This window comes from Miscanthus floridulus, chromosome 19 (assembly GCF_019320115.1).
Source record: "Miscanthus floridulus cultivar M001 chromosome 19, ASM1932011v1, whole genome shotgun sequence".
NCBI classification, from domain to species: Eukaryota; Viridiplantae; Streptophyta; class Magnoliopsida; order Poales; family Poaceae; genus Miscanthus; species Miscanthus floridulus.
This window is the reverse complement of record NC_089598.1, coordinates 90,057,325-90,129,413: the sequence shown is the minus strand read 5'-3', so window position 1 is coordinate 90,129,413 and position 72,089 is coordinate 90,057,325. Positions and strand designations below refer to the sequence as shown.

The following is a 72,089-nucleotide window of genomic DNA, read 5'->3' as shown; positions in this document are numbered from 1 at the left end:
CACCTGGGCTTGATTAGTTCCTTGATTAGAATCGCATTACATTATAAGTTATGCCACATAAGCTTAACTTGGACAATGCTATGCAATTTGTTGATGTACACTATTATACATGTGATTGGTTGCTTGCATAAGTACGGAAGGGCACAGTGGTAGACTGCATAGCTGGATAGACATGATGATGTGGTCAAATTGTGGGATGTAGTTTGAGATTGCTTTGAGGAGAGTGCTTTGCATAAAGAGTTAAAGACTGGTGCAAGTAATCAGACATGAGTGAATTACGTTATGGGGTCTGAAGAAGTGTTTGTTTGGTTGCACCCAAATTCATCCTAATCCACGTAGGTTGCGAGAGATTGGCGTGGAAAATTAGTAGGATTAGAGTCCAACCAAATAAGACCTAACTATATTTCTCCAAGGGTTGTATCGCACACATTATATGAATGCCATGTAAAATTATTACATATAGAAAGGTAAAAATGAGAGAAAAATGTATATTCCTAAATACAACTTGACCTTGATATCATGTACCACCTATAAGCATATACATGGATACAACATATATGATAATATATAATATCTTATGCATTGAACTGAGTTGCAGTTTTGAAAAGAGTAACATGATATAATACATTAATCATTGTATGAGGTATTCTAATACATCTATATCTATTAAGATCTACTCCAATTCATATGGGTTAGGAGGAATTGTTTCACTTGTCACTACATGAAAAACGGTTTGCAGCAATGGGACAAATTTTTTGTAGGGGCGGCTGGTGATGGAGCCGCCCCTACAGTGGCGTGCTAAGGAGCCACGAGACCAGCCGCTCCTACAAATAGAACGGCAGGGACGGCTGGTGATACGAGCCGTCCCTACAAATAGATCGGATTTGTAGGGGCGGCTCACTCATCAGCCGCTCCCGGTATTGCTATTTGTAGGGGCGGCCGGTGATTGAGCCGCCCCTATAAATGACCCACATATAAAGCAAGCTGCAGCATCTTCTTCCTCCTCGGGTCACTCACTCCAACCCATGAAAGAAAGGTGGGGAGGCCTTGGGCACCACCCAAAAATTGCTCTACTAAGGGGGGAAGGTTTTGGTCTCAAATCCTTTGGTGGAGAGGTTGTAGATAGTAAGAAAATGCTATTCCACACTTTTTTTTGAAGTTTTAATGGTTGATTAGTGAGTAATTAGAGTTTTGCTTTTCTCTCTCTTCTATGGTGCTTGAGTTACTTATGAAGCAAATTAGACCCAAGTTTTGAATGTACTAGGGTAAATTAGGGAGGGGGACAAGATCATACCTTTATTTGGTCCATGTTTCTTGATTTTAGTGAACAATTAGTTAGTTTTATGGATGTTTCATGTGCATGTAGATCTAGATCTAGGGTTTGGTTTTTTTATTAATTTTGGTTTTATAAATTTGTGTTTGATGAAATTAGACTAGGGTTTGCATGAAAGATATTGGATAAAATATAATTGTTGCTAATTGTTGTCTTTGAAATTGTTTATTGTAATCAATAAATATGTATTTTAATTATTTATGGGTAAATAGGCCATTAATTAATTTTCTTCTACCATGGTGTGTTTGTATGCTTCATGTAATTATATTTGATTTATATTCATATATATCTAAAGTATATACAATTATTCTCAAGTAATTATTAATTTGATTCATTTTTATATATATCTGAATAAGTAGTCCTTTATGTTTGTTTTGTTGTTGTTGTAAAAGATGGAGTACATGAACTCTTGGATGTATGGTTCATTAAGGTTCAAGGCAGGTTTCCGTGAAGAGGTGGATAAATTTATTGAGGCCACAAAGAAGCATGCAACGACATTGACAGAGAATAAGGATACAATTATTTATCCCTGTAAAGATTGTAAGAACCGTATGGCATGGACAGATGTGACTATCATCATATCACATTTGATTATGCGAGGATTTGTTGAGGACTATACAGTGTGGATTCATCATGGTGAAATGGTTATTGTTAACGACTAGGATGAGGAGGAATATGACGACGAAACCCTATAATCCTTGTCCCAATATTCAGCAGAGCTTGATGCACGAATGGATTCAGAGTTTGGCAATGAACAAGGTGGTGATGCTGGTGGTTGGGATGGTAACGACGATGGTGGTGCCAATAATGATGGTGGAGCACGTGTCGGGGATGAAGATGATTTGGAGAACATGATTTGAGCCCTTGGACCAGAGATTTTACTAAATAGCCCGAAAGGTCTAGAAAATTTGGAAAGGGTGACAAAAACATCGAAGAAGACTGTGTATGGTGTTGAAAAGGGTTGTCTGACACATTAGACATCGCTACGTTTTGTGCTTGAGCTACTCATCCTGAAGACTAAGTATGGCTAGTCAGACTATAGTTTTAATGATCTATTGTATCTCCTGTCATGGGTGCTGCCACAACCAAACTTAGTTCCCGCCAACACATACCAAGCGAAGAAGGTCATAAGTTCATTGACAATGGGGGTTGAAAAAATTCATGCATGCCCCAACCACTGTATACTTTTTCGTGGCGAAATGTTTAAGTCACTGGATAAATGTTCCCGGTGTGGGGCTAGCCAGTACAAGAACAATGACCTTTACGGTGGGGACGAAGCCTCCACGGGGAAAAAGAGGAATAGGAAGGGTAGAAAAAAGGTGGTACAAGAATCTCAGCCCCTAGAGGACACTCCATTAGGCAACGATGCAAAGCAGAGAAGAATTCCTGCCTTGGTAATGTGGTACCTGCCAGTGACCGATCGCTTGAGACGTATCTTCCTAAACCCTAAAGAAGCCACACTCATGACATGGTGGGATGATGAGGGCAAGGTGGATGATAATAAGATTACACACCCAGCTGATTGTAGTCAGTGGCAAAGGTTCGATGAGAAGCACAAATAATTCAGCGATGACCCAAGGAATGTATGGTTTGGCTTGAGCACCGATGGAATGAATCCCTTCAATGAGAGGATGAGTGACCACAGCACTTGGTTAGTGATCTTGACCATGTACAACATCCCAACATGGTTGTGTCAGAAGAGAAAGTACCTACTCTTCACTATTCTTATTTCTGGCCCTAAACAACTAGGCATTGATATAGACGTGTTCCTCAAGCCTTTAATGTAAGAAATGGAGAGGCTATGGAGGTATGGGAAGCCGATGTACTATGCATTCTGAAAGGAGGACTTCATATGTAGAGCATTAATATTTGTTACTACCAATGATTACCCCACACTATTTGTTTTGTCTGGACAGATCAAAGGGAAGACGGGATGCTTGGTTTGCTTGGATGGTACTACATGAGTGTACCTAGATGCATCTAAGAAGATAGTTTTCCTAAGGAACTGACGCTTCTTAAAGACAAGTCATAAGTACCGTAGTAAATTATTCTTTAGATTTTATGACAACACCCCAGAGATTGAACCCCCTCCAGAGAGATGTCATAATGGAGAACATGTGTATAGAATGGTGAAAAACATACGCATCGTCTATAGAAAGAAGAATCTGGATGGGACAAATAGAGATAAAAGCACACCTCCTGTCGAAGGCGTACCTTTCATGAAACAATCGATCTTCTTTCAGTATCTGCCTTATTGACTAGACTTGGAGGTCCCCCATGCCATTGATGCTATGCATGGGCAGAAGAATATCTTTGAGAGTCTCATTGCTACCTTGCTGGACACAGGCAAGTCAAAGGATGGTCTAAAAGCATGGAAAGACATGGTGCAGCTAAATGTGATGCCATAGCTTCACTCGGTACCTGAGGCTAATGGAAAATACACTCTGCCCGTGGCATGCTTCAACCTAACACCAGACGAGAAGAGAGCTATATGCACTTTCCTGAGGGGGGTAAAAGTCTCGACTGGGTTTTCAGCGAATGTGAAGAAGCTAGTGTTGATGAAGGACTTGTCAATAACACACTGCAAGGTTCATGATTGTCATGTGATGCTGACAGTGTTTTTACCTATTGCAATTAGGGCTATAAAGCCAGAGTTCTTGAAAATGTCCATCACCCGCATGTGCTACTTCGTTTCGAAGATCTCATAGAAGATGATTGGCAAACAAGAGTTGAGTGACCTACATGAATTTGTGGTGGAGACACAAAACCAACTAGAGATGTGTTTACCTCCTGCTTTTTTTGATATAATGCCACATCTCATGATTCATATGGTTCATCAGATACAGGTGCTGGGCCCTTGCTACTTGCATGAAATGGGGTCCTACGAGTGGTTCATATCAGTTCTAAGTCGATACGTGCATAATCGAGCATACCCAGAGGGCTCCATGATAAAGGGTTACAGTACTGAAGAAGTCGTCGAGTGCTGTCAAGAGTACCTAAAAGTACAGAAAGGGATTGGTAAACCCAATTCTCGTCACAAGGGTAGGCTGGTTGGGAAGGGCACTAGTGGTAGAAAAGTGTTCATCAACCATGATTACAAAGAGGTGAGTCGAGCGCATTACAGTGTCTTGCAGAGTACACAACTGATGCAACCGTATATTGATGAATACTTAGCTATCATTATGGCGGAGAGAAATGGTCGTTTGGATGATTGGGTCATGAAACGGCACAAGCAATGACTAACTACATGGTTGAAGGACCAAAACATACCGCCTGGAGAAACCATAGACTCTATTACCATTAGTAGGTTGGTGGATGGGCCATCAAGACAAGTGACATCTTAGAATGCTTATGACATCAATGGGTATACGTACTATGCCCACGCAAAGGATAGTAAATATATGAACCAAAACAGCAGCGTTCGAATTGAGGCTCTCGATGGATTGGGGTGAAAGATCCAATACTTTGGCATCATTGAAGAGATATAGGAACTTAACTATGGAAGGGATATACGGTGGGCCTGTTTTGATGCCGCTGGATCAAACAATACCAACTGAACGAGATTGGATTGAGAGTCCTGGACCTCGAGAATCTAGGCTACCAAGATGACCCTTAGGTGCTCGCTTCACGTGTTGCACAAGTTTTCTATATGTCTAACCCACAAAGTAACCTTCCCCCAAAGAAGAAGACAAAGCACGTGGTTGCCTTCGGGAAACAACACATTATTGGAGTTGATGGCGTGGACGATGTTGAAGCTTACAATGACTACGATGAGATGCCGCTATTCACAGACTTTCCTAAGAAGATCAGTGTTGTGAAAAAGAATCTACCCAAAGACATATTGCCATGGGAATGAAAATGTGTTAAGGGGAAAGTCGTTACAGCGGGCTAGCTAGTTGTTGAACATAGAGTGTTTGTGTAAGTGTGTGTTTGTAAGACTTCATTTATACATGCGTATGAGACTATATATTTATGTATGTGTGTAAGACTACATATTTTTGTATGTGTGAGACTACATTTATGTATGTGTGTGAGACTACCCTTTGCAACATCCAGATGAATCTATTTCAACATCCACTCTATTACTACTAAAACTTTATGAAATCACTTAACACTTTATGAAATGAAGAAATGGCCAAAATAAAAGTAGGAGATCTTGACGAGTTATACAACTTTTATATTCATCATCTTTACAGCTGAAATCATTTAGTGGTTGAAAATTAGGTTTGAAGCTGTCATTTTTTGAAATTCAAAATTTGAATTGTTCAAAATTAGTGACAAAGATAGATGACTAGACTAAAATGATAGAGCATGATTTTAGAAAATTTTAGAAAAAACCCATCACATTTGGAGTTGGTATGAGGGAGAAAAACTAGTTACAAGTTTCAGCCACAGATTAAAAGAGAAATCACACTTGCTCATCATTGATCATCATGAACAGTTATGATTTTTCTTTTTAATCTCTGGGTAAAATTTGTAACTAGTCTTTCTCTCTCATACTAACTCCAAATGTGATGATTTTTTTCCTAAAATTTTCTAAAATCATGCCCTATCAAGTTAGTGTGTTGATTTGGTCATTCTTTTTATTTGACAAAGTTTGAGCACTTCAAAATTTCAAATTTAAAAAATGATAAGTTCGAACGAGATTTTCAACCATTAAATGATTTTAGCTGAAAAAGTGATGGATACCAAAGTTGTATAACTCATCAAGATCTACAACTTTTATTTTGATCATTTTTTCATCTGACAAAGTGATAGTAAACATTGTTCACAAATCAACATGTTTCTCGTATAGTTCATGAAACTATGAGTCATATGTGAATTTGTGAACAATGTTTACCAATACTTTGTCACATGAAAAAGTAACCAAAATAAAAGTTGTAGATAGTGATGAGTTCAACAACTTTTATGTTCACGACTTTTATTGTTGAAATCATTTAAGGTTTCAAAATCTTGTTTGAAGTTTTCATTTATTAAAATTCAAATTTTCAACTGTTCAAATTTGGTCAAATGAAAATATGATCAAAATAAAAGTTGTACATATTGATGAGTTCTACAACTTTGGTATTCATGAGTTTTTCATCTGAAATCATTTACTCTTTCAAAATATTATTTTAAGTTGAAATTGTTTGAATTTCAAATTTTGAATCGTTCAAACAAAGTCACATGACAAGATGACCAAAATAAAAGTTGTACATGTTGATGAGTTATACAACTTTTATGTTTACAACATTTTCATTTTTTCATTTAATGTCTTAAAATTGTAGTCGAAGTTTTAAAATTCAAATTTTTAATTTTTGTTTTTTTGTTTAATATATTGTTTTGACTACAATTGTTTTTATATATATTTCTGCATATATAGAATAATACAAAATATTATATTTGTGCATATATACAATTGTTTTTATATTGCTTTGTGTTTTTGTGATTTAAAAAATATAGATTTAATAATTTAATAAAATAGAAAATATTTGTAGGGGCGGCTGGATTAGGAACCGCCCCTACAAATGCATTTGTAAGGACGGCTGGATTAGGAACCATCCCTAAAAATTGTCCTAGGTATAAATACAAGGGTGCATGGGTGAAAATGTGTTGGGCGCTCTCTTCTTCCTCCCGACGCCGTCAGGCTACCCACTTTTTCCCCGGCGCCCCGCCCCCGCCGCCTCCTAGACCTCTCCCGACGCCCGCGCCCCCTCTTCGCACCTGCGCGCCCCATCTCCACGGCGGCTAGGGTTTTAGAGCCCCCGACCGGTGGCGCTAGGGTTTTAGAGCCCTTAGCCGACCAACACTTGGTGGTTCGGTGGCTAAGAGGTGTTGCACAAACCTCGTCCACATAATTGGACACTGCAAGAACCTACCCACAAGTGCCTCACTTGTGGGTAGGTTCTTGCAGTGTCCAATTATGTGGACGAGGTTTGTGCAACACCTCTTAGCCACCGAACCACCAAGTGTTGGTCGACATAACGGGGACGTAGCGTGTTGGCAAGCACGTGAACATCAGGAGAAAATCAGTTGTCTCTTGCCCTTTGGTATTCTTCTGGTGATTGATTTTATCTTCATCTTGTGATTGGTTCATCCCTCTACACAGCGGTATAATCACCCTACTCACTCTTTTATATTCTTGCAAACTAGTTGTGACAAGCTCTTTAGTGTAATTAGAATTGAGAGCTTGATTTGTTATTTAAGTTCATCTAATGGAGCTCTTTAGTGTAGCATGATTGAGAGCTCTTATTGAGTAGTATCATAGCAAGTTGTGTGTCTAGTAATCATTGCAACTAGAATTATTGGATAGGTGGCTTGCAACCCTCGTAGAGCTAGAGCAAGTTTGCATTTCGCTATTTGTCTTACTAATAAAATTGCTCTAGTTGATTTGTAGAATTTTAAATAGGCTATTCACCCCCCCCTCTAGCCATATTAGGACCTTTCACCACCTTTGCATCCCATTCACTGAACAGCTTGCTATCTGCTAATTCATGGATTTTGCAGCTAGACCTTTGCTTATGTGCTTTGGTTATGCTCGTGGTCTGAATTCTGGTGTCTCTGATGGAGGATCGTTCATTCTTATGGTCTAGTATCTGCATCATAATACTCTCTGTGATTTCTGTACTTTCCAAATTTGGAGCTGTACATATTATTAGTGGGTCAGAGGAAGTATGTTTCAGTGCTCTCGGATTTCCTTACTAGTCTTATGTCACTGAGTTTTGATATGTCAATATAACCTTTAAGAATATGCCTGCTTGTCCCCCCATATTTTCAAGCTAACTACAACTTCCTTTTTTGGATTAGTGGTACTTTGATCTCGTATAGATTATGCAGCATAAGGTTATTTATTTACTTAAAAGCAAATTCCAAGTATAAATAAATGGGATTAATATGCAGCGGATTTATTAAAACTTAGTGTTGACTGTTAAGTGTTAACATGGTGTGTGTTCGCCATTGCATGTGATTGGTTATATAACGTTGCTTCCTATTCCGCTAAACATCACGGTTCCTAGAATCTAGAAGTATTGAGTCGGACGCTATGGCTGCGATGCCTAAAACCTAATCATGGTTGTGATTCTGCCTTCAAAACCCGAATATGAATATAAGTTTACCATTCTCATTCTTTTTGCTTGTACATGTACATCCTTTTTAACATAATCTTGGGTGTGCGACTGTGCGTCACCTACACTACAGCTTGACCTCACAACATTTATGTTTTTTCACTTGTGAACTTTTGGTGCATCCGATCTTATCAGGTTTGGAAATTTCATGGGGTTTCAATTGGGTGGTGATGCGTGGGAACTAGGAAGTGGCCCCTTACATTAGAAATTTGTAGCTAAATGCATGTGCACTAAGGTATTTTATTATACAGGAAGCTAAAATGCCTTGTTATCTGTGGCTTGCTTTCTAAAGTGCTAGATTCACTAGATTGGTGTAATAGTTTTGGGCCCAGAAGTTGTATACTGTCTTCAGTAATTGGTCATTATTTATGGAATAGGAATAATATGTAGTTAGTAGTCTCCACTTTCCATTGAAATCTGAGAGTATGATCAAGAATTAATAGTGCTGCAGTAGCATATTGTATCAGCTTCAGCAATCTTAAGGAAACAATAAATTGCATTGACTTAAATGTTTGATGTGAGAGAAGTATTTTACATATCATACTGCTAGAATATAGACGCGTTGCTTTCTGATGAGAATATTGTTATTTATTTCGTTTGTGTGCCTGTTATCAATTGGTATAGGGAGGCTGGCTGGGTCCTTTCTTAAAAAACTTTGTAATTTCGTTGCTGTTAGTAATGGGATCTGATCCTGTGTTTCTTAATTCTTACTCATACTCCTCCTACTTCTACTACTACTACTAGTACTACTACTTCTACTACTACTACTTCTACTACTACTACTACTTCTACTACTACTACTGCTCCTACTGCTACTTCTACTACTGTCCTACTACTACTAATTTCTACCTTTTGCTTATAGCAGTAAGTGATTTTCTATGTTTTCACATTGGCTAGTTTCTACTGTTAACTATATTTGTGATATTTTCTTAGACTACTCCCCCTCCTACCACTACTCCTACTCCTCCTCTATTTTTTTGCTTATATAATGCTGGTGTGTAGTGGCTGTTGCTACTACTACTACTACTTAACTACTACTACTCCTCCTCCTACCACTACTCCTACTAGTACTCCTCCTGCTCCTACTACTACTCCTTCTCTGTTTTTTTGCTTATATACTGCTGGTGTGTAGTGGCTGCTGCTACTGCTGCTACTACTACTACTCCTACCACTACTCCTACTACTACTCCTACTACTACTACTCCTCATACTACTCCTACTACTCCTCTTACTACTCCTACTCCTCCTCCCTCTACTTGCTACTCCTACTGCTGCTCTTCTTTTAGTGATGCTCCTACTACTACTCCTAAGTGGCTGCTGCTCTTACTCTACTACTACCACTCTACTGCTACAATTACTCTACTCTACTACTTTCTACTTACTACTACTACTTGCTACTCCTAAGTGGCTGCTGCTCTTACTCTACTACTACCACTCATTCTCTATTTTTTTTGCTTATATACTGCTAGTGTGTAGTGGTTGCTGCTACTCCTACTACTACTACTACTACTCCTACTACTCCTCTTACTCCTCCTCTTACTACTCCTACTACTCCTCTTACTACTTGCTACTCCTAAGTGGCTGCTGCTCTTACACTACTACTACCACTCTACTGCTACACTTACTCTACTCTACTACTTTCTACTTACTACTACAACTTGCTACTTCTAGCTACTAACTGTTGGCTGCTATTGCTTTTTTTGCCAAATCTCCCAGGACTCGCCCAGGACTTGTTGTCCTATCTTTTGCTATCAGCTGCTGCTCTATGTTTGCTAAGCAGCTGTTGGTTTTTTTGCCAAATCTCCCCTCTCCTCTCCTCTCCTTTGTTTTGCTAATGATAAAATTGTCCAAGTCCATACATTATATGGAATATGAGCTGACGATCAAGAACTTGTGAGGAACTTGGCATCATTAGCAGCCACCCCTACATTACCTTCTCCTCTCTTCTCTATGATGCCTTGATGCTCCAAGTTCAAGATCAGATGATGATTGACATGTTTCTGAGGCCTCTACCACTGCTACTACTCATTTTTTTATATATTATTGTTTTATAGGACTACTTTGGTTTATAGACCTTTTTATTTCTTATACCTTCTCGCGTACCTAAAGCACACTTTCTTGCATCTATTAGAACAAAGCACGAAATAATGTCACGGACACCAAATAGTGTAGCCCGATGCCCTGAGTATGATGAGCAGCCAACCTATGAGGAGCAAGCACCAGAGGACCAACTTACTTAGGAGCAGTTCGATAACAAGATAGAAAAAGATCTAGAAGTGATGCTTACTTAGGAGCAGTATGATGAGGAGGAAGGGGGAGCAGAAGGAAGAGTAGGAGAGGCTGATGAAGGCGAAGAAGTTGATGATGATGATGATGAGGACTCAGAAGAGGGATATGTAAGTCCTTAGGATCCTTTCCCACGTGAAGCCAAAAGGAGGCCAACGAAGGAAGATTTGGACAAGGATTTTGACCCGAACGAGGAGGTAGGGAAAAAGCCTTAGCTTATAAATTTTGCTAAAGCTTTGGCTGTGTTACCTCTGCTAACACTTTGACCTATCATATATACAGGTCCCTCCTGAAACTTAGAAAAGGTGACGTCGATGTCCGTGACATCTCGTTGGACAAGATGGAGTAGAGGAAAGGAGAGCAGAGGCAACAGCCATAGAGATAGATCATGATGCCTCTGCTCCACAACCTCAAGACACAACCACGACTACCAAGCCTAAGAGGAAACGAGGGGATAGAAAAGGAAATCTATATCCAGATAAGACATGCTATGTGATAACGGAGGTCGGGCCAGCAAGGAAGATCCTTGAGCCGAAGGAATTAAGAGGATGATTCCATAATACGATCGGGGCCATAACTGGAAAGAGGTACTAGAGAACAAAAAGAATGAACTATGGGATAGACAGCTGAAGCTTAATTTTAGATTTCTAAAGGGTAAGCAAGAACTGGTAAAAATGCTTTTAGGATGATGGGAGAGTCATTCCAATGTTGGAGGTCAGAGCTCAACATGAAGTATATCCAAAAGGGGTTAACTCCCTTCAATGAGTTTAGCAAAATAACTCCTAGTCAATGGGAGAAGCTCGTGGCTCAAAAGACTTCACCGGAGGCATTGGAGCTCAGTGCCCGTAGCATCGAGCTGGCGAAGAGGAACAAACACCACCATCATCTAGGCCCCGGTGGCTACTATGCCAAGGAAGAGCAGTTTAGAAAGATAGACGAAGAGGCCACAGCTACTGGGAATATCGATGTGATGAATTTGAAGGTACGCTCAAGGAATATGGTATTAAGTATAAACACAAACTTCACATTAACATTGATGTTTACAAAGCACCAACTGCTTTATCACATCATGCTCATTTGCAAATGACTGCTGAGCGTCATACGCTATTTCTTCACCGCTGATTTTTTCTCCATAATTTATTATTTTGTACATCATGTACTACCATTCTACATATTTATCTACAGGAATTTCGAGCTATGCTCGGGGACTTCGTCGCTCGCTTCTCGACCTATGCTCAGGGACTACCTCGATCACTCTCCGACCATAGCTCAGGGACTTTGCGTCTCAACTACATGCGACTGGCGACTTGCATACAGTTGGGATATTCTTTCTTGTTTAGACCTTGCTACAAGGCTCATACCTCGCCTTCCAGCAAGCTCGGGGACTACATCGGTACGATGCACCTGCCGGTGCATCTCGTATCGCCTGTACGATGATTGGGTTCTCAACTTAATTGGGAATTCTTTTTAGACCCTGGCACCACGTGCCTATGTCACCTACTACCAGGCTCGGGGACTAAGTGGGCACACTTCACCTTGTGGTGAATGTGTTTGTTTTTCGACCCCTACGCCTCTGATGATCAAGGACGCTACGCTTCAAGACGCACTTACATTTCTTTTCAGAAATACAAGTGAGCATACTTCCCAGGACAGAAATATTTTTCTTTCTTCTTAAGAGCACCATACATTCTTCGGACAACCTACTTCTCCGGCGACAACGGTGGTCGAAGATGTCAAGAACTCAAGCCTCACTGTTCAGAGAAGGTTGAAATGGCGTGTCACATCAGAATACATGGCGCTCGGGGACTAGCTGTGGGGGATATACCCCTAGGTACCATAAAATGGTACATGGGCCGCACCATCCGAGGTGGCCCGGCCCGTAAGATCAAGACGTGCACAGCAAGATTACAAATTGTATTAGATATTGTAATAGTACCAAATAGGATACTTTACTTGTAACCTTATCTCTTTGGAGTATATAAGGAGAGACAAGGGTCCCCTAGAGGACAGGAATCCATCTACATCTCAATACAATACACCAAAGACACAGGATGTAGGGTATTACATCGATCAGACGGCCCAAACCTGTCTAAATTGCTGTCTCTGCACCTTGTGCCTTTGTAACCATCTGGTTCCTGATTACACGCACCGTCTACCGACAATCTACCACCACGGGCACCCCCCTCGGTGGACTGCTGACCATATTTCGTCGATAGTGGCGCGCTAGGTAGGGGTCCCCTTTTAGGGGTTGTGCGTGCTGATTCCATGGCGAACCAGATGGGAATTTTCTTCACCAACAATGTTAGTCACAACTCGGGTTCTCGTGGTGACGTTCTTTGACTACGACGATCAAGCCCCGGTGCCCAAACGCAACTCGCAGCAGCACTTTGGGTATGCGGCGGTGACCCTGTGCTTTTGGCGTGTGCTGGAAGGCCGATGGATCTTGCATCGATCCGAGCACCTAGATGTCATACATGAAAAGCTAAGTGATTTACTTTTGATTAAAATATCCTACGATACATGTATATCTTCGGGTATATCTACATATGTTTGCGTGAATCTTGCTGGCAGGAATTCATCTACATCTTTCGACGTCATCATCCTGTGCCGTCGTTGACTTCTGCGGTTCAGCATCCAAGGCCGCATCCGTGGACTTTGATCGGACATGACGTGGTCATGCACCAAGTTGCCTAGATCTAATCGGGCTTGGTTCAATCATATGCAAGGCACACTAGCAAGGCGTCATCATCACGTGGTGCCTTATGGCTTACTGTGAAGCTCACGATGGACTATTGGATCTACACCACCATGCAAGCTAGCTTTCACGTAGCTCAGACATGCAAGGGGATTGACTTGCATATACATGCACCGTTGCCTTCGTGATCATGTGCATGGCTACTACTTGGTGCCGTTCAACACGTACAACGCCACGGTCGTCGAAGCAATTCAAGATCAATTTTTCTACGCAACAAGTCGCCTGACCACATCGAGCCACCAAGCGAGCGCCTGAGCCATTAAGCGAGCTCCAACCACCAGACCACCAGACCACCAGATCACATCCCGAGCAGCTCCGCCGAGCTCCGACCACTAGACCACCAGACCACGTCCCGAGCAGCTTCACCGAGCTCCGACCACCAGACCACCAGACCACGTCCCGAGTGGCTCCGCCGAGCTCCGACCACCAGACCACCAGACCACGTCTCGAGTGGCTCCACCGAGCTCCGACCACCAGACCACCAGACCACGTCGCAATGATGATCGCCACGAAGAACGGCACTATGACAACTGCGACCACCGTCACAACAGGCCAGAAAGCTCGAGGACCGGACGACTTCATCATCGCCGACCAGATTTCTATCCAAAGATAAGTACACTTCTAATATTTATATTCAATATAATTTTCATTACGATGTTTCTCCACAACGTCCTTGTCATAATTATTCTTCAAATAATGTTTGTCCATGTATACAATCTTAAATATAACATACAGCTATACTTAATGCAAATCCTTGACCAGTCATGTTGACGCTCGATGTTTCCAGAAAAGGCCCTGTCTCCGGCTCCTCCCTATACGTGCATGAGCATCTGCCCTCTGCGTTATGGGTGGTCGGCAGCGGCTCCTTAGCGACGCTTTGTTCTTCCTACACGTGCACAGGCTTCGTGCCCCGCGTTATGGTTAACGGGCTAGCTAGGGCTGGAGGCTCAGCTACATACTAACTGGTCGGACGATTTATATTAAGTATAAACACAAACTTCACATTAACACTGATGTTTACAAAGCACCAACTGCTTTATCACATCATGCTCATTTGCAAATGACTGCTGAGCGTCATACGCTATTTCTTCACCGCTGATTTTTTCTTCATAATTTATTATTTTGTACATCATGTACTACCATTCTACATATTTATCTACAGGAATTTCGAGCTATGCTCGGGGACTTCGTCGCTCGCTTCTTGACCTACGCTCGGGGACTACCTCGATCACTCTCCGACCACAGCTCGGGAACTTTGCGTCTCAACTACATGCGACTAGCGACTCGCATATAGTTGGGATATTCTTTCTCGTTTAGACCTTGCTACAAGGCTCATACCTCGCCTTCCAGCAAGCTCGAGGACTACATCGGTACGATGCACCTGCCGGTGCATCTCGTATCGCCTGTACGATGATTGGGTTCTCAACTTAACTGGGAATTCTTTTTAAACCCTAGCACCACGTGCCTACATCACCTACTACCAGGCTCGGGGACTAAGTGGACACACTTCACCTTGCGGTGAATGTGTTTGTTTTTCGACCCCTGCGCCTCTGATGATCAAGGACGCTACGCTTCAAGACGCACTTACATTTCTTTTCAGAAATACAAGTGGGCACACTTCCTAGGACAGAAATCTTTTTCTTTCTTCTTAAGAGCACCATATATTCTTCAGACAACCTACTTCTTCGGCTACAACGGTGGTCGGAGATGTCAAGAACTCAAGCCTCACTGTTCGGAGAAGGTTGAAATGGCGTGTTGCATCAGAATACATGGCGCTCGGGGACTAGCTGTGGGGGATATACCCCCGGGTACCACAAGATGGTACATGGGCCACACCATCCGAGGTGGCCCAGCCCGTAAGATCAAGACGTGCACAACAAGATTACAAATTGTATTAGATATTGTAATAGTACCAAATAGGATACTTTACTTGTAACCTTGTCTCTTCGGAGTATATAAGGAGAGACAAGGGTCCCCTAGAGGGCAGGAATCCATCTACATCTTAATACAATACACCAAAGACACAGGACATAGGGTATTACGTTGATCAGACGGCCCGAACCTGTCTAAATCACTATCTCTGCACCTTGTGCCTTTGTAACCATCTGGTTCCTGATTACACGCACCATCTACCGACAATCTACCACCACGGGCACCCCCCTCGGTGGACTGCCGACCATATTTCATCGACACTCAAGGAATTAGATATATGCGAGGAGTACATAATCATCCGACGGTAATCTTAAGTTTGATAAGCCGAAGACCCAAGAGGTAGTATTAAGGATACTGAAATATGCTGAAGACAAGGAGAAGGGCTCATTCAATCCTTCCAGAGAGAGGGATGAGCTTAGCCTTGGCTTAGGAAACAAGGAGCACACAGGCCGCACCAGGGGGCTAGGGAAAAGGATGATCTGGAAGCAAGGATTCAAAGATGATAGGCACATGTACAACAAACATGGCAGAGACCGGGAGACTAATCTTGAGCTCCAAGTGAAGGCTCTAGTTGCGAAGACGCTAGAGGAGCAAGGACTGTCTACGGAGCCACGGATATTAGTGACGCCACTGGGAGAAATGGCATTAGTTGGCAGCCCTTAGAAAGTTCCTAGCAGCCAAGGTTCTACTGCAGCCACAACCCCCGTCGATCGCATACGGGAACCAACTAGTTGCACCTTGGTGTTTCTCAGTAGCCGACAGAACACAGTGATGGAGATGGCAACGGGTGTGGCACATCCTCCCGGTAGCTTACACCACAATAATAAGATATCGCCGAACTACACTAGGGTCGAGGTGCATACCATGAAGCCTGAGTTCATGCAGTGGAGGATAGACTACACAACTCCCGAGGGGCTGGTGTTACTCGGAGACGTTATTGGGTAGTTCATCCTCTGGCACAAACAGGACATTATATTGACTGCTTCTTCGCCGCATCCCCCTCTCCAAAATTTGGAGCGAGTTGTTGAGGTCGGGGAGATATTTTCACCGTCTCGTAACCACCACATTCCTGAGATGCCACATTCTTCCCCACCTCCTAGCGAGCATGTGCCTGATGAGATGCCATAACCTTCTCTAGCTCGTACCGAGCAAGTGCATGATGAGATGCCACAGTCTTCTCAACAAGCACAACCGATACATGAACAACGAGTGCCTCCTGAAGAAGGTGATGCATAAGAAGATGAGGACGTGCCTGAATAGGAACATCGAAAGAAGCATCCAATCATCATAAGGCCAGTTTATGTTCCGATGAAAGACGTCTCGTTGGTGTCCAAGTGGTATTCCCATGACCAGTTCAAGCCTAAGAGCCAAGTTAAAAAAGTCCCATCATGGGGTTCTGAGGAGACCGTCACTAGCAAACTCCACCAAATTATAAAGCAGTATCCAAATGTTGATGCCATCAAATGGTCAAAGGATTGCCCGAAAATATATGAAAGAGGCAAGCCCTTCCTACCAAACCGGGACATCCAGCGCCTACCACTTGGAATGAGAATGTTCCATGATTGGTACTTGTGTGTTCTCCCAACGAGCATAGACCTCATACAAGCATGCTTTCCCATTGGCACATTTGGAAGCCCAGCCAAGAAAATTGTCTTTGACTTCAATGACATGCAGACATGCTTTCACCTGAGAGCAATGGAGATGAATCTAATTCGCATGTGGTTCCTGTAAGTCCTTGTCCTCCCGATATGATATGAATGTAATCTTTGAATTTTGTTGTAACTAACCCACGCTGTGATTTGTAGAATGCAAGTGCACATTGTCAAACAAATGCCAAGTGTGAAAGCCGGGTATATAGACCCTCAAGCTATAGCCCAAACAAATTTTAATTACCCTAAACAGTGAAAACTGGATGCCAAAGAGCTAGCTGCTGCAAAGACTCTTCGGGAGAAAGAGCACATCCGTACGACGAAACTAAGGGAAGAGTCCCTTAAGGTTGCAGCATACATTGCCCTGGCTTTCAAAATTCTCCAACAGCACTCTACTATATGGCTACCATACAACTTCGTGTAAGTTCAACTCTATACTTAAAGCTTTGTTCGATATATTTTATTCGATGCAAAAGAGCTTATCTAGTTCTATGATTAAATCCATGCATCATGCACTGGATTTGTATAGCCGTCGATGTCGGGAGAAGCATGACATGGGTCTTTGATTCAATAGATAGGAACCCGGTGACATATAAAGACTTCATATCGATTCTCAAGATATATATATATCGACAATCCTCATTAGCTTATATGTTTGTATACATACTTGTAACATTCACTTTTAGATACTAACAAGTTATATTTGCTAAAATAATTCAAACAGGGCATTTAGGTTCTATGTCACTACACATCACGGAAGGCATGATCCAGCAAGGAAGGAAAAGCTAGCTATAAAAACACTATATGCAGTAAGTGTAACTTACTTCTTCAGTACTCCATTACATGGCTGTTAAAAGCATTACTTAACATTTTCATATGCAAAACACACGGTGTCCCAAGCAGAAGCCTGGGGGTGTACATTGTGGATACTATATATGTTCTATGATGAGTAACACCGGTGCCTATAGGAGACACCTCTTAAGGGTAAGTTTGAACCTCTTCACCCGTAGTATAAAAACTTTGTACATCATATAAAATACTAAACCGAAACTTGTTCTCTTGTAGTGGAAAGAAGAGAGAGAAATGAAAAGAGACCCATACAAGGATGACCAACTCTTAGAGCTCGTTGACGACCTTTGCAACTTCATATTGGACTAGATTGTACACGTCAAAGGCACCTACCATGACCGAGAGTCTGACTTAAGTAGTAATCCTCAGTACCAACACCTTCGTGAGACTGAAAGGTTAGCTCTAGGACGTTGATAACAATGTGTATGGAATTTGATATTGATTTTACCTTGTGAATTATGTCTATTTAATGATGGACTGTATATATTCTTATGAATTGGACTTATAATTGTAGTTTATATAATACTCTTGTGATTGTAATCTAAGGGGTTCGGAACGCTGGTCGCAGAGCGTTCGGCAACGCGAACGCGGTTCGGAATGTTGGTCGCGGGGCGTTCGGCAACGCGAACACGGTTCAGAACGTTGGTCGCGGGGCGTTCGGCAACACGAACGCTGGATGGAATACGCGGAAACAAATAGTGTTCTGGTCGAATTTGAATTGTAAATTTGAATTTTTTTTGCGAGAAAACATACTGTGGGGGCGGTTCTAGACTGAACCGCCCCTATAAACAGGTATTATAGGGGCGGTTGGCCAAAAACCAGCCGCTACAAAGGGTTACGAGTCGCCCCTAAAAAAATTGTTTATGTAGCAGTGTGTACGGGATGTTTAACTTCAAAGATATTTTATAGAGAAGTGTGGTAAAAGGAATCGCGGGCTATAGAAAATGTTGTAGGTAGGAATCACAACACTTTACCTCTTAATCGAAGCACACAAACAAAAGGAGAAAGTCTAATCCATTATATCCGAAGTGAGCCGGCAGAGTGAATTCCACATGGCACTCCACTCCTCAATAATTCCATCCATTAGGTTCGCTTTCGCAAAAGCTAGTTGCTGCCGCGCACCAGGATAAGACGAAGTGCACATAGTATATAATATGATTAGCGTATACTAGCTTTAGATTACTTTACTGATCCTTGTGGTAGCCTATTGGTAATTTTGCAGGGACTATGATCTACTAGCTACGCCCTATGCCGTGATTGCTACTCTGTCACCGAAGGAATGAATTTCTAGTCTAAAAATTTGTCTCCAGAAGAATTGATTTCCGGAGGTGATCGGTCCACCAATCCATTAATCTCTCCCGTAGTCGTCTGGATTGTATTTAACATAACCTATCTCTCCTACACGGCTATTGAATACTCCAAACGATACTATTTAATTAGGCTTTTCGGTAACTGGAGAGCTATTAAGGTTCAACGGTTTAATGAGAGACAACATGGCCTTTTAGGTCAGTTTCAGTGGGGGTTTCATCTTTCAGTTTTCAACACACCCATATTTTGAAAACAGTACAGAAGAGTTTCATCCCCATAAAACTCTCTCTACTCCCATGAAACTTTTATCTTCTCTCTTCATCAAGATAGTGCAATGTCAGCATATTTAATGTCCATAAAACTTTATGAAATCTCCATCGAGACTGATCTTATCTTCTTTGCTAATTTGTTCTAAAGTTGCTAGGAATTCATTCTTTATGCGAGGCAGGGAGATTATGAGGGTGCGTTTGGATCGCGGCGGCGCAGCTCTGGCATGGCCGCTAGGCCTCGGCATTTGGCTCCGGCCGCAACTTCGACGCTCCAAAAGTGCAGTGTAGCCTTTCTGTCATGTGGTGATACCGTTCTCAGACATTTCTCCTATATTTTAGCGTTTGAATTTTTTTATTGGTGAGATAATAGTTGATTTTGTTATTGTTTGATTTTCTAAAAAAATATAAATTATCTCTTTATCATACTAGTTGGTCGTATAAGCTTATCATTTGAAATCGTCTTAAAATTTGGACACCTAAAGGCTAAAATATAGTAACTCCCATAGTACCGTGGACTTGTATGGGTTCTGTCCCAGGAACCAAACACACTCTCAAAACATGGTTATGGCCTCTTAGTGGCTGTCTGACAGTGTTTTTTGAAGCAGATTCCTCATGAAAAATACTCCTCGTCAGCAAAATAGTAAAATCCCGCTTAGCTTCTGATGGAAGCGAACAATAATTAATTCTCCATTTATACTGGGAGCTAGGACTTAAAACACCTCCTCGCAAAAAATACTGGGAGCTAGGAGCTAAAAACACATGCTCTTCATTGCTCCCCATTCAATCCCCACCAAAATAATTCTCGCCTACTCTTCACCCTACTCCCTCATCAAAATCAAATATGATCGGTACATCAGAAACTCAAGGAGCCGGAGCTAAGAATCAGGGAGTAGAGGTCTACAAAACAGATCCTTAAATGGCCTAGTGGCTAACAACTTTGCTCTATTATTGCACTCCCAAGCATTCACCAAATGCTCTTTGGAAAGATACGTCTCGCTGCACATGAATTGTTTTTCCTCTTCTATTATGATGATCCGTAACATCTAACATGTAAACTTGGCTATAACTAAGATTCCCGTTTGGTATTGCTCCAAACAGCTTCAGCTCCTTAATTAGCTTACCCTTCATGTATTTAAAAAAAACAAAGGAGTAGAACAGAGACAAGAGCTCACAATGTGCAATCTTTGATCAATTTGCGTTTCCATTTTTTTAGGGAAACATGAGGTGTGAGGCCCTACTGAAAAATTTGTTGAAAGTGAAAACTGTAAAACAAAACAGTACAATACAGCTCTTCAAGAGACAAAAAAAAGGAAAGAAAAAAATAGAAAAGATTGTACAAAGGTTTCTAGCCATAAATCAATTTGAGGATGGTACTTTGCTTTTGCCCATAGTATACTAGACCAAACTCTTTTTTTAAGATCAATTTGCACCTCTGCACCTCTTTTTTTTTTAAAGTAGATACAGCGGCACAGACCGATGACACATGGGTATGGATGAAAACGGATAGGATACGAACGGATATCACCGATATTATATTTGTTTTCATATTTTTGTTCGGATTCGGATATTGCCAACCATGACGGATAGGATACGATTGGATATCGACATCATAAATATGCGATTTGATTATTCGGATATGGATACAGTATTGAATGTTGAATATCTGGACTCGGATACGGACAGATCTGACTCCTCTAAACGGATTCGGTCTCGAATACGGTCCGAAATATCCGTACCATTTTCACCCGTACATATGGGCACAAGAGTGGACTTGGAATTGACTGGACATGGAGATCTTAGCTTATACTCCCTCTATTCCAAATTATAAGTCACTTTGATTTTTTAAATTTATCTATTTTGTTATGTATCTAGACATATTATTATATCTAGATCTAGATACATAGCAAAATAGATATATAAAAAAAGTCAAAGTGATTTATAATTTGAAAGAGAGAGAGTAGTAGATAGCAGCAAGGACCATGTCAAGAGAGGAGGATCGGGAAAAAAAATAATGTCAGCTCAAATACACTAATAATACTACTGTTACACAATGCATATGCCTTATGCTCAGTGAAGAGCAGCAGCATCACACGGGTTCACAGCGGTTTTTGCTTAAAAAACAAAGACGGATTAACCAGCGGTTCTCAAGGGAAAGTAGTGTGAGGAGATGGGATGAGAGGATGCAATCACATGGTGGCGAGTTAACTATTTTCCAAAGGCTGTTGGTTGGTTGGTTTGGAGGAATTGAAACATCAGTTGCATCACGGGAACAGCAACACATGTCCTAACAATTGGTAGATCTAGGTCCAAGATTTTCATAACTAACACATGTTTTGTGTCATGCTAATGAAACAATACCTGCTGCAACAAAATTGGATCTATTTCATCCATGCTCTAAAGCCGACAATTTTCTAATATATCTCTTGCGATGTAAGCTCCAATTATTTCCACTATATATGTGCAGTGATTTTCCAAATACAAAATTACACAGACGAGGGTAAAGCTTGCCACTAACATACTTTCTCAGACCCCGCACAGAGCGGGAGCTCTCTGCACTAGGTACGCCCTTTATGTGCAGCGATTTTCCAAATACAAAATTAAACCACAAAAGAATTAAAGTGAACTTTGTCTGGCATGAGATAATCGTTTTAAATACTTCTTTTTTGTGATGTGGATCTTTCTATAACATGAGTGCGTTGTCATAGCAGTTGGCAATGAGTTGTAAGTTGCAGCTTCACGGATCTGATCCGAGTGCGACCTGGCCGATGTTGCCTTCAAACAATTCGTAGATCTAATAGATAGAAACTTTTTTTGGGTAATGCACATAGTTCTAACAGCTGTAGTAGTGCAACTGTAGTAGCACAGCCGAACAGCAGCAATACATCTTGGAAGACTTCTTCACATAGACTATAGTTGAGGGGTCAAGGAATGGGATCAAGAAGATCCTACTGACATGTGAGCATATGCTTGAGATGCTAGGCAGTAGTAGCATATATATGTTTGATATTTCACCTCGTGATTTAACACAAAGTAAACTCTTTGGTCTTTGCATAAGACAACGCAGATCAGTGATGGAGGAGCACCCAGCAGTTCACATCTGTGTACAGATAGATGATCTGTCTCTTACACATAGCCATGGATGGTAGGCAGGTGCAGGTATCTCTAGAGGCATAGGCGGCAGGTGCAGGTATCTGTGTACAGAAAAATTTCCGGCTTCAGCCTTCTTCCGAAAAGAAAAGCATCAATCCAAACTTATTACAGTAACACACCCATAATTAAAACTTATTACATGTTCAAAACTAAAGTCCAAGACGGTAAATGAAAGACCATCCATACGATGCGAAGAACTCCATGGCTCTTGATTCTAGTAGCTTGCAAGCTTCAAGAATCCGTTCATTGCCGTCATCCGAGCGCTGCAATAGAGCCCAAAACCGTAACAAGTATGTTCCCCTGAAAAGAACCTACAAAAAAGTTTTTGGGTGACCTTTATCAAAAACCACATCGTTCCTTGTGATCCATATTGCCCAGCAAAACGCCGCAGCCCCAGTCAATAAAAGATGATTATGGTTGGAACCTCCTAGCTTAGACCAACTATTGAAAAGATGGTTCGTGTTCCTTGGAGGATTAATGCCAAACAAAACAAACACAGCACGCCAAAGAAAACTGGCATAATGGCAATTAAAAAACAAGTGTTGGATAATTTCAGGTGTGCTACAAAAATAACAAGCCTTACTACCATTCCAATTCCTTCTAGCAAAATTGTCTTTTGTTAGTATCACCCCCTTTTTTTAAGAACCAAAGAAAAATCTTAATCTTCAGGGGCACTTTCATATGCCAAATTTTCTGGGTAACCTCAATCCTGTTATTGACTAGGTATTTGTACATGGATGTAACAGAAAACAAGCCATTATTATTTAAGTTCCAGATGAAAATATCCCGACCCTCATTTAAGTTAATAAAAACAACTTTTGCAACTAGACTTTGCCATTCCAACAATTTGTTCCCAACTAGTGCCCTTCTAAAAGACACATTGAGAGGGGTGGAATTAAGTACATCAGCCACCGTTGCTTGTTTCTTCCGCACTATATTAAATAAATTCGGGTATTGGATTTTCAAGACTCGGGAGCCCAACCATTTATCTTCCTAAAATCTAATTTGAGTTCCATTGTCTAGTTGAAACTTTCCAAGACTTAAGAAAATGTCTTTGACTCCCAGCAAACCATTCCAAAATTATGAAAACCCGTTTTTCTTTTCAATTTGACTAAGAGTCTTGTTCTTTAGGTACTTGTTCCTTATTAACTCCTGCCAAGTGCCCTCCTCGTTGCAAAGTTTGAAAAGCCATTTGATTAAAAGACATTTATTTTGTAAATCTAGATTTTGAATTCCTAAACCACCTTGCTCTTTTGGTTGGCATAAAATATTCCACTTTGCAAGTCTATATTTCCTTTTGTGCTCATCATTTTGCCAGAAAAACCTTGATCTAAAATATTCAATCTTTTTTAGAACACCTCTCGGGACTTCAAAGAAAGACATCATGAACATAGGTAAGCTTGACAAAACAGAATTGATTAACACTAATCTACCCCATATGATAAATGTTTTCCTTTCCACCCACTTAACTTCTTTTCAATTCTTTCTTCAATTAATTTCCAATCCTTATTATATAACTTCCTGTAATGCATAGGAAGGCCCAAATATCGAAAAGGGTATGATCCCATTTTGCAACCACATAGATATGAGTATTGCTCCTCAACTTATTTTGCTTGGCCAAAGCAAAATAATTCACTTTTATGGAAGTTGATTTTCAAACCTGATAATTGTTCAAAAGTACCAAGCAAAAGTTTCAAATTTTTTGCCTGTTCAATATCATGGTCGAAAAATAGAACCGTGTCATCTGCATATTGCAAGATAGACAAGCCATTTTCCACTAGGTGTGTAACAACCCCTTTTATTTGGCCTTCCTCCTTGGCTCTAGATAAAATGATAGCTAGCATATCTACAACAATATTGGAAAGGATCGGTGATAGAGAATCACCTTGTCTAAGACCTTTCTTGTCTAGAAATATGAGCACATTTGGTCATTAACTTTAATGCCCACATTCCCACCTTGAACAAAAACTTTGACCCAATCACACCACACCAGATGAAACCCCTTCATTCTTAGTGCTTGTTGTAAGAAATTCCAAATCACCTTATCATATGTCTCTTCAAAGTCAATCTTAAAGATAATTCCCGTTTTGTTTCCTTTTATGTAATTCGTGTAAGGTTTCATGTAAAATAATTGCACCCTCCATTATATTTCTCCCAGGTAGGAATGCTATTTGGGATGGTTTAATTATGCGTTGAGCTATCTTTACAATTCCGTTAGTAGCCACTTTAGTAAAAATCTTGAAGCTAACATTTAACAAACGGATAGATCTATATTGTTGTATTTGTTTAGCTTCTTTAGACTTTGGTATTAAAATGATCATTCCAAAGTTTAGGCTATGTAGAGGCAATTCTCCCTTATTGAAATCTATGAACAAATGCATCAGATCATCCTTAATTACATTCTAGAATACCTGATAAAACTCTGGAGAAAAGCCATCAGGACCAGGAGTCGTATTAGGGTTCATTTGGAAAATTGCACCTCTAATCTCCTCCTCCGTAAACTCAGCAACCAAGAGATCATTTTCCTCAGCTGTAACTTGAGGGATGTCATCACGGTATGACTCATCCATCACCAAATTGTTATGATCAGATGGCCCGAATAATTTTTTATAGTAAGTGGTGATATATTTTTTAAGCTCAGCGTCACCGTGAATTAAACCTTCCTCCTGTCCAGCCTAAATATCCTAGTTTTTCTGTGTTTTCCATTTGCTACTAACTGAAAGTGTTTTGTATTGGCATCCCCTTCTAATAAATTGTTTACTTTAGCACGTTGGTACCATTTTATTTCTTCCTCTCGTAGAAGTTCGGACAATCTTTCATTCAAGACATACTTAAGATTCAATTCATATTGATCTAATAAAATTGATTCAGCCTTTTTATCCAATTCATCCAATTTTGCTAGCAACTTTTTCTTTTCTTTCTTGTAAGCACCACTTGTATTTTTGGCCCACCCTTTCAAGTATAGACGCATGCGTCTAATTTTAGCCTGCCAACACTCTAAAGAGTTATTCCCCTCATCCACACTGTTCTAGATATCTATAACTAAATCCACAAACCCCTCTCTTAACAACCAACCCAATTTGAATTTAAATAAGTAGTGATTATTATTAGATGCAGGTTCCCCTGTATTAATAAATAGGGGTGTATGATCAGAGATCTCTCATGATAGAGCTTGGATAGTGGTACGCGGGAATTTTAATTCACACTCTGTACAAGAAAGAATCCTATCTAACTTTTCAAATGTTGAAATTTCTAGGTTGTTAGCCCAAGTGAATTGTCTTCCAGAAAGTTCCAACTCCCTTAAGTTAAAGGCATCAATGATAGCATTAAACAAGAATGGCCATCTATCATTGTAATTGGCATTATTTTTCTCTTGTGTCCCTCTAATGATGTTAAAGTCACCACCTATCAAAATAGGTAAGGTTTCTTTAGAACATAGTTGGACTAACTCTGTTAAAAATGCCTCTTTAAGATGACGTTGAACTGCCCCATAGGCAGACACAAGCAACCACTTAAAGTCATCCTGTTTATTTCTCAATTTCAATTTTACAAAGAAATCTTCTTCTTCTATCTCACCAATGTCGAACTCTAGAAGGTTTATGCCTACTAGCATGCCACCAGATTTTCCCCGAAGAGATTCACAGTGCCATAAAAAGTCCTTGCCACCACACAATTTTTTTAGAAAATTTGGTGAGTAATCTCTCCTACCGGTCTCTGATAAAGCAACAAAACCTAGCTCCTTTTCCCGCACCAAATCAAACACAAATCTATGTTTTTTTGGGTCACCTAACCCATTACAATTCCAAAATATGCCCTTCATTTGTTAAACTAAAGGTTCTCTTTTGATTTTCTCTTGCCTAATTTCTTTTTCTTTTATGAACTTGATTTATTTTTTGGGGGCACCGCCTGTAGATCATATAGATCACTGGCTTCCCTTAACTCATACCCTCGGCTATCTCACCACAAAGTTGGTTAATAGCTAAGAGATCAAGTTCATCCTCTGAATCTGATAAGTTACAATCCAATTGTTTGCTACTAGCATGTAGTTCCTTTTGTTTAGGCAACACATGTAGTCTGCTTCTTTCCACATGTTTAAGGTTGTTAATCGATTTACTAACACTAGTATCATCTGAACCTAACAAAACCCCCACCTTACTGATGTTATGAGCAACTACATCTTTAAAGAATGAAAGAAAAGATGTGTTTAAAATGTTACCTGAATTATTAGGTTCCTCCAAATTTTTGCGTGCCTTTAGCTTGGCCGCTCTCTCAGTCGAGTCTTGGTCGCCTATCGCCACATTGCGCTTGCTCCTACGGGTAGGCGTGGTATTCTCAGCAGGGGTTTGTGCAGGGGTTCTGAATTTAAAGGCCCATGGAAGGATTTAACTACCCAAGCCTTGGTCGAGTCAGATAACCCGGTCGACTTCAGCTCCAAAATGGGCCGTGACAGAACAACAGCCCTGTGTCCCTTTGTTTGAATTTTTTGCTACTGGTGGAGCACAAGAACTCCCATCTTTCTTATCTTTCTTTGTGTTCTCCTTGTTGGAGTCCAATTTCTTAGTATTAAGCCCTGAATCTTTGTTGAGTTTGTCCAAACCATCATCTTTTTTGCCGGATTCACCCGTCTGATTATCCATGTCAATTAGTCTTGAGTCATTTTCCTCCTCTTCTGTTTCTAGCCTGAATTGGAGTTCATACACAAATTCTCCAATTACAACGTCAACTAAATCCGGAATTAGTTCTGGACTTAGTACAGCAACTCCCAGCCTTGGTCTTCCAAATCGCTTGGAAAATTTCATGTCCACCATCTTTGTGGCGCCAAGAATAGTACCCACAGCCTAGATGATACGAAAATTCCGTAAGTCACTCGGGAGACCACGGAATTTCATACTTGTACACCTCTGCATCTTTTTTCTTTGAAATAGTCAATTTTGCTTTTGCACTCCTTGCTTCCACAGGACCCCAATCATCCATCCGTTTTAACTCAGCACTAGATGAAAAAGTTGTGGCAAAGGAGTTTTCATTAGTTTCTTCCAGAACCCATTTCCAGCCTGGTACGAGTCTCTCAAGCTCTACTGTGACTTGTTTCACAGTAAGAGAACCATCAGAGACCTTCACTATTGCTTCTGTAGGCTCAATTTTTGCCTTTTCGTTACCTGAAAAAGGGATATAATAAAAACCCAAACCTGGAACTGCATAACCACATAGCTCTGCTGTAGGTTTTGCACTCTTCATGGAAGGGCAAGCTTTGGTGACGTGGGTATCACTATCACACATGTCACAGCAGATTGGTGTTTTGCAGTCATTCATTACGTGCCCTTTAGTTAGGCAACGAAAGCAAACGGGATTATTCTTTCCACTCCCTTTCTTTGGAGCAATAGCACCTGATTCATTGTCAATTTGTATAGCTGCAACATCTGCATTTTCGAATATCCCGTCTCCTGCATTTTCCCCTGCTTGAATACTACCAGAACCAGTAACCCCTGTGCTAGTACCTGGGAGCAAATTAGCCTTGGCCGTCGCCTCATGTTGAACTTGCTGGGGTTGGGTTGGTGCAGCCCCGTGCCCAACAACGTTGCTAGTACCAGCATGGCCAGAGCCCATTGATGTAGCCTCGTACGCGTCGAAGCCTCCTTGATAGCCGCCCCGGCCACCGCCGAAGCCAGAAGCGTTGTTGTTACCGTAGCCGTGGCTGCCATAGCCACCACCGAAACCTCCACGGCCTCTCCTCCCCCGGCGACCACCACCAAAACCTCCACGGTGCGCATTGTATCCTCGGCCACCAAAAGCACCATACTGGAAGCCACCGGCTTGATAGCCACCACCACGGCCACCGTACCCTGGATTAAACCCCGGGTTAAAACCTGGATTAAAACGTTGGGATTGGCCACCGTGGTAGCCCTGAGAGTACGTCGCCTGCTGGTGAGTTGCCGGTGGAGCATGGTGTGGCTGCTGGTTTTGGTTCAATGCCGGTTGGGCACCAAGTGGATGTCTGCCACGTCCAGCCATTGCCGGAGGACGGAACGAACGCACGACGTCGGCGTAAGAACGAGATGGGCGAGTATACGATGAGGACGTCGGCGTGAGAAGAGATCAATCAGACCCTTCACAGGCCGGTACCACTTCCCAGGCCCAATACATACCAAATCTCGGCCCAGACTCTGTTCCAAATTTGATTTTGAATTTCCCAGCGTAATTGTCGGCACGCCGTCCGTGTTGCCGAAACCGACAACGCACGGTAATTTCGAGATCACGCGTGAACCAGAATCTGACGAACTGGTAGCTCCGGCTAGCAACGCCGGTGTTGATGAATGACGAGAGCCACTCCTACAAGGTGAGGATTTGCTTCTCCAAGCAACCTCCAGTGCGTCTCCAAGAGTCCGTGGGGGAGAAACCCTTGGAGGCGGCAACTGACCTCGCCATGGAGTAGGCTTCATGCAATGTTGCACCAGCGCAGATATGATACGTTTCGCCAACGGCGGTGTACATCCAGAAGAAGACGTAGCACTTACCAGAGTACCTTCGTTGGGTTCATGTTCAGCTTGGAGTAGATCCTGTGTAGAGAAGCCGACCTCCGCCGCCAACGCGATAAGCTCTGGTGTGGATGGACTCCAAACCTCTGCAGGAGCCGCAAAAGGATCTGGCGTAGATGGGTTCCTTTCTTCTTCTACAATGATCTCATCGACTTCCTCATCTGATTCATCCGAATCCATGTTTCCACGCCAGAACTTGGAGGATGGAAACTCCATCCCGTGCTTTGCCGGTGGCTTAGAGCAGATCGCTGCCACGGATTCCACAATTGCAGATAGTTCTGCCCTTGCACTTGTGTAATCCGCGTCCTAGAGGCTGTCCTTGATGACGCTCGATGAGGGCAGCCGAGGCCTTAGCTTTGCCTTGATCGCCGAAGCTAAGGTCAGCCGCCGCCTCATGCATCGCTGTCCTCAGTGCATCAATGATGCTCCTGCCAGGCGCCTAGATCGGAACCTTCTTGCTGAGTACGAGGCGATTGTGCTCCGGGACGGCGAGCCGATTAAAGACTTCGCGTTGCACCTGACGGGCATTGTCCAACCAGGGAGCAGCACATTCCTATGCATCACGGTGGTGCCGACACTTTCTTCTCTACAAGGAACAATAAATAATAAAGATAAAAAGTAGGGTTAAATACAGCACAACAGTTTGGTCAGATTTGGAATGAGACCTACCTCCAATAGTTTATGGTTAATACTACATACATAGGAGAATGAAGACGGCAGGGTAATTAATTGCTAGACAACTTCCATTAGTCCAGATGAGCAATAATCTTGGATCAGATCAGAAATGGTGGGGGCCTAGTGGACACAAGTTAGTCTATTTGTGATGTTGCTTCTGTCCGGCTTGCTATGGAGCTAGATTCATTTGTTACCGTCTAGATATAAGTTATATCTAGACACGCGCGCGCGCAGATCTTTATAAATACATAGTTTTATATATATATATATATATATATATATATATATATATATATATATATATATATATATATTTATAAAGATCAAAAATATTTTATAATTCGGAACGGATGGAGTGGCATGTTTTTGGCTGTCGTTACAAGGAAGGCAACACCAGTAGCCGTAGGTGGTTGTTTATAATGGACAGTCAGTGGCTCAGTGCACAGCAAGAAGCCTGAAACGATCTCAAAAAAAAAGCAAGAAGCCTGAAACAACTGTTGATACAGCTCAAACTGCCCTCTCTCTATTACAGTACCCGTATCACAGCCTTAGCCTTTACGACTGCATGTGGCTTCTCTTTTTCTATACTGTATTATTCTGCCTTTTTCTCAAGAACATATTCAAGCTAAAAAAAATTAAAGGCAAAATTAGAAAGGAGGAAATGCCAAATTCCTCTTGCATGGAACTGGAACGCCATCGAAGACGATGCTGACATCTCGCTTGTGCTAGCTTAGCACGGACCACGCCAGGCCATCACGGTCATGGATCCAGCCGCAGCCATCATGGGTATAGCTCCTCTATCTCAAAACTCAGAACAAAACAAGGCCAAAATTCGGAGCGTTTTCCACCCAGAAAATAGACCAAACTTGGGAAGAGAATAAATGCCAGGAGAGGAGGCAAATGATCCAAGCCCCACAAAAGAATGGAGCATGGTGTATATATATTCTCCAGCACAGAAAAAAAGCTTTGCGATGATTCTGTGAACGTGGCATGTCCCTTTCAGGCTCCCGAGGCGCAATCTGGTACGGGCATTATCCGGCATCCATGGCGTCTTATCTCTTTCATTCAAGCCATTGGATGACACAAATTCTCATGGCTGTGACTTGAAAGTGACCTGTGGTAGTGAGGATGTGAGATAGGTCATAGATTGGTACTACTCTGTTTAGTTCCCAAAAACTTTTCCAAAAAGTGTTACAGTAGTCATCACATCGAATCTTGCGATACGTGCATAGAGCATTAAATGTAGACGAAAAAAAATTAATTGCACAGTTTGGTTGGAAATCGCGAGACGAACGTTTTGAGCCTAATTAGTCCATGATTGAACACTAATTGCCAAATAAAAACGAAAGTGCTACGGTAGCCAAATTTCCAAATTTCGCGAACTAAACACAGCCCTAGTAGAACACATGTTCTGTGGCCATTGTAATGTCTGGTGATCACATGTTGCCCCAGAATCAAATTAAGCAACATTTTTTTTCATGGTAAAGGTTACTCTCTCTCCTTTTTAGGAAAAAAAACTTTATTTCCATCAGGTTTCATTTTTGCTACGATGTCAATTCGAGTGGTTCAAGCAGTTGACTTTCGCCAAAGGTTTCAGAATATGATGACAGCATTCTCGACCATATATACGTTTTGTTCTGGTCATTCTGAATCATAGTTTAAATATGTTTATAACAATTTCGTTGGAAGCTCAGAAGATGGGTGAAGCGATCGATCTTGTGTCAGCATGTCAGTATCACAAGGGTTACACATACTACCACACCTACTTTTCGAACTCTGCTTACAGAAAAGGGTAGACAGAAATGTATCAAACATCGATTACATCGCCTAAGAGAGATCTTTGAAGGATAATCACACACGTTTTGTATAAAATAAAGGCGTATACTACCGGAGACGGCTTCTTTGTCGAGTGTCTCAGACTTTGCCGAGTGTTTTTTATCGAGCACTCGATAAAGAGGTTGTTTGTCGAGTGTCATATAGAAAGCACTCGGCAAAAAGGTAGCTTGCCAAGTGCCGAACACTCGGCAAAGAATAACACTCGGCAAAGACCAGTTTTGCCGAGTGTCAAACAATAACACTCGGCAAAGGGCCGGCCGGCAGCCGTCGTTAATCCTTTGTCGAGTGTCTTATCCTGACACTCGGCAAAGAGGCTCCTTTGTTGAGTGCCATTTTTTTGACACTCGGTAAACCATATTTTTTTCACTTTTGACCTTCAGACTTTTTCTGCAGTCCTCAGATAATACCTGGTACTCCATGTTTCAATGTTGCACATTTCTCGAACTTTTTCTATATTTCTTTAATTTATTTCATTTAATTAAATTTTCTTGTATAATTCAAATTATAACTGCTAGTCATTCAAATAGTAAAAAAATGAATGGAAAAATGATAATTATGTTATTTAGTATAATGTGAGGCCGTATTCAGGAACAGACCACCAATTTCGAACATCTTGTTCATGAAACATGACCACGAACTTGCGGTCGAGTTGTTTTTAAATTCTATAAAAAGCAAACGAAGTCCGAAAATCATGAAACTTGTCAAGATGTCAAGATATCATATGTGGAGGCTGTGATAAAAAATTAAGGAGGTTTCGCGCAAGTTGTCACGTACGATGCTTGCAAACCGAAGTCGGCCTCTTCAGTTCAATTTTTTATCACAGCCTCCACATATGATATCTTGACATCTTGACAAGTTTCATGATTTTCGGACTTCGTTTGCATTTTATAGAATTTAAAAACAACTCGACCGCAAGTTCGTGGTCATGTTTCATGAACAAGATGTTCGAAATTGGTGGTCTGTTCCTAGATACGGCCTCACATTATACTAAATAACATGAATATTATTTTTCATTCATTTTTTCACTATTCGAATGACTAGCAGCTATAATTTGAATTATACAAGAAAATTCAATTAAATGAAATAAATTAAAGAAATATAGAAAAAGTCCGAGAAATGTGCCACATTGGAATATGGAGTACCAGTTATTGTCTGAGGACTGTAGAAAAAGTTTGGAGGTAAAAAATGAAAAAAAAAATATTGTTTGCCGAGTGTCAAAAAATAGCACTCGGCAAGGAGCCTCTTTGCCCAGTGTCAGGATAAGACACTCGGCAAAGAAGTCTCTTTGCCGAGTGTCAGGACCTATGACACTCGGCAAAGATTTTAAAAAAAATAAAAAAAAAACTCTTTGCCGAGTGCCTGGCCAGGTGGCACTCGGCAAAGAATTAAAAAAAAACTTTGCCGAGTGCCAGATCGGGGGCACTCGGCAAAGAAGGCATTTAACCTCCCGGCCCAGCCGGCCCACACACCGCACACACGCACGCCCGCGCCAGCATCGCCGCCGCTGCGCCAGCCCCGTCGCCGCCCGCGCCGCCACGCTAGCCCTAGCCCACGCCAGCCCCGCCACCTCCCCCGCCCGCGCCGCCGCGCCAGCCCCGCCGCCGTCGCCCCCGCCCGCGCCGCGCCACCGGAGGAGGAGGAGAAAGAGAGGAGGAAGAGGAGAGAAGAGGAGGAAGGAGGAAGAGAAGGAGGAGGAAGAAGAAGGAGGCGCCAACCCCGCCGCCGTCCCCGCCCGCGCCCGCGCCATCCCCGGCGCTTCCCTAGCCGTCGCCTTGTCCACCGGTGCCCTGGCCCCTTCACCACCACCGCCCTACGACGCCCACTAGGTATGCCCTACCGTCGTCGTCGTCGTCATCGTAGTATTACTAGTAGTTACGGTAGTAGTAGTGGTAGAGTAGTGGTGGTGGTAGTCGTAGGAGTGGTTGTGACATTATTATATATATATGTTATTGAATATAATCTTGTGCATGTCGGCCATCGTGCCGTTCATATATATGTGCATGTCGGTCATTGTGCCGTTAGTTTTCTTGCAGGTTTTGGAAACCTCACCGTGCAGGGGAGGTGCTGCCGAAATTTTGTATTGAGAGTTTTATGTTTCTTTTTTTGTAGAAAAGAGCCCGTCAGAGCGGAGCTAGAGTACCTCGGTGACCCCGATCGCCTTCCTCGTCGTTGCGGGTCTGCCTGCACCGCGTCGCCTCACCACTGCACCGACCCACCACGGCCCCGCTAGCCTGACTCTACCGCCACCCTAAGTATAACCTCTCTTTTCGTATCATGGTCGTAGATCACGTAACCCAGTTAGGCGTCTCCCGTTCGAATGAGATACGGTTGGAAATATGCAGATATTTTCATATCTAAAACCGTATCTATTTTGAATTGTCCATATTTTTTGGACAGCCCGTGGATGCGTAGGTGGGGTTAGTTTCCATGGTCTGCTCTGATCCAAGACAGAGTTTTGGCATCATCTTCCTATTGTTCTCCGGATACACACTCTCTCTGGCAGGACATGTATTTGGAGAATAGCGGGGAGGTGCTGCCGAAATTATGTCTCGGATAGGAGTAGAGCATGGAAACTAACCCCACCTACGCATCCTCGCATGGGATTAGGACCTATCCTCACCTATTAGATAGTAGGAACGTCATGTAGATGCAATTGATGTTTGTATTACTCGTCGCTATATATGTTAGAGGATGGAGGACCATGAGTGGATGTACATGGGCCACGCAAGTCAGGGTTAGGTCACCAATGAATGGATCGACAAGACTGATGCTTTCTTAGAACGGGCATTTGGCGTGGCTGCTAAAGGAGCGAGTAAAATTTGTTGTCCCTGCAGCAAATGTGCAAACAGGAAAAGACAAACGAAGAAGATCATGGGGGAACATCTTTGGAAGAATGGATTTACGGCAGACTATACCCAGTGGGTCTACCATGGTAAAGCCGATCGTATGAGAGAGGAGGTGGTGAGACCATGCGTTGAGGATTATGATGCTGATGCCGGGGTAGCAGACATGTTAAATGACTATCACGAGGCATAGTTCGCTGAAGGACGTACAGAGAAGGAGCCAAAGGCAACCGCAAAAGCGTTCTATGACATGTTTGCCGCGGCACAGAAACCCCTTCACGGCCAAACAAAGGTTTCTCAACTGGATGCCATTGGACGCATAATGGCGTTAAAGTCCCAGTATAGCCTGAGTCGAGACGCCTTCGATGGTATGTTGACAGTTATTGGCAGCCTGCTTCCAGAGGGTCACCTTCTGCCAAAGAGCATGCACGAGTCACAGAAACTCCTTCATGCACTTAAGATGTCGTATGAGCAGATACATGCTTGCCCGAAGGGGTGCGTCCTATTTAGGAAAGAATACGTGGAAGCAAAGTACTGTCCAAAGTGTAAATCCTCTAGGTTCCTGGAGGTAGATTTTGGTGATGGCAAGAAGAGGCAGCTTGACATTCCCGTGATAATCCTACGACACCTTCCGTTCATACCGAGGATCCAATGGCTATACATGACCGAGGAATCCACGAAACAGATGACATGGCACAAAAATGGCAAACGATACAATCCTGACAGGATGGTACATGCATCCGATGGTGAAGCATGGACCCACTTTGATGGCATTCATCATGAGAAAGCTAAAGAGGCTCGTAATGTATGTGTTGCACTGGCAACAGATGGGTTCAATCCTTATGGAATGATGGCTGCCCCATATACATGTTGGCCCATGTTCGTTATCCCCCTCAATCCCCCCCCAGAGTATGCTTTCAACAACAGAACGTATTCTTGTCGTTGATAATTCCTGGACACCCGGGGAATAACATGGGTGTGTTCATGGAGCCTGTGATTGATGAATTGGTCCGTGCTTGGGAGGAAGGGGTATGGACATACGACCGAGCTACAAAGAAAAACTTCAAAATGCATGTTTGGTACCATTACTCCCTGCGTGACTTCCTGGCGTATGGGATATTTTGCGCCTGGTGTGTTCACGGGAAGTTTCCATGTTCAGTATGCAAGGAAGGTCTGAGGTTCATTTGGTTGCAGAAGGGTGGTAAATATTCATCGTTTGACAAACATTGGCAATTCCTCCCTCTTGACCATGCATTCAGTCGAGACATTAAGAACTTTACGAAAGGTGCCGTAGTGACAGACCCTGCACCACCGATAATGATTGGTGCCGCGGTTCGTGAATAGATAGATGGTCTCATGGTCAATCCAAAAGGTGGTTTTGTGGGATATGGAGAGCAACATATGTGGACTCATAAGTCGGGCTTGACTCGGCTCCCCTACCAAGGCAGACGTAGCCTTAGCGGATACGTAGAAACATGAGTACGCAAATTTATTTATTTATTCTAACGTTCAATTCTGCATGATTTCTAATCATCTTGCATTTTTTCTCATAGTCGGTGTCACATGGTGGCCAGCCTTGCTCCATCTTCAAGGCATTTGCTATGGCCCACAAGGGCAAGGCGACGCCCGATGTCAACTACAACCCGGAGGATGGGCTCGAGGCGTATAGCAATGCGACCGTCCACAACCGCCTCAGTGAGTACACATTGATGGCAAGGGAGGTCCATGGGTCAGAGTACGATCCGAGCACCGAGGACCTTGATGGAGAAGTCGTCATGAGGGTGGGCGGAGGCAAGAAGCATGGGCGGTACTGGATTGGCAATGATGCAATTGACTCGGCCGCTACTCCTAGTCTCTCCTAGATTCGAGCAAGCAGCACGAGCAGGAGCCCGGCCATACGACCTTGGCAGGACACTTCACACCACCGGGTGGAGGCACTCGAGGTTATTCCTGGTTTATTTGTCGTTCATTGGTTTTTTCATACCTTTCATTTGCATTATTGTAATATTGGGGGTGAATATATTGTAGGCCCAGCTAGAACAAGAGAGGAGGATACGAGAGCAGATGCATGCGAAGATGGAGAGGGTGGAGGCCGAGCGGGAGGCCGAGCAGCAGAGGATGGCGGAGATTCTTCAGTACATGCAAAGTCTTGGCGGCGCTACGGGTGTAGCTCCGCCACCTTCACTATTCGCTCCACCTCCTCACTATTCTACTCCTGTGAGTATAAATGTTTTAGTTTGTATGTTCATGCTTACGGTCAAACCTAGTGGAGTATGAAAGTTTTATTCATGTATGGTATATATTTATCTTGTTTCACACATGCAATCTCTTCTCCTTTGTGCAGAATCAATCGACGGCATCGAATGATCCTCATGCTTCAGCGAATCCTTCACCAAATCAGTGATGATACTTGTGGTTGTTAATGATACTTCTATTTGCAATTGTGGTTGACGATGATGGAGCACTTGGATTGCTTGTGAACTTATTTGTGATATATTGTGAGACATGTGACGTTTGTGATATATATGTAGTGTTGGTGATATATATGTGATGTTGATGATATATATGTGATGTTGGTGATGTTTGTTATATATATCTTCTGTTTGTTTGGATGGGATGTAAAAAACAAATAAAAAAGGCTATTTTCAGTCACTTTGCCGAGTGCAATGGCCATAACACTCGGCAAAGTGACCATCTGGGAACTACCTGAAAACATGCTTTGCTGAGTGCAATGGCCATTGCACTCGGCAAACATCACAGGTTTGCCGAGTGCCACTGACCAGGCACTCGGCAATTGCCGAGTGTCTTCTCAGCGACACTCAGCAACGTGGCCACCTTTGCCGAGTGTCTTGTCGACGACACTCGGCAAAGTGGCCACCTTTGCCGAGTGTCTAAGTCAACGGCGCTCAGCAAATCGGGTACCTTTGCCGAGTGCTTGACCTTGACACTTGGCAAAGCTGCCGTCACGGTGGCGCTCACCGTCATGGCTACTTTTTTTTTGCCGAGTGTCGGATTGGCACGTGCCCGATAAAGTGCACTCGGCAAAGAGGTTTTTGCCGATAAACTGTTTACCGAGCGCCCTTTGTCGAGTGTAACACTCGGCAGAGGCTTTGCCGAGTGTATATCGGTCTTTGCCGAGTGCCTCAGGCACTCGCAAAGAAGTTGAATCCGGTAGTGGTAGGAGAGACATCAACGTCTGGATTCACACAAGCATGTTCACTCCTGCACGGTCATTTTCAGCAGTCGAGAGCCGCGCAAGTCCACGTAGTTGGTGAGAACACAGAACACCCCCTTTCTATCTCTTTGGAGAGATGTAAACATGTTATAGCCCCTGTTCATTTTGCTGAAAAGCCATGACTAAAAGTATTATTCGCTGATTTGTTGTGAGAAAAAAACACTCTTCGTTCGTTGAAATAGTATGGCTCATAAGACAATCGCACGGGGCCATAGTTCCTATCTTCGTAGAAGTATCAACAACACAAGTGTCCAAGGCTTTAAAAAACTACCACTACTTAGCAAAGATACCAACGTCGTCCGTCACCAATACCTGTATGTCGCTTTAGGTTAGGCCATAAGCAATTTCCATACTTCCAGTCTGCCACGGACTAGGATACACGTGTTGTATTCCCGGGCTAAAGCTGAGGCTCAATGTATTGTCGTACTAACCAACGACATTTGCGAAATGGTAACTTGGCAGGGTCGAGCAGCTCGCCAGCCTTCGGCCATGGCGTCATAGGCCCACGCGTGGTTTATTAGGTTGATTCCGATGGGTCGTAAGGATGTCTTAGCCAAAATATAGCATCTTGAGTTATCGGGCTGGGAACGGCCTCTCTTGTATTTTTAAAACTTCTATCTCCTTAATATAATAATACGTAATGCTCTTACGTATTTGAGAAAAAAAAACATCATACTATCATCCGTATTTGAGAAAAAAAAACATCATACTATCATCAATGGAAGAAAAAAACATCATACGAACTATCATCGATGGAAGTATAGAACCAAGTTCCTACCTGCCTAGAACTACTCAAACGTTTTGGCTTTTTCAAGATACATAGCTTTTGTTTATTACGCACTTAGATATACACTCTGTCTAAATATATAATAAAAACAATGTGTATATTTAGAAAAGCCAAAAACGTCTTATAATTTAGATGGAATGGAGAGAGAGTATGTACTAAAAATTGGCAGCATTGGGCAATTTCTTATTCCTACGCGCCTGTCAAACAGGAGTAGGGCACAGACCCATCCTTATGACTGTTCCCGTAACAGGAGTACGGCAAAGACCTATCCTTATGACTGGTTCCCGTTAGATTCCATAACAATTTGCCATAATTGTAACACAAGTTTGCAATCCCATTGTCCATCGAGGTGAGGAGTTCTGACGCACCACCACATGTCTAAAGACAAGCATGACTACAGGCTACGCCGTTCGTCTGATGACTAAGCAAGGTGTCTAAGATTCAACTGGTTCAATCAAACAATACATATATTGGACAAAATATCTCAATCTGCGGTATATGCTAATGTGCCACATGGCTAGTTCAGCTAGAGGTTTCAGAAGGTTCTACATCACAGGCAAATTACAGCTTAAAATACAGTAAAAACAGGGGAAAGAGTTTCCACCTTGTCCCCAGGAAATTACTCTGAGTGAGTGACGTGTCAAGCACTTCAGTACTGCTCTTAATCACATTATAGAATATAGACCTTTGCAGTATCCTCATGTTCTACTACTAGCCCTGCGCTCTGGATAGCAAGCCAGAGAACGATACGGGGTTGTTCCTCATTTGTTCTTGAGCTTGCTTCATCTCCTCAGGATCTTCCATGAAGAAAAGTAAACTCAGTTAGGCAGATATAGAAATGAAATCAATATTAGCATTTCAAATGCTGAAGAAAACTATGAAACTGAAGTGCAACTGTACTTCCAGCATTAATGATAACTAAAACATCCCACAATCGATAACTGAAAAAGGGTTATCTACATAGAACCACTTTACAAGCTCTAGGGGGCACATACGATCAATAATGGCAAGTACATCATGAGGCCTACAACTGACAGGATCATAGGAAAAAACAGCTCCCGAAGGTTTCTCTCAAGTGAATTTGGGAGATGCCAACATTGTCAACTTACTGTACTGAAATTTTAAGATGAAACACTGAAGTATATAGGTTGCGGATAACAATGAACTAAATATAAATAATGTGTTTCACAGGTACAAGACAGATAGTAGAAACATAAGTTTTAGATAAAGAAATTCATCACCAAAACATTATTTAAGGCCCATTTCATTAATACTTACAGAAAGGACAGATTATAACCAAGAAATCCAGAAGCACAACAGTTTAAACTAATAAACTTGATGCCCTTCTTACTCTAGAAATTTGACAGTCAGCTGTTGCACAGAGCTCAATAAATACAACTAACTCTACCATTATATAATGCAACACTGCTCTTAGTCTTAGAAGCTGCTGTTTGCTCATTGCAAGCTTTAGTGAAACATACTAACTGAAAGCTTGTATCCATTTGATGTAAAAGAGGTGAAATATACCTATGTTCTCCATCAGCTTGGGCATCACGAAGACCATTAAGACCATAAAACCAACCATCAACCCCATGGGGCTCTTCAAAAGTGACATGACGGAGAAAGGCTCCCTAACCTTGAAAAGGTTGAAAAACAAAACATTTAAAGAGGTTGCTTCTTTTAGCCCAAAGCAAAAGGAATAGGCTGGATCAAACCCAACATGGGCCACCAGTGAGAAGTGAGGAAACAAGTATACAAAAAATTATGCAGCAACAGCTACCTCATAGTACTCCTCTTCTTTCAGAGGTTCCAGAACAAGCTCATTTAGAACTCTTCTGGTTTCAGTCAATGCTGCTTGAATATAACCAGGATTCCTTGCACTGATATCTACTCGAACCTATCATGCACCAGAAATATGGAGTAAATTACTTATATCCATTTCTGTTCACCATACCAACGAAATCAAGGAATAAATACTTACTGGGGAAAAGAAGTAACCAATTGAGGAGACCTCAATAAGATGAGTTCCAGCTGGAACGTTGTGGCTAAAGTACATCAGGTCAAGGAGCAACAATAAAGAAAACATAATGATCTGCTAACACTGAACTATGATTGTATACAAGGAAAGATATACCCAAGAGCAGACAAGAATTGATGGTATGCACATGATGAGAGCTACAGTTCTTTGCTTAGTACACTATACCCATCTCTCGACATAAAGTTTACCAACAAACGGATAAATGTATGATAGTATGAGCTGTATCAGTCTAATAGGTTAATTTGCCAGAAAAATAAAATAAACTTGAAACATATGGCAATGCATCTTTTGTAGGATACAATGCAAAGTAACCATCTGGCCTTGCAAATGTAACCCTCTGGCCGCCATTAAGTATCACTTTTGTATTTGATGTCTTGGCTGGAAGACCAAAGCCCTTCGCACTCGCGCCTATAGCCATAACACAAAGATAACATCAGATGAACAGCATGGGATAGTAGCTTTCAGCTTGAAATTTAGGTTCCAAGCATGCTGAAGGTGCAATAAACCTCTAAATGAACAAATCCTACACCGAAAATCCCATAACTATATCCATAAGCTATAAGTACTCTCAGGGAACAAGACACATACACACCATCCATTCCATTGTTTAATTTGTGTCAATTTTGGATTACTTCCGACAAACCTTATCAGAAGCATTGGTCAGAACATCATAGCAACACATCCACACATCAAGAAAACTACTTTAGTGGTGCATAGAGGCCGAACAAAAACATATCAGAGCCCCTCCAATTGCAGGCACCTTGTAACACCTCGGGTGTTACGAGCTAACTTAGCACCTAAGTTAAGGTCTCGGAGAAATCAAGCCGAACGGGTTTTCGAATTTTTAACAAGTTAGAACACGTATGAAACGGGAAAGCGATCTCGGTAAACAAAAACAAGATACAACTTGTGTATAGTGTTTATGTAAAATGATGAGCGAATAGGGTAGATAAGAATGCAACTGTAATTTTCGGAAGTGAATATTGTAACTAGGGTTTTTGGGAGCTCAAACATCGAATCCGTGATTTAACGGGAACTTTCGTTGAATCGGCAAGAATTTGGATTGTGTTTAAATTATCATTTTTGACGAATTAAATTGAGTAAAATAGTTAAAAGGTGCTCAGATGTTTTGCTCCTATGGGTTAGTAGGAAGTATGGGCTATTGCAGGGAGTACGGGTTGGTCGAGGTTAATAGGGTTAGGCCTTTTAGAAATTAGGGCAAAAGTGTTAAAAGTTGCTTAGCTCCAATCGAAGCTTTTGACTTTTCGAAGTCAGAAAAAGGAAGTAGACAATGCCGTTTTGACATCCAAATTCTAACAAAAATTGTTAGGCACCAACTTCACGTTCTTGTACTGTTGGTTGTCCGTGAGTGTGCACTTGAGCATGGCTTAGGTGGTAGTGGTGTTGGGTGTTACGATACCCTCGTAAATTTGCTCTAACTTCGTTAAAACGTGTCTGAATCGTGTCGTTGGCGCTCCGTTCATGAACGGACATTCAGAGCGACGAGCCCATGTTGGCATACATCTATCTTCTCCTCGAGTTGCTCCCTGCTCTTGGTGATAGCTTCACCAGATAGTTGGCACTGCTGGCTGTAGGATAGGGAAATTAGTTGAACTTCATCCGGGATCGTTAGCAGTTTTTGGCTCGCTTTAAAAACCGTGCTTAGCACCGTTGGTCCTGTGGGCGTGGTCACCATCCGAGCGCGAACGCTGCCGCTACCGAGTTCCAACTGTGGTCGGGCCACTACAGCTGGCCAGCTTGCGGCTGGCTGACGCAGCGCGGCCTTGCCCCGGGCGATGGCCGGTCCCAGCTGGCTGCGGCTGGTCCCGCTGCTGCACACGCACCGCGCTCGCACGGCTGGCCGCTGGGCCGCACCGTGGTTGCGGCTGCATCGCGCGATCGACGTGGTGCTCGCCCCGCCCCTCGTCCTACCTACCCCGCCTAGTCCTTAAGCTGGAACCTTGCCGTCGTGACGAGTCGAGGGTCGGATGCAGCGACGATGGGACGCTTCCCTGCCCTGTTTTGCCCGCTAGCCGACACAGGCAATCTAGCTTGGGTCCTGCCACTTGTTGCTATGAACGTCGCGCCAAGCCGCCTGGTCTCGTCACCTGTGTGCACGAGCTCGCTCTGCCACCGCCGACCGGAGTCCCGCTTTAACACGCCCTACCGCTCAAGCTCATCCGCATGTTTTCCCCACGACGTGGCCTCAGCCTGGGAACCGCGCCCCGCCTTTCAAATTCGCCTAGCCCATCTCCTCACGTCAGTAAGTAGCAGGGAGAGCTAGCTAGCCGCCTCAACTGTATCTGGCCATGATAGAGTCCTACGCCGCGACAATTCGGTGATTAGCTCGTCGTGGCCTCGTGGGCCATGTTCGCCGCCGTGACCTTGGACTGGGGAGAGAGATAGGATTGAAGCGGTAATAGTTCAATTGCTTATGGCTCTGAACTCGCCTTGACTGACGCCCTCTGGTGCTCGCGCGGTTTTGGCCAGGAAGCTCACCATCGGTGCAGTGACGCGACCGTGCCGTGCTCGGAACGCCGCTGCACGGATGGGTCGCACGTGGCCAGGCCATTTCGGCACCCCTCCACCTCAGCCGCCACCGCAGCTCGAATCCCGATGAGCTACTGGTGCTTATTCGCTAACCCCTTCCCTCCGATGGCGTCGTAGGTCGTCGGGACGGACGCGCCGCCGTCGCGATTAGCCGCTCACCACTACGGTTCTCGGCAGTGCACCACCGAGCCTCTAACCGCCGCCCACCCCTGAGGGTTTAGCCGTAGGTAGTGGTCGGTTTGTGGTTGCTGACGCAGTAAGTCTAGCGTGACCGATGCAACCATCGTGCCGCCGGTGCGCCGCGCCGTCGTGCGCGGGCACACCGGGAACCGCCCCGTTGCGAAGGCAGCTCTTTCTGAGGTGTTTTGTGCAAAGAGAAACAGTACCTCACTGCGTCGTTTGATTTACAAAGAGCACAGGCCCTCCTTTGCAAAAATGGTCGCGCGCGCCAGCTTTGCCTCCTTGGGAGGTTGCTAGGCCAGCTGTTGCGCGCGGCCACGCCTCGCGTTGGGTTGATGGGCCGAGTAAGTGGCCGCCGGCCCTTTTCTTTTCTAAAGTGTTTCCTAATTTAATTGCTAAAAGCAAACTTGTAAATTCAATAGAAAATTTTGTAGTTAACCAAAAATTGTGAACCAATTTTGCTAAGTTCATAAAATTATGATCCATCTGCTAGTATATTTTGTTCACCTAGTTTCATAATACTTTCAAGAGTAACCTAATTAATTTGAATACTTAATATTGCGAAAACACAGAAGGGCAGGCCTGGTGTAGTGGTGAGAGCTGTCCCACTGAGTCACCAGGTCGTGGGTTCGAAGCAGCCTCTCCGCAGATTTGCGAGGGAAAGGCTTGCCTCGGTTTTTCCCTTCCCCAGACCCCACTCATGTGGGAGCCTCCGGCACTGGGTCTGCCCTTTTTTAATATTGCGAAAACACAAACTTGTAGGAATTGCTGTGGCAAACTGATAGTAGTGTTGGCTCTAAAATTTTTACACCAAAATCCTAACATTTTTAGGCGCCTACGGTAATTTTTGCGGCTCCAGAATAATTGTTTTGCTAGGATTGCTAATGAGCCCTAGTTCAAATATATATATATATATATTAAACAAAATAAAGAAATACTTTGAAATGGTATAAATAAAATATTGTGGTAAAATAGTGCGTTGTCGACAACATGAGTACGTAGCTTAGTACGTTAGTCATTAAAGCCAGCTCGTTGGCTCAACAATGTAATCATATTTTAGAGTGACGATTGTCGTGATTATTTACGTTTCCGCGCTGCATCCACGAATGTCATAATAGGAACCACGATGGATCGTGGAGTCGAACGGAGTAGCAGAAAAGATGGCGTCTGGATGATCAGGTCACCACAATGGAATGCTAACTATTGGTTATATCCTACCCAAGCAAGCCCCAGTGCATAACCCCTATTATTCTACACTTTAATTTATGCTTGTGCATTAAGTTTTAAGGAGTTGAATGAAAACCACTTCATATATATATCCTTATCCTATGAGTCCTACTAGTATGTCAAAATCGTGTAGAAGGCTATGCTATAGGATTCGGTAGAAGTCGAGTGATTATCTGTCACTCGCGAGAGATAGGAAAAATATTATTGTTGTTATTATATTACTATCACATGGAATATATATGGATGATAATTGGAGACCGGGCGGAAAGGTACTTTGGATCTGGAGTTGGTTAGGCATTCGAGCGAGGCTCAGATTACATTTGTTCCGCCTGTGTCGATTGAGGACCATCCGTTGCTGTGAATGGTAGTCAGGTCACAGACTTATTATCCTGAGCACATACTTGCTTATGCGAGCGGGAAGGCTCGTTACGCTCTTGTCCCGGGTTCCGGCTCTTTCTGGAACGACTGATTAGAGACGGGGAAAGGTGGAGGTCTAAGCACCATACTGAGATCAGGTCTCAAGTGTGGGTGCTTACAGTCCAAGTTTGGAAGGGGACCTGGACCCCTTGACAGGAGTGGAACGGGTTAGTCTTGTTTGTGCCTGGGGTACAAACGGGGCGTGTGTTTCAGGGTACCTAGCTGGGATACTTTGATTCGCGAATCACCGTTTCTGTGAGACGGTACGACTTGGCTATAGTCTAGCACCGTAGTAAAAACTGAAACTTAAAAGATGATAAAATAATTCTGATTGCTTACCACCTGCTTGAAAGTAGCATAGGCGCTTATATAGAATGGTTAGTTAATGAACTAATGATAACTACTAATAAAATTGAATATAAGGATGCACGTTTAGTAATGTTTCCGCAGATGCAATAACCCACAAGCCAAATAAGTATTGCATATCCTTGGAGTCTTTTATTTTACTCCTGTCGGGTAAGTCTTCCTGAGTACAATCGAGTACTCAGGGTTTTATTCTCCCTGTTGCAGGTGATCGAAGGATACTTAGAGCTAAATCTTGTGTGTGGAAACCTCCTGGTAGGCTCTGAAAGGATTCTTTCACGCTACGACCGTAGTGTTTATTTATAACCCTCACTAAAGGTTTTTTTATAAGAAAAGCTGTAAAATTTGTTAGCATATCTTGTATATAAATGTCCACTACGTTAATGCTCCACCATGTCATTAAATTAATTTTTGCTTCCTCTGTAACTCTGATAACATTGTTATATTCCGCTGTTATAATCAATTGAGTAATATTCTATTACTGTAATAAAGTGATGTAAGAAATGACTTAAGAATGTTGTAAGCTGTATAACCTTATTTACGATCCTGATGGAAAAATGTGGATTTTCGAGTTATTCCTTGGGATGTGCTCGACGGAACTACATAGTTTAGTATCCTCTCTTGAGTACTTAGTGTCTAATGAAAAACGTGTACTCCTGAGAGGCATTAGATTAGACGGTTCTGCCACACACCTTATCAAAAATCATGCTAGCATGTCATCAGTCTATCATAAAAGCAAGATCTTATTGCAAATTCATTAGGTTACTACAATGACATTAGCATAAATCAACATGTCAACTTCAGAATTTCTACATCTGTACACTCCCTTTTTTGGACAGAACAAAGATGCTGATTCATTTCAGTTGCATTAAACACCAGAAAACAGGAACAGCACACAGGCACACACACTTGCACAATTCAGGGCTGTACTTAAGTTTGTGAGCTATAAATTTAGCTAAAACTTCGCAAAATTGTTTACCATTGAGGATCCCAAAACCAATGAACAACAGGGCCTCATCAATTTCAATCAGTTCAACAGTCAGTGAATGTTTGCATACCTCTAATTTCCTCATCAATTTCAATCAGTTCAACAGTTAGTAAATGTTTGCATACCTCTAATTTCCTAGAAATCGAAACTACTTCAATACGCAGCTTTAGACGCATGAATTGTTTGAAATCCACACAAAACACAGGCACATCCAGCAACAAAAAAGAGCACTAATTCGAGATCTCGGAACATTGTAAAAGATCGACCCAGCGCAATATCAGGCGCAACTAATTTAGAACTGAGTTACACTTACACAATCCCTAAACGCTGCAAACCTAGGCACCTGCAACAACCTAAATACGAGTACGGCCGAATTCAGTGGGAGCTGGATCACTTACCATCGATCTTGACGCGGCCGGCGATCGTGTACCCCTCTCCAGATCTAGAGCCACCAGCCACAAGAGCCAAATCGGGAGAGCGGTCAGCAAAGCATCCGGCCAATCGGATCGCGGAACGAGCGGGGGTGAAGGACAGGGACACCTACCCGGCTTGATGCGCTGCCGCGGTGCCGAGGCAGGCCGACGCGACGGCCACGAGGAGGAACAGGAGCAGGTGCCCGTGGCAGAGGGAGGAAGCGGCCATCGTCGCCGTCGTCGTCGTTGCTCGTCACGGTCGCCGAAGGCCGGAAGGGGAGTAGAGCTCGTCGGCTCGTCGCGGCCTTTTTCCTTGAATCTGTCTATGCTACACCCGTGTGTTTCACGAGGACCTAGCACTCGGTTGTTAGATTAGTGTAAAACACCCGATTTTTGTCAGGACCAAACTTCGGTTGTTTCAGAGGAAAGTAGCACACGATATCTAACAACGTTAGATTTAAATATCAAACGGCTGCCCACACAATTAACAAGTCACAACAAATTAATATAACAAGCCACAAATTTTTTTTCTATAGTTAGACAAGGACAAAAAATTAATGTATATGTTGACACAAAGACAATTAACAAGTCATAATTTTTTTTCTATAGTTAAACAAGGACAAAAAATTAATATATTATAACACAAAGACAATTTACAAGTCATAATTTTTTTCTATAGTTAGACAAGGACAAAAAATTAATATATATGTTGACACAAAGACAATTAACAAGTCACAATTTTTTTTCTATAGTTGGACAAGGACAAAAAATTAATATATTATAACACAAAGACAATTAACAAGTCATAATTTTTTTCCTATATAAGGACAAAAATTAATATATATGTTGACACAAAAACAATTAACAAGTCACAATATTTTTTCTTATAGTTACACAAGGACAAAAAATAATATATTATAACACAAAGACAATATATTATAACACAAAGATACGTACGTGTATTCCCGCGTCACGTGTACACAGTACGTACGTGTATTACTGACCCGCGTTGGGCGTACACCGTACGTCGGTACGTACGTGTATTCCCTGCGCCCCTTATGGACCAGTGCTGCGCCCCTCACGGTACGGTACGTACGTGTATCTCTGTATGCCTAACTCAGACGGCAGCGGCCGAGACAAATCAAACAGCACAGGAAATCGAGCGTCAAATCCAGCGGCCAGGAAATCGCGTGTCGCCAGGAAACAAAACAACCTGAGTGTGTGTGGCTGTGGGCTTCGGTCGAGCAGACGGAGAGTAACGGGCTCTTTTTTGGGCTCTATTTGGGTCTAGTTGGGCTACAATAGTGATCCATCCTGACGGTCAGATCCGGCCCAGCGAACTGGAATCTGTGAGGTGACGGTGGCGGGTCCGCCGCGGCGCAACCAACCAATCGGCGGGTTCGTATCATCGTGGATTCGTGAAAAAGTAGTGTGAGAGAAAAATATCATTGCGCTTGAAAATTTACGATTGACAAGCCACGTCCGAACGAACACGCTGCGAGTTACGAGGGATGTCGACAGGTGGGACCCTTTTGTCAGTTAGTGTGACTCATCCCGATCCGTGCTGGCGTCTGGGGCTCTCTCTTTGCCGTTCCGTCACGGCTTAGTTTGCTCGCCAAACTGGACTGATTGGTGATTTGCCAACGCTGCGGCAGCGCCGCCGACCACGAGCCCGCCGGGAGGCTCCTCCACCTGCCGCTCCAGGGTGCGCTGCCGCCATTGCTCATCTCCTCCTTTGTGGAGCGGAGATCCACCCGGGCGCCAATTGGTGTCCTCTTTCGTTGGCAGGTAATCCTAGGACGGCCTCCGTTTCTCTATGAGTTGGTCTTGTTCGCTAGCAGATCCAAATCTTCTCTGTCTCTGTCTCTACGTTGGCTCGGTGTGTTGTGTATTGGCGTGCTGCGTGGTGCGCTGTTAGTCCAAATCCATCTATCCATGTTTTGCCTAGGTTCCTTTGCTTCTTCATCAGGCTCAAGATCACACTAGTTGGCTGGCATCACACTACTTCCTGAGTTCTTGGTGCCCAATTAAGTCGGGGATACAACGAAACTCGTGCGAACTGATGTTCCTGCAGAACTTATAATAAGCAAAATCAAACATTTTTTGCAACGGTTATATGTACTGAGCCTACTGATGTGTGAAGAAAAAATAGTTAGAACTACTATTCTTGTTAGATGGATGGTGAGTACGAAATCCCAAGCAGAAATGAATTCAATTGTTGGGATAGTTCCTATTTTCTGCACACCTTTAGCTCATCAAGGAAAAACCAAGTAAAGAGAGGGGCTGGAAACTGGAAAGACTTCTCTGTCTTCGTTTGTCCTTCCTCATCTGTACGCTTGTGCTGCTCCGTATGTTCTTTCTTCTATTTGTTTGCTCTTACTATTTCTTGAATGACAGCTCTACGGCCAATAAATATGTAGTTTGGTCATGTTCTCTTATTCGTTTTTTTTTTCATGCTAGAGTACGGGCTGTAGGTTCAAGATTCTTTCTACACTTTACAGTTGGATTAAAATAGGTTCCTAGTAATCTCAAATGGTTATGATCTATATTAACCATGGGTTGGGTCCACCAGACTAATAGCTGGAAAATTGGATGTTCTCCTTTTCTGTGAGATTTTCTAAAAGGTTCCTCCTTCCTTGGTTTCTGCAAAAGACTTGCCACCTACTTTTACTATATAATAGATGAGTGATCATATTTGCATTTAAGGGCAGTGTGTCATGTTTGGCAATATCACAATAATGAGGCAAGGTTAATTTTTCTTTAGCCATCTGCTGACATTGTATCTAAGACCACAGTGATGATCTCAGGCTAATCGTGGTAATATCGAAGTATCAAACTAATGAAATCTATGTGTTCTGCTGCTCTTACACAATATAATAACTTTAGTTGCTATTCTTCTGACCAGGTCTTTTGTGTAGTAGTAATACAGCGTTGCTGGTTTATTGCTATAATATTTCTGTTGTGTGATCAGTGAAAACTAGCTCATTTGCAATCCATTGAATCTCTTAAGCATTTTTGCAAATTGATTTTGTAATTTTAGGCTGAGTAACATCAACTCCTGAATCAATGAGGGGCTGGGGCTTACTCGTGTTATCGCTACATGTTCTTTCATGCCTGGTTAGTGGTGTTGCCTCTGGTCGAACAAGCTCTTACGTGCGCACAGAGTTCCCATCTACAGATATACCTCTAGATAGTGAATGGTTTGCGATTCCAAAGGGATACAATGCTCCACAGCAGGTAAGTAACTTTGTCACCAGATTCCAGCTCATTATTCGTGCTATCATTGTATAGTCTCTTTAGTGCTTACATCATGCTGGTACCAGGTTCATATCACCCAAGGTGACTATGATGGAAAGGCAGTTATAGTATCTTGGGTTACTCCAGAAGAACCTGGGCCAAGTGAAGTGTTTTATGGCAAGGAGAAGCAATTTGACCAGAAAGCAGAAGGAACAACAACAAATTATACGTTTTACGATTACAAATCTGGATACATACACCATTGCCTTGTTGATGGCCTTGAGGTAATATACTAATAGGTTTCATTTTTTTTTTCTATACTTCAATTCAGGCTTTATGTTATATTCTTATTCAAAATGTTTGCCCTGCACACTATTCACCCTGCCGAATATCATAACTCAAACACAATGCTTCTTTAATAGAGATAGACTTCTCTTGATGAAACAAATTTATTAATGCAGCTACTTTTTAGAATGCTATTTACACAGCTACCTCTCAATTAGTATGCACATGTTGGATTGGCCACAGAAATTTTCTTTATTGAATTTCAACTGTACAAGGTTATTTTATTCTAACATGATGCTATGTAAAATTCCAAATATATTCTGTAACTTTATTGTTTTCACTTTGCAGTATAGCACTAAATATTATTACAAGATTGGAAGTGGATATTCAGCTCGAGAATTCTGGTTTGAAACGCCTCCAGCAATTGATCCAGATGCATCATACACATTTGGCATCATAGGTTTGTCTTTCCTTGTTTAATTATTATTACTTTAGATCACTGCATATTGCCGTTCAATTGTGTTGGACCTCTATCAACCCCTGCCCTAGCTAGGTTGCATGAGACACAGCTGTGTGAAATGACAGCAACTATTGGTCACAGATTGCTTTTGACCTTGCCTAGCAAGCTAGAAATTGGAGCAAACAATACTGTGTGGGCTACCTCTGCAATGCTGACCATAGAAAATGTAAATAATCATGGCACACATGACTGAAGGGACACCTATCCCCACCGCCATGCAGACATCCTGCCCCCCCACACACACCCCATGACACCGTCAGAGAGTGTCAGCATATCTGAGGGAGCAGAGCCCCAAATGGATAGTATAGGTGTTGAGTACAGCAAACATGTGTTGATTTTAATCAGCTTACACTATATAATGATGAAGCCTGGTTAATGGCTATATTTACAATCTTACCTTGTATATTCTGAAACAACTCTTGATATGCACTCTGACCTTCCATAAAAGGCATTCTGGGAAAATAGAAAATCGATTAGTCGTCATGGACAAAAAGGACGTACCCAGTGCAGAGAGCTCCCGCTCTGTGCGGGGTCTGGGGAAGGGTGTCAGTGGCAAGCCTTACCCTCGCCTGTGCAATGCGAGGAGACCGCGACTCGAACCCGGGACCTTCCGGTCACAGGCGGTAAGACTCTACCGCTTGCACCAGGCCCACCCTTCTCGTCATGGACAAAAATTAGGCAAATAATATTGCCTTAGTATTACTGATTCAGCGCTTTGAGCAGATTGATCCCAACTCTTTCCATCTCTGTTGTTCCAGGTGATCTGGGGCAAACATTTAATTCTCTCTCAACTCTTCAACACTATGAGAAAACTGGAGGTCAAACTGTTCTATTTGTTGGGGACTTGTCGTATGCTGATAGATATGAACATAATGATGGCATTCGTTGGGATTCTTGGGGTCGATTTGTTGAGAGCAGTACTGCATACCAGCCATGGATTTGGAATGCTGGAAACCATGAAATAGAGTACAGGCCTGATCTGGTAATTTATGTTCACATCCTTGCTAATACAGCACCTTCCATTTGAACGTAACTACCTAAACCTGTTTTAAAAGGGAAAAAAAGCATGCTTGTCTTTTCTTTCAGTAACTTCTTTATTTTTTTATTTGATATTTCCAGGGAGAAACTTCTACATTCAAGCCATATCTGCATAGATATATGACTCCATATTTGGCATCAAAGAGCAGTTCTCCTATGTGGTATGCTGTCAGGCGTGCATCTGCTCATATCATCGTGTTGTCTAGCTACTCTCCATTTGGTAACATTCTCTTCAAGCTTGTTTTCTTTTGTTTCTGCCATACATATGGAGTTCTCTGGCTGCAAGAAGTTTAAAGTAATTTGTGTGTTACACCTTGATGCTTTTATTTATATATCCAAGATTCCTTTGCTTTTGGTGAAAAGTGAAAGTTTAAATGCAGTTAAGTGATGAGCAGTTGTAACCTGTAGTGTTGGGTGGAAAATAGGTGTTAGTGCTTCCCTAATTGAAAGAAACAGGAGGGGTGAACCCCTATACTGAATAAATATATATATTAGGGAAAAAAAAGTTCAAACAAACAAGGAAAAGGAAGCTAGGTTTGTACAAAAGAATCTACCCAGTCATAAGGGGAAAATAACTCCTCTTCGCACGATGCAAAACATTGCGAATTCGTGAATGAACTTGGATTTGCAAGCCTGCGCAGAAGGCAAGATTTGACTGAAATGTAGTCATTTCTCACTAGCCAAATAATGCTTCCCTAACGAGTACATTCTCACAGTAATCCCTTTAAATTGGCATCATATATAGTTATACTACTAGATTTCAGAAACATGCTTGATTTTAGTAGCTGGATTGCTCCTTACTTAGTAGCTGATTTGTTAGTTTCTTTTGTGGCATATTCCCATTCAAGCTTGTGACCTAACTTCTAAACTTCTGATGGTTATTAGTAAAATACACTCCTCAATGGTTGTGGCTGAAGCATGAATTCAAGCGCGTGGACAGGGAAAAGACACCTTGGCTTATCGTTCTCATGCATTCTCCCATGTACAACAGCAATGAGGCACATTATATGGAGGGTGAGAGTATGAGGGCTGCTTTTGAGAAATGGTTTGTGAAGTACAAGGTCGACTTGGTATTTGCAGGGCATGTTCATGCTTATGAGAGATCAGTAAGTTCTTCCCTTCAGCAAAGTTTCCTTCCATTTGATTTTTTTTCACATGGTAGAAATTCTGAGTTTAGTCTGGACTGTCAATTTGTTCCTTCAGAGTTGAGTCAGATATCTGAATGTTGATTTCTCATTGATACCCTACACTCGCAGTACCGCATTTCTAATGTCAACTACAACATAACATCGGGAAATCGATATCCAGTGCCAAACAAGTCTGCTCCCGTTTACATAACAGTTGGTGATGGAGGCAACCAGGAAGGACTTGCTTCAAGGTGAGAGGAACTAGCCGGCAAACGTTTTATTGGTGCTATTATGTCTACCAAACTCATACACTCATCTGGCCTACTAGACAGAAAATTGTGGTTGAGGTCATGGTTTCAACTTTCAAGTCTCGTCTCACCTTTAGCATCAGAGATAGATAGTTTCTCCTTCACATTATTGCTTTCATTTTTCTCCGATGTGTTTGGAGCCTTGCCTGTTGGGTTAACCCACCATTTTGCAGGTTTTATGACCCCCAGCCAGACTACTCAGCGTTCAGGGAGGCCAGCTATGGTCATTCAATTTTACAACTGAAAAACAGGACTCATGCTGTCTACCAGTGGAATAGAAATGATGATGGGAATCCTGTTCCAGCAGACACCGTGATGTTTCATAACCAATATTGGTGAGTGTCCTACTTACGGTTTTTTTTCTAGGGCAAGCATTGTTTTCAAATGTAATGTGCATCTGTTGCTTCCGTTATGAGCTCAATTCCTGCCAGTTTGACTATAACCTTTCACAATTTTCAATTGTGTTTCCTTAGCTCTTAACTGTTGTTGCCATCCATCTGACTGAAATGGCAACTGTTTGGTGCACAGGACAAGCAGCACGCGCCGCAGGAGGCTGAAGAAGAACCATTTCCATCTCGAGAACCTTGAGGATTTGATTTCCCTATTCTAGGAAGCCAGTCTCGCAGGATGTCACGCAGCATGAGCTTTGTGAACAATCGCAGAATAGCACTGTTGCTAGTGCCCGCCTCTCTTGGAAGCAGCAGAGCCAGTCATCAGACTGGCAATGGCAAGTCCAGCTACCTGATTTCATGCCAAAGGATCTGAATGCTGTACTTGTATGAAAATAGTGGAAATAATACGATTAAATCCGGATCCGGTACATATGTAACATTTTATACACATGCAATAAACATCAGTGTCCACCGTTATCCAGGAACCATTTTCGCTTGTCCGCGCTGTGCCCAGTGGAGATTTGTTATTTGTGGACTAATTAATCCCTTTCCATCTCAGTGCCGAGTTATGAGCTAAGGTGGACACATGCTGGTGATATGAATTCTCCCATTGAGAAACGGACAAGTGTGCAGTAGGTCGGCTAGACCATTCTTAAACTGAGACCTGGCCCAATCCCATGAAGCCAGCCTATCCCGGAACCGGTAGCGTGATGATTGCATGAATCCTACTATCTGACCTGTACCTTTCTTTGCACGTACCATCTTAATATAATGCCCTGCTCCGCCAACCTTATTATTGCTAATAAAATCTTTCGCGTGTCACCTGAAGAGAGTTCTCTACCATTTCGTTGAATCGTCCACGTCGCAGTCACAATCTTCTTATTCTCGCTTTGCTTTATGATTCAGATTTTTCAGTGAATAGAAAACCTTCGCTTCCCCTTGGAATGTATATAAAAAAAAAAAACAGACATGTCTCTTCAATTCATACTGGTGATTCAAAAACCGAGTCCAAGTAATTTTCAAACCGCTGGATATCGACGTCTCAAACTAATCCCACTTGCCTTTGGAGTAATATAGAGGGCAAACCTCCACACTTGACACAACTTGACCTTATTTAATTCCTTCTTGTCCCACAAGTAAGTAACTCGTCCAAAATACTCCCTCCATCCCAAAAAGAACGTAAATCTCGCTTTCCAAGAAGTCAAATAATCTTTAAGTTTGACTAAGTTTATAAAAGATATTATATATATTTGAATGTCTAATTAAGTTTATTATGAAAATATATTTTAGACTAATCTAATGATGCTTACTATTTATACTTGGTTAAAATTAGAAATATTTGACTCTTCCATATGTGAGGGTTACATTCTTTTTAGATGAAGGTAGTATTACAGTACTCTAGTACTTCGGTCCTTTTTAAAAAGGAACTGCTCCATAAAAAAATTCAAACCAACCTACTCTGTGAAAAAATTCAAACCGACAAGTGGGTTGGATAGAACCATGAAACCCTTCGAGAAGCCGTCACGAGAAGAGCCGTGAAAGTTTAGCTGCTCCAGACAGATCTGGCCTCATTCGCTGGTCTGAAACTTGGCTGAAACTGACTGAAAAACACTGTTCTGGCTGTGTGAGAAAAAACATTATTCCGGCTGAAAAAATAAGCTGAACAAACCGAATATGGGATAAGCCGAACAGGGCCTCAAAGTACCACAGCCCACAGACATGTGGCCCACCAAACTACGCCAACCAAATCAGAGCCGTACTAGATCATACATACAGTACACACCAAACCCGTTTGGCAATTAACAACGCCGCTAAATATTCCTTGAGGATAAGCTCACGCATTAATTTAACCACCAGACACAGCCCACAGGTGCCAGCCACCACATCGGATCCGCCACACGGTGTCGTTGCGTCAGGTCAGAGCTGTGGGCGGCGTCGGCGAGAGCTTCGATTTCGATCACCGTGACTGGGATCCGATGGTTCACCTGGTGGAGAGGAAACCGGGGTGACCTCGCGGGCAGAGAATCGCGTCACCGGCGAGGCGGACTGACAGCGCCGCCGCTTGGCGCACGCTAAGGGCGGGGCGCCGTGTGGCCGCCGTCGCTGGAGACCCGCCGCTGCCGCCGCCGCGTCAGCCGGGGCTTGTGTTGTGAGCATCGGAGAATGGCAAGTGGAGGCAATATCTATCCATTTATATATTTATCTATAACGGCCGTGGGCCCATGGCGACGAGAGGGCACGGCGACCGGTATGGTGCATGGATAGGCTCGGAGTGCATGATACTCGCTCGGTCTCGAAAGAGATGTCATTCTTACTTTTTTTAACGAGTCAAACACTTTTAACTCGATAAATATATATATATATATAATATAAATATTTATAATATATAATTAGTACATTAGATAAATCATTAAATATATTTTTATAATAAATTTATTTAGATATATAAATATTGCACATATTTTCTATAAATCTAATTAAAATTGAGAAAATTTAACCTGTACATATCCCACTTCTATTTTAGGATGGAGGTATATAAAATATAAATATTTATAATATATAATTAGTATCATTAGATAAATCATTAAATATATTTTTATAATAAATTTATTTGGAGATATAAATGTTGCATATATTTTCTATAAACCTAATTAAAGTTGAGAAAATTTGACATATACGTATCCCACTTCTATTTTAGGATAGAGGTATACTGGTATGAAAAAAAATCTATGTACATACATGCAGAAACTCTTCCCTAGAGGACGACAAGTGCATGAGTACGAGATGCGCCGTGTTCACCCAATCAGGATGGCCAGTGTAAGCTTTGGACGTATCATATTTTTGCATCCGTTCATGCAGGCTGCATCAACTCAGCAGGCTACCAATCAGACTTCTTTCTCAGATTATACGAACCCACCCAGCTTGGATGAAGTGGATGCATCCAACCAAACATGCCCATAGTTGCTTGTGTATCGAGTCTCACTGATTCCTTGTGATGGCTAGCTTTCATGAGAGGTGAGGGGCCTTTTAATTTTAGCCCTCCTCCTAATTGTGATTTTTCAAGATCAACATCTCCTAATTCCAACTCAAGATCATGGAAATGCTTCGACTTTGTCAAAACCAATACCGCTGATTGAAAAATAAAGGTGTTATATATTTAACGCAAGGATGACATGGTAACTTGCATGACATTTTTATTTCAATCCAAGTGATTTTGGTGACGAAAGACATAACTCTAGTGTACGTGTATACTCTCTACAACGGATAATCTTTAATAGGAGGGTAAAGTCTAAATTTTCTATCTCCAACTTACATGACAGACTAATTTTCGTTCCCTAAATTATGAAATCGTGTACCAAACGCCCTTGGACTATCGAAACTGAATGATTTTAGTCCTCTTCAAACTTCATATCTATATAATAAAAGCCGGTTTAGTCTCCAAAACTGCACAAATAACTTATTTTATTAAATTAGAAAACTTCATAGTAGTATTAGTTTTCTTCTAAAAAGGTTGTATGGGTGATGCTCTATATGGAGCTATTTGAATCTTCTTTGTTTTTTTTTTCAAAGATAATGAACACGACTATAAGTAATAGAGGAATAGGAAGTTCCCAATAACTCATATAGACCACAAACAAATAGATAATAACATTTTCTTTAGAAATGGTACTAGCTTCATGTTTTCTGATTAAAATAAATGAATTCTGAAGTTTTAGAGATTAAAATAAGACATTAATTAGGAAACCACCTTTGAAATGTGCAAAAGCACCATATTTGTCTGTTTTTAACGGTTGAAAAACATGTTTCATAGCTTATTAATGTTGAAAATCGATCTGTCAATTAAATTGGAGTTTGAAAAAAATAGACCTTATCTAAAATAGCACGCACCTCTTGAAGACATGAAAGAACATTATGGCATTATCAAACAACCTTGACAATTGACAAATGACGCGCTTACCAAACCCAGTACTCCCTCGGTATAAAAAGAGTGATATTTTTTACTTCCAGACATTTGATTGTTCGTCTTATTTAAAAATTTTATGTAAATTATAAAATAAACAAATTATTATTAAAATATTTCTAATGATAAAATAAGTCATAATAAAATAGATGATATTTATATAAATTTTTTTGAATAAAACAAATAATCAAATAAGATATCTGAAAATAAAAAATGACAGCTCTTCCGAGGAGTGGTTGCTTGTGGTTCACCAATCGCTACGAAGGGAAAAGGGAATCATTCATTGGTACAGAACGATGTTGGTACAGAACGAGCAGTAAGACTCGTCTTTCCAGTTTCCAATCTCCTGTCCGTGGCATGGTCTCCGACGGCGGGTCGGCGTGCGCGTAGCACGAATTTATTTTCATCGTTAATATATATTTATTATAGCACCGTATTGTCAAATATTATATTAATTAGGATTAAAAATTTATCTCATAAATTAGTATCAATCTGTACATTTAATTTTATAATTAGTCTTATAGTTAACACTTCGTGTATTTGTCTAAATATTCAATATCACAGGGGTTAACGTCTAATGAGAGGAAAATAAACACGGCTGGCAAGCGGGAAAGGTAAAAGATGCTGCTACCTGCCGCCGCGGTCAGCACACAGTGACAAGCAGCTCGCAGACCAGTCGGTCAGATGACTCGGATTCAAATTGAATTTCCCTTTTCGGAATATACCAGGTCGTGTTTATTTCTGCAGGGACATTCAATGGTCTCGCCAAAAATGCCTTTTTCCTACGGAGCAGGGCATAGACTTTCTAGATAAAAATTAAATGAACGAATGCCTTTTCTAGTAGTACGTACTGAGGCCTCGTTCACTTTGCAAAAAAATGAAACCGATCAATAGTACCACTTTCATCTTATTTGATAAATATTGTCCAATCGTGGATCAACTAGGCTCAAAAGATTCATCTCGTGATTTCCAACTAAACTATGTAATTAGTTATTTTTTACTTACATTTAATACTCCATACAAGCGGCTAAAAATTGATGTGATGAAGAGAGAGTGAAAAAACTTGAAATTTGAATGGCATCTAAACAAGGCCTGAGACTACTAGACTAATCCAACTCGCACAGCAAGTAACACAGGAATCTCTTCTCCTGAACAAGGTCAACTGGAAATTCATGTCACATGAATGCATTATTGTGTGTGGAGTGGAAGCCAAGTTCGCCAACAGCTGGGGCTGGTCTTTCGATCGAGGAACAAAAGCTATCACCAGACGAATCTCTTGCCAATTCTTTTTCGGCGCGCCAAATTTCTTGTGAATTTGAGTGGATGAACTAATAGTTTTTCATCGATCGAGAAAACCAAATTGCGAGCCAGACGTATTTCTTGTTTGTTTCAATGTTAGAATCAGGGGTAACACCATAAACTAACTATATCAGCTATATGACATGAGAAGTATACCACGCCATTTTCTTGATTTCGACGTTATATTTGTGAATATCCTATTTCCAAGTTGCTAGAAATTGCCTAAGGTAGCACAGTGACAAAAGCAGCGCTACCGCTACGTTACGATCAGGACTTCGCCGTCGGATACGGTGGAGACCACACCAATCCGCGCACCCGCTGGCAGGCAGACGGGCAGGGCAATAACCATAACCCGAGCTTTTACGTGTGTGTCATTTATGAAAGATGTTCTAGACTTAGGCCATGTTTAGTTTCCACCAAAATCTAAACTTTGTCACTATGCAAAAATAAGATTCCCCGTTATATCGAACTTACGGTACATGCATGGAGTATTAAATGTTGACGAAATCAAAAACTAATTGCACAGTTTGGTTGTACTTTGCGAGACGAACGTTTTGAGCCTAATTAGTCAACGATTGGACAATTATTACCAAATACAAACGAAATGCTACAGTTCATTACTGTATCTACAGCAATTTTGGGGGCGCCGAATCCGCGGGTAACTAAACGAGGCCTTATATGCTACTAAAAAGTTCGAACACATTTAAATGCCATGACACTTTACTTTTTTTTCACAAAGCTATTCCGTCGACATCTGCTACTAATGGTGTCAAATGGAGCTGCGAAAAGTCATAACTGCCCTCTAGTGCCTTGCTGAAAGTTGTGTTTTTCTCATGTGCTACTCTCGGGTCTGACAGTATCAACCTGGGGCTTAATTAGCCGCTAATTTGAAACACAAATGATCTGGCCCCCTTTATACATACATGCCGATGACAAAACTAGAATTAGTTTAAAAAATTATCACACAAATTTAGAGCAAGCCAGCAGAAACACACAAATTTAATCTAATTAAATTATCGGCATTGGGTTGTGCATACCCAGATCATACGATATGCATTAATGCATAAAGAGTGTCAGAGTACCAGGGCGAAGGCAGAAGGCCAAAAGCTTGCGTCCTGTTTCACTTATAAGCCATACTTTTTTAGCCAACGAATAGTATTTTTCTCTCATAATAAATCAGTTAACAATACTTTCAGTTATGGCTTATCAGCCAAGTGAATAGGGCATTGGCAGCTTGACTGAGATGCGTACGCGTCTCACGTCTCACCTAGGCGTAGTCACGTACTCGCGTTGCCGGCTCGCCGTCGTCGCCCGTCGGGAGATCGCAGCGCGCGTCGTGTCCAACGTCTCGCACTGTAGCCGCTCCCGCGTCGCCGCCGCGGACGAAGAGTAGTAGTAGTAGCAGCAGCAGTCGCGAATGCCACCGCCTTATCCTCATGTATGCCGCTGGGCGCAGCCAGTGCACCAACGAGAGCTCGCTCCTCCAAGCCTCCTCCACCCTAACTGGCTGCTCCCTCACCTTCCCCATCTCCTCGCGCGTGTGCCACTCTCTGTTCCTATTCGCCATCGAAGCCGAGACACCCCGTTCGCCGGGCCGTTGTCAGTATGTTCTTTGCCGTGCCGCAGGCTCGCATGGCCGGGAGGCCACGTGCCGTCACAGCGCAAGCTGAGGCCCTCGCGGGTCCGGCTTGCTGCCGCAGCGACCTCACCCCTGCGACCACTGGCCGGTGGCCGCCGGGATTTGGCCGGGCGAGCCCGATCCCCTGGCGCTGCGTCTGTTGAAGAAGAAGGATCGCGCCCGCAATAGAAACGATGGTGTGAGCGAGCAGGATCACGGCTCGAGCAGGCGGCGACGGCGCGAGCAGACGACGACCTGAGCGAACAGGGCCACGACGCTAGCAAGCGGCGGCAGGCAGCGATGTGGCCCGGCGAGGAACACTCGGCAGAGGGTGCGGCACGGAAGGAGACGTTCGGGGTGGGCTAGCGCGGGGCAAGGGGTGGCCCTGTCGGGTGAAGGATGACGCAGCAGGATGCTACGGGTGATCGGATGGATCGGGTGAAGGAGAAGAGGAAGAAGAGGATACGCTAGGGAAGGGAGAGAGGCAATCTGAACATATTCACTAATGAAACTCACGTACGAGGACAACTAAACGGTGAAAACCGGAAAGAAGGTCGAAAAATGGTTTGCGAGGAAAAAAAAGGTGTAACGACACTTGAATGCCTTTTAGCCTGTTCGCTTGCTCGTAAATAATCGTAAATTTCCAGTCAAGAATAGTGTTTTTCTCTCACACCAAACCAACAGTAAATAATTCAATTTTTTTCCGACCCGAAGCATCTGGCACACTGCTAAAAGGCTCTTTCCAATTCCATGTCACATCTCCTTTCCATTTCTGTTCCTCTCTCTCTCTCTTCCCGTCGCCGCCCTCGTCCTCGCCGCCACCACCACCACTTCCCTCCCCCACCCGCACCCGCCGAACGCCCCCCATTTGCCTCGATTTCGCCGGCGGCGATGTACGGCAACGACAACTGGATCAACAGCTACCTCGACGCCATCCTCGATGCCGGCAAGGGCGCCGCGGCCGCGGGCGCCGGCGCCAGCGGCCGGGGCGGAGGCGGAGGCGGGGACCGGCCCTCGCTGCTGCTCCGCGAGCGCGGCCACTTCTCCCCCGCGCGCTACTTCGTCGAGGAGGTCATCACCGGCTACGACGAGACCGACCTCTACAAGACCTGGCTCCGGGTACGTACGTGCGTGCTCCCTCGCGCGGCGGCTCCGCTCCTCCCCCCCGCGTGCGGGAGGGCGAGCGAGCTCGCGCTCCGAATCCCTGGCTCCCTTCCTCGCTGGTGATCCGCGGGATGTGTTGATCGATCTGTGTGTGTGCGGCCGCGTGTGCACGTGGTGGTGGGTGCGCGCAGGCGAACGCGATGCGGAGCCCGCAGGAGAAGAACACGCGGCTGGAGAACATGACCTGGAGGATCTGGAACCTCGCCAGGAAGAAGAAGGAGGTGCGCCTTTTTGCTCTTGGTTCGTTTCTCTTCTCTCCCTCCGCCGTGCTGCTTCTTATGTTCCTCACAGCTTGTGCCCATCTCGGTTTTGATAATTCAATCCGCAAGCTGGATTGGGCTCCGGAAAGAGGAGACGTGGGTTAGATTACCGTTTTGCTGGAACTAGGATTGATCTTGGCATAGGTGCATTTTAGAGAGCATCAGGATCTGTTCCACAAAATGTTTCAGTGGAGTGTTCATCGAGCTATGGTCCTTCTCAATGAGCTTTGCAAAGGTATTGAACAGAAGTTCCACATTGATTTGAACCAGGTAGCACGCCTAGGATGTTTCTGCCTTATCTGATCGCTACTTATGATGGGGTAAGACACTGAGCAAAACGCCAAGCTTTTCAAGCTCCATATGTGTGATTGGGTATGTAAGTTAGTTAGTATTATCACCTAGCCTCCAGTTCGTCACCTACTCCCTGTGGTTACTTCTTCAATTCATCAAAAACTGCTTGATGAAGTGCTAGTGAAAGAAAATATAGCTCTTCCGCTACAGATGTATGGAAATACGGTAATGATCAGTATGTGTTGATGGGTCACACTGACCCCAGAATAGGACACGCTACACTGCAAAGCACAGAGCATCCATTCATATTCATATTAGTCTATGTTTGTTTTGAGCAGCAACAAATTGAGCATGTAAAGCAAGAATAGTGGAAATTAGCCAGAGGCATTAGGTTATCTACTAAGGTTGATGGACCAAAGCGTGTTTCACTGGTATCAGTATCACCAAATCTGCACTAAATAGGCTATTCCTTTGGAAAATCTGTAATAACTGCATACTCATGTCAGTTAATAGAGTCCAGGCACATGTTCTCCATTGTATTCTGGAAAAAGACATTTTTTTCTTCTAATAGTCTAATAGATAACTATGAAGTGTGCTGGACATCATGTTGGTAGGAGTGTCAGGTTCACTCAGGTTGTTTCTGTGCGTTGCAGCCTCAAAAACCAAGAAGTCTTATATATCAAGACAGTATTTCTCCGTTTTACACACAAATTCTAATATTCCATTTTCTCTGATCAATTCCAACAATTTTTACTTGTGTTTAATTCTGCCCCTTCAGTCCATTCACCATTTAATGCAGACTAAGCGACTGAGGTGTGCCTCATGTGGTCGAAAAAGACTGAAGATTTAAATCTGTATAGTAGACTAAGAATTTCTCACACGTCTCAACCAGAAAACACACACACACACACACATGGAATATTCGCATTCTTATTGTCTATTCCAAGTTGCCAATTTGTACCCACTACCCAGAAAGTGTATTTGAGAGTTCCGCTTACACTCTAACCTATAAGGCTATAATTCAAGGTTCATGAAAACAAGCTGAAAGTAGAATTTTGAACCAGTAAGAACATTTATACAAAACAACTTTGTGTACACCTTGTTTCAAGATCTTCATTGCAAGTTTTGATTTTACTGTGATGAAGATTTGGTATAGTAAAAATTGGCTATGTAGCATCCGTAGCACATTATCAATGTAATTGAAATATTTTGGTACATTTTAATTCGTCTCAAAGATCCATATGTCAGTATTTTTACCACAAGTTAACATCTACTAGACTTTCTTCGATTTTGCACACTATGAAGATCAACTGGTCCTAAGAACCTAAACTTCCAAGATTTTCTCTTCTACTCTTCAGTCTTCACCTAACCTGAACCTCCAAACTGCGGGTGTTTTACCTGGTAGAAGGTGGAAACAATGTAATACAAATTTGTCCTATTGGCAGCAATCAGTGCCGTGCAGTTATTCAATTGTACACATCTAGGAGGATAGCACCAATCAATCTTTACTCCTTTAGCAAGGTACTTCACTTCATTATTACAATTAAGGTCTTTCGTGAGACCTGCCCCAGTGTCAACAGAGGCACCATGTCACTGGACCACTGGAGCTCCTCCCACCTGTTGCTTGCTCTTGCCTTATTCTGTTTGCCATCATACTTACCTGTTACAAAAGAGTATTCAAGATAGTTGCAGGGGTAAAATGGTGATCCCAAACAACGAATGTTCTTTTAGTTGTTGTTGTGATTGTATTAGAATGTAACAAGTCCATATTGTGGTATTTGTCTAAAGTGTCCAGCTGTAGATGCTACATAGCCATCCTCCTCAGAAAAAAAGAAGAAAAAGCCTTTGGCCAATGGGGAAAGATTGCCCAGTATTGCACTAAGAATAAGCTCTTAGACAAACTGACAGAGAAAATCCCCGAACCCTGGCTTCACCTATAGCCTATAGGGCCGCACTGTAACCTCGGCCAACCATGAACTTCTGGGATGGCGACCACTGCAAGTATCCCCTGGTAGGAGGGCCCAAATCAACCGCTAGTGTCACAGGTTGGTGCCCTACGAATATTTATTGGGTTGCCAGCGAGGGTTTTTTTTGGTGCCATGAGGATTTGAGCCCTAGCCAGGGTCTCCCTCAACTACGGAGCTTACCACTACACTACATGAGTGTTGGCCTTTTATGAATCTTCAATTCCTCTTGGTAACCTGCAGTATGGATATCAAGGGCCTAGATGAGTCTGGGCTCATGGGCTGCTTGTGATATATAGATACAAGATAAATGTTAGTTTTTCAATGCTTCTATCCACTGGCTCGATGACAACTTTCTTAAGCACTATGCAAAGCAAGTGGAATCAGGGGCAGGGAGACCTCAGTTGAGTTTGGCAACATGGATGATCGTCCAATGTGCATGGCCTTTTATGTTCACAGACCTTTTGTCTATTTAGGCATGAAGATATGATTAATGACATTATAGAATGTGTAGAATATCATGTGGAAGTGAAAATGTGGGATTTGAGTGGAAGTGAATAGATCAAGAGATGTAGGATTCTTTTTTGACGGAAGATGAGGGATCTAATTTTTTATTGTTTAAAGAGGTGGCATACTGGCATGTAGATCCTCTAAGAACACAAAATTAGTTTCATACAAGCAAACTATTTTTTCTACAAGTACACTGTCATTGGCTATTTGTTTGACTTATTAAAGTTTGTTTGTTTTTTCTAACATACTGCTTTGCTCTCTTCACTTCAGTAGAAATTATTTTCTTTGTGTAAAGGTTGTATGCACATAAACCATGCTATGAAAAGTTACTTATGAGTGGCCCTATGACATTCGCTGTTTGATGTGTTGTTACTTTTTTTTTTTGTTGAAGTTTGATGTGTTGTTACTTGTTAGTGCGTGGCATGTTCATATGCCTAGCGGTCCCTTCTCTAAGTAGTCATAAAAAAAGAATCGATTGGTCAGTTCAACGAAACTCATTGAATTAGTTTAACATGCATGCTAAATAAAATTGGCCTCTTGGGTTTACAGTCCCTATTTTTACTTGTACTTCAAATGTTCCAACAGCTCTCACTAGTTCACAACTCACAAGATATATTGACAATATAATGAATTTCTTTGTGCATTTAATGTTTTGATTTCTAATCTGATAATGTTGTTATCAAAAGTGATTTTGTTGTTCAGTTTATTTTCACATTTCCGCTTTATCTTGTTATGTGATAATTACATGTTAGGTTGCATTTGAACTTCTATCTCTTCCATTTAATATAGTTTTTCTTTGTTATGTAAATTTCAATATTCAGTTTGAGAAAGAGGAAGCCAACCGCTCGTCCAAACGCCGTCTAGAGACTGAGAAGCCACGGAATGATGCTACTGCAGAAATGTCTGAAGATCTTTTTGAAGGAGTGAAGGGAGAAGATGCTGGTGATCCATCTGTTGCCTACGGTGACAGCACAACTGGGAACACACCTAGGATCAGTTCATTTGACAAGCTATACATAGTGTTAATCAGGTACATAATAGTTTATTTAACAACTTCTACTGTAATTTTTTGATACTTTTATGTACATGCTACAGATTGATTAATCTGCATGTAACTAATTCATCATGTGACGATATGCTATTCATATCTGTTGCAAAATGATTTACATTAAATTGAAAGAAGGTCATAAGGAAATAAACTTCCGCAGATTTAGCCTGAACACTGCATACTGTTCATACTATTCTTAGAATCAGTGGTTTCACAAGTTGCCCATATAATCCAATTTAAATATGATGTAATCCTTTGGCTTGCTGGTATTTTTGTTGAAATATATTTGCCATTGAATTTGTGTTATGATGTATTATACTGTAGTCTTCATGGCCTGATACGTGGAGAGAATATGGAGCTTGGCCGTGATTCAGATACTGGTGGCCAGGTAATGGTATCGTCTGTGCATTTATTTATAGAATCAAGTATAACTGCAATTCTTTCTTCAGAATGAATAACTCAAAACTTTATCCTGTAGTTAACGGAGCAGCTATATATTCCATTTGATGTTTCGAAGATATTCACTAAAAAGATACTAGTATCATACAAGGACATGATTTCACTTTCATCCACTGTGTGCTGTTTCATAGGTCAAATATGTCGTGGAACTTGCTAAAGCATTAAGTTCATGTCCTGGAGTTTACCGGGTTGATCTATTGACAAGACAAATCTTAGCCCCAAATTTCGATCGTGGCTATGGTGAACCAGATGAGATGCTGGCTTCGACAAGTTTCAAGAACTTTAAATGCGAACGAGGAGAGAACAGTGGTGCACATATCATCAGAATACCATTTGGCCCCAAAGACAAGCATCTAGCTAAAGAAAATATCTGGCCTTTCATTCAAGAATTTGTTGATGGTGCGCTAGGTCATATTGTGCGCATGTCAAAAACTATAGGCGAAGAAACTGGCAGTGTGTGTCCAGTGTGGCCTGCTGTGATTCATGGCCATTATGCCAGTGCAGGAGTTGCTGCTGCTCTACTATCTGGAGCACTTAATGTTCCCATGGTGTTTACCGGGCATTTTCTTGGGAAAGATAAGCTGGAAGGGCTTCTCAAGCAAGGGAGACAGACAAGAGAACAAATAAACGTGACATACAAAATAATGCGCCGAATTGAGGCAGAGGAGTTGTCTCTTGATGCATCTGAAATAGTTATTGCAAGCACGAGGCAAGAAATAGAAGAACAATGGAACTTGTATGATGGTTTTGAAGTAATGCTTGCGAGGAAGCTCCGTGCGTTAGTCAAGCGTGGTGCCAACTGTTATGGTCGTTATATGCCTCGTATGGTTGTAAGTAAACTATTCCTCTGATTCCGTAAACAATTACTCGCTAGTTGCATTTTTGTCATATTTTATAGGTGGGCAATTAGCATTATGCATTCTTGCTCAATGTTTTCAAGTCGTCCAGTCGAACCTAGTCGCCATGGGACCGACTAGGACGATTAATCAAGATTAATCGCGATTAATCGGACGACTTGTACAAGTCGACGGTACCCCTAATCAGTCAGCAGGGACCGATTAGGACGATTAATCGTGATTAATCGCGATTAATCGGACGACTTGAAAACATTGTTCTTGCTGTCATTATCTATAATATAGAGGTTTTAAATGCTCTAGTTCTCTATTACTTGCTCTGCAGATAATTCCTCCAGGAGTTGAATTTGGCCAATTGATTCATGATTTTGATATCTATGGAGACGAAGATAACCCATCTCCAGCCTCTGAGGATCCATCTATTTGGTTTGAGGTTGTGAAATTATTTTAAGATGCCTACATGCAAGATTTTACTTTTTATTTGACTTGATACAGCAACTTGTTTTTTTCCTGTTAATCCTGTGTGTGTTTTTAAAGTTCATGTGCTGATGGTATGTATGTGATGACAGATAATGCGGTTCTTCACAAATCCTAGGAAACCTATGATTCTGGCTATTGCCCGTCCATATGCTGAAAAGAATATTGCAACGCTTGTGAAAGCATTTGGTGAATGCCACCCGTTGAGGGAACTTGCTAACCTTGTAAGATAACACTGAGAACCTGACATTTTAGTGTTTTGGGTATATTGCGTTCCAATATCATAATTGTATTGAATCTGTTAGTAATATAGAATTTTGATACCTTTTCCTTGGTACCTTTTGATTTTGCATTCCAGACATTGATAATGGGCAACCGTGAGGCTATTTCCAAAATGAACAAAATCAGTGCAGCTGTTTTGACATCGGTGCTTACATTGATTGATGAATATGATTTATATGGTCAAGTGGCATACCCAAAGCATCACAAGCACTCTGAAGTTCCTGATATTTATCGTTTAGCAGCAAGAACAAAGGTATAATGTTTTTAGCCAAAAAAAAATGGCGGTGCTATATTTTCCCCCTTTTGAATGCCAAGAATTAAAGCACTTATCTTTAATATATATCTGCTTTGATTTTCTTCCAATAAGCATTCGTGGTATATCCAAGTGAAATACAGTAGCCATTTTCTTATTTTAAATATTCACTGATACAACTTTTCTTGTCATACGTATGCCAGGGCGCTTTTGTAAATGTTGCTTACTTTGAACAATTTGGTGTCACCTTGATAGAGGTCAGAACTATTGAAATCAGAAATTCATTTATGTATCTCAACATTTCCATGCCCTTACTACCTATCTGTTCTTTTTGTGAGCAGGCTGCCATGCACGGGTTGCCTGTTATTGCAACAAAACATGGGGCTCCTGTTGAAATTCATCAGGTTCATGAGTCACATTGTACCATTTATTGAATTAATAGCGTAATGACTTACAGCTGTAATAGATTGGATCCTTTCTGGTGGATGTTGATGTAGGTTCTGGAAAATGGTCTCCTTGTTGATCCCCATGATCAGCATGCAATTGCAGATGCCCTCTATAAGATGCTTTCTGAAAAGCAGTTTTGGTCAAGATGTCGAGATAATGGATTGAAAAATATACACCAATTTTCTTGGCCTGAACATTGCAAGAATTACTTGTCAAGGATATTAACTCTGGGTCCAAGACATCCTGCTTTCGCATGCAAAGAAGACCAGAAGGTGCCTGTGAAGTGCAGGAAGCATATATTTGTTATTGCTGTAGACTCCGTTAACAAGGAAGATTTAATTCAGATTATCAGAAATTCTGTTGAGGCTACACGCACTGGAACTATGTCAGGTTCTACAGGTTTCGTGTTGTCGACTTCACTGACAATAGCAGAGCTACAGTCTGTAATAGTACGCACAGGCATGCTCCCTACTGACTTTGATGCCTTTATATGCAATAGTGGGAGTGATATATATTATCCATCACAGTCTAGTGATGTGCCAAGCAATTCCCGTGTTACATTTGCATTGGACCATAACTACCGATCACATATCGAGTATCGTTGGGGAGGAGAAGGTTTAAGGAAGTACTTAGTTAAGTGGGCTTCTGCAGTAGTAGAAAGAAGGGGGAGAACTGAAAAGCAAATCATCTTTGAAGATTCAGAACACACTTCAACATATTGTCTTGCATTTAGAGTGGTTAATCCAAATCATGTAAGCTTCTTTCCAGATCTTCAAACATTTGGTTGAAATTTTGCCCACTCATTATTTGGACCACTTTATTACAGTTTAAGTGTGCAACTTTTTATTTGACTTCGTTTATATATTGTAGTTGCCTCCTTTGAAGGAGCTGCAAAAGTTGATGAGAATCCAGTCACTGCGTTGTCATGCTCTATATAACCATGGTGCCACCAGGCTATCTGTAATTCCAATTCATGCATCGCGATCTCAGGCTCTAAGGTCTGGTGCTTGATTCTCTTCATTTCGTCTATTAATTAACTCTTCCTTTTTAAAGGAAAACATTTATCTTTTATGTTGCAAATTAGTTGCAGTATCATAGGGTGTGGAGCATTTAAAAAAACTGTTTTCAAGATGTGTAATTTTCTTTTCCTTAAATTTATGAGAAAAGTAGCTTAATACCATTATAAAAAGGTATCAATTGAATATTACATCTACTGTGAGTTTGTGACGACCATGTTTCAAGTACACATTGGATTCTATTTATCAACTTTGTGTCCATGGTGATGGCACTGAGCAATATTTCCCTTCGTGTTGTCCGTTGGATGATTTATTCCAATCATGAACTGTTTCAACAGAAGACTAGACTAGCTGGAGTGAGAAACTTGATATTTACACTGGTTACAACCCCTTTTTTGTTTGCCTCTTCTCTTCTCTCTGTTTCTTTTTCTCCCTGTGTTGGGTGTTCAATGTTATTCTTTGATTTGCTCTTTATTACTTCTTATAGTGACCGGCAGTTCTCCTTCCGGTTCCAGAAAAAGCAGTGGGAGTGAGAAGCTGGACCCTATTGCTTTGTTTGGTACCAGCTGATTACCTGTCACCAGGATTAAAAACTTAAAAAAAAACTTAAAATTAGTGAAGCTGGATGTAGCTCTCTCCTTATTGGTCTCCTAAACTGCTCTGTAATTGGTCTGGAATTGGGTGGTTACCAGAATATAACAGGGAAACTATAAGTCTATAACTTGGTCAAAACGGGTGAGGATCAGGTGTAAATAGGTGTTAATGCAGGCTGCGAACCAGTTTTGAGTTCATATGGGGGATTTGTATCCTTGCGTAAACCAGTTTAACTATAAGCCACATGATCAGGTTGGTTATGAACCTGGAATGTGTAAGAAATCCTATAATAATATTTTTTGCATACAGAACTCTGGTGCTTCTGGCTGCAGTGAGAGTTTAAGTCGCTAATGCATGGGGTGTTTTATTTCCTATAAAAAATGAGTTTTTTTTTGTATTTTTTACCTTTCAAATGTTTTGTGCAGCCCTAAAACCCTAACAGCGTAAGAAGTTCTGCAATAGATAATACTGCCACCATCACTAAAAATGTACACTGGTCTGGTCTGGGATCTGTACTTTTGATTATTGTCTTTGGGAAACATTTTATGTATTTATTTCCATATCCACCTTGCAGCAAACATGTGTGCAAACCTACTAACAAAATTTTCTATTATAGGTATTTGTCTATTTGCTGGGGCATAGAGTTGCTAGATGCTGTGGTCATTGTTGGTGAAACTGGTGATTCTGATTACGAGGAACTGTTTGGAGGTCTTTACAAGACAGTCATCCTTAAGGGTGGATTCAACACTCCTGCGAATAGGATCCATACGGTCAGAAGGTACCCTTTACAGGATGTTGTTGCTCTTGATAGCTCAAATATCATTGCAATTGAGGGATTCAGCACTGGTGACATCAGGTCTGCTATGCAACAACAGCTTGGTATACCCACACAATGACACCAAGTGCAATCTATTTTGTTATTAATAGAAAGAAAGAAAGAAAGAAATGAATAACATGAATATACGATACAAACACTTCGTTTCCATTCTATTGGAAATGTCCGATTTTGCCTGCCAGCCATTTAATGTATGTGTGTGGTCCCTGCATGGGTTATGAATGACATTCCCTTGGATCCCCGCACTGGAAATTTTGGAGCGAAGAGCATGTTAATGGATACATCCAGCTGTACAGACGAAACAAATTTGTTCAAATGTTGATAGTGAAAAACTGAAAACATTTTGTGGAAGCATTTTCAGCAAACAAGCTTCCAATATACAAAGCTCATACTTTTTCCATCACTTCAAAGTGGAGCTTATGATTACAGCGCAACCTCTTTTTTCATTCTAGGAGGGGTGCCTTATATTGTGTAAATACTGTCACATAATTTAGCACCATACATCTTGTTTTCTTGAATTAATATGCCTAAGTGTTTACTCTCTTTTTATATGTTTTTCCAACAGCCTGTCTTGTGGTTACATCATTAATACCTTTATCCATCTGCAGCTCTAGTGGTTATGAAATTATTGTAGCAACTGTGGCGCTCCCAACTATGACTTCATCATGCATGTATTGCCTTGCATTATCTGCTTAAACATCATTAGTTGCTATGACTTGCACTCAAAGCAGCTTCTAAGTTTGGTGTAGTAGCTGCAACAATTACACCACGCCCATCTGCTCTCCTCCTACCATTTGCCCCCGGATGATCACGTTTTTACTTTTGCCATTTGTTTGACCTGATTTGGTCTTCTTTTGCTTGTTCTTGTAAACCCATAGAACCGTTTGCTTTCTTCTTTTCCGGTTCCCCGCGCCAAACCCCCCCAATACCGGTTGCAAAAAAACTGGACAGCAGTTGGACCGATTGGTTATCAGTTTGTGGTTGGCCATCTCTATATCAGGAACAACTGTGATACGGCTGCTTTACTTGAACACATACATGGAATAATAATATCAGAGTCAAAGTCGTGATAGCTCGTGGTGTTTGTACATTTATGTCTTGTTTAGATGTAGTTGGATTGACATCAATTCA

At 42.2% G+C, this 72,089-nt stretch overlaps 3 protein-coding genes and 1 pseudogene across 5 annotated transcripts; 3 read left to right on the top strand and 1 right to left on the bottom strand.

The window, feature by feature from the left end:
* Positions 1–34,369: 34,369 nt before the first annotated feature.
* LOC136526344 (uncharacterized) lies at positions 34,370–36,925 on the top strand (annotated as a pseudogene).
* Positions 36,926–38,978: 2,053 nt separating this feature from the next.
* On the bottom strand, positions 38,979–47,076 carry LOC136528132 (ER membrane protein complex subunit 7 homolog). Its single transcript, XM_066521046.1, has 7 exons — positions 46,851–47,076; positions 46,705–46,748; positions 40,881–40,989; positions 40,525–40,588; positions 40,324–40,440; positions 40,071–40,179; positions 38,979–39,340 (listed from the first exon to the last, which is right to left on the bottom strand). Exons 1-7 carry the CDS (start codon positions 46,946–46,948, stop codon positions 39,255–39,257), a joined length of 627 nt encoding a protein of 208 aa, XP_066377143.1. The 5' UTR covers positions 46,949–47,076; the 3' UTR covers positions 38,979–39,254.
* Positions 47,077–48,293: 1,217 nt separating this feature from the next.
* On the top strand, positions 48,294–54,114 carry LOC136527876 (phosphoenolpyruvate phosphatase-like). The gene is made up of 10 exons (XM_066520729.1): positions 48,294–48,507; positions 49,760–49,956; positions 50,043–50,240; positions 50,590–50,701; positions 51,520–51,743; positions 51,881–52,019; positions 52,685–52,905; positions 53,056–53,177; positions 53,408–53,569; positions 53,763–54,114. The coding sequence occupies exons 2-10, from the start codon at positions 49,786–49,788 to the stop codon at positions 53,842–53,844; spliced, it is 1,431 nt and encodes a 476-aa protein (XP_066376826.1). The 5' UTR covers positions 48,294–48,507; positions 49,760–49,785; the 3' UTR covers positions 53,845–54,114.
* Positions 54,115–61,270: 7,156 nt separating this feature from the next.
* Positions 61,271–71,559, top strand: LOC136526792 (probable sucrose-phosphate synthase 3). Of its 3 annotated transcripts, XM_066519385.1 has the most exons (13): positions 61,271–61,623; positions 61,800–61,889; positions 65,515–65,723; positions 66,066–66,129; positions 66,332–67,030; positions 67,380–67,487; positions 67,624–67,755; positions 67,890–68,066; positions 68,270–68,323; positions 68,408–68,470; positions 68,564–69,265; positions 69,384–69,511; positions 70,740–71,559. In XM_066519385.1, the coding sequence occupies exons 1-13, from the start codon at positions 61,396–61,398 to the stop codon at positions 71,017–71,019; spliced, it is 2,934 nt and encodes a 977-aa protein (XP_066375482.1). In that variant the 5' UTR covers positions 61,271–61,395; the 3' UTR covers positions 71,020–71,559. The 3 variants fall into 3 exon arrangements, with proteins under 3 accessions (XP_066375482.1, XP_066375484.1, XP_066375483.1); XM_066519387.1 differs by lacking the exon at positions 61,271–61,623 and having other exon boundaries at positions 61,802–61,908; XM_066519386.1 differs by lacking the exons at positions 61,271–61,623; positions 61,800–61,889 and adding an exon at positions 62,199–62,248.
* Positions 71,560–72,089: the final 530 nt, after the last annotated feature.

Bases quoted from the DNA above. Each gene is read 5' to 3' on its own strand.
- LOC136527876 (XM_066520729.1), top strand. From the start codon at position 49,786: ATGAGGGGCTGGGGCTTACTCGTGTTATCGCTACATGTTCTTTCATGC. The intron at 50,241-50,589 runs GTAATATACTAA...TTCACTTTGCAG, and splicing joins GCCTTGTTGATGGCCTTGAG to TATAGCACTAAATATTATTA. The intron at 52,020-52,684 runs GTAACATTCTCT...GATGGTTATTAG, and splicing joins GTCTAGCTACTCTCCATTTG to TAAAATACACTCCTCAATGG.
- LOC136528132 (XM_066521046.1), bottom strand. From the start codon at position 46,948: ATGGCCGCTTCCTCCCTCTGCCACGGGCACCTGCTCCTGTTCCTCCTC. The intron at 40,990-46,704 runs GTAAGTGATCCA...TTATGGCTATAG, and splicing joins CGGCCGCGTCAAGATCGATG to GCGCGAGTGCGAAGGGCTTT. The intron at 40,180-40,323 runs GTAGCTGTTGCT...AACCTTTTCAAG, and splicing joins AAGAAGAGGAGTACTATGAG to GTTAGGGAGCCTTTCTCCGT.
- LOC136526792 (XM_066519385.1), top strand. From the start codon at position 61,396: ATGTACGGCAACGACAACTGGATCAACAGCTACCTCGACGCCATCCTC. The intron at 68,471-68,563 runs GTTCATGAGTCA...ATGTTGATGTAG, and splicing joins CTCCTGTTGAAATTCATCAG to GTTCTGGAAAATGGTCTCCT. The intron at 69,266-69,383 runs GTAAGCTTCTTT...TATATATTGTAG, and splicing joins GAGTGGTTAATCCAAATCAT to TTGCCTCCTTTGAAGGAGCT.